This window comes from Lepidochelys kempii, chromosome 5, assembly GCF_965140285.1.
Source record: "Lepidochelys kempii isolate rLepKem1 chromosome 5, rLepKem1.hap1, whole genome shotgun sequence".
NCBI lineage: Eukaryota > Metazoa > Chordata > Testudines > Cheloniidae > Lepidochelys > Lepidochelys kempii.
In genome coordinates, this window is record NC_136384.1 from 112,377,637 (window position 1) to 112,449,243 (window position 71,607).

The 71,607-nt window shown below is 44.2% G+C and overlaps 2 protein-coding genes across 4 annotated transcripts; one reads left to right on the top strand and one right to left on the bottom strand.

The window, feature by feature from the left end:
* Positions 1–1,006: 1,006 nt before the first annotated feature.
* On the bottom strand, positions 1,007–8,907 carry RPS6 (ribosomal protein S6). Its single transcript, XM_073345480.1, has 6 exons — positions 8,800–8,907; positions 7,697–7,828; positions 4,489–4,699; positions 3,532–3,678; positions 2,061–2,218; positions 1,007–1,143 (listed from the first exon to the last, which is right to left on the bottom strand). The coding sequence occupies exons 1-6, from the start codon at positions 8,803–8,805 to the stop codon at positions 1,048–1,050; spliced, it is 750 nt and encodes a 249-aa protein (XP_073201581.1). The 5' UTR covers positions 8,806–8,907; the 3' UTR covers positions 1,007–1,047.
* Positions 8,908–9,043: 136 nt separating this feature from the next.
* Positions 9,044–56,027, top strand: ACER2 (alkaline ceramidase 2). 3 transcript variants are annotated; one of them, XM_073345484.1, is made up of 6 exons: positions 9,044–9,307; positions 29,932–30,046; positions 31,002–31,143; positions 32,164–32,301; positions 47,409–47,546; positions 48,281–56,027. In XM_073345484.1, exons 2-6 carry the CDS (start codon positions 29,971–29,973, stop codon positions 48,465–48,467), a joined length of 681 nt encoding a protein of 226 aa, XP_073201585.1. In that variant the 5' UTR covers positions 9,044–9,307; positions 29,932–29,970; the 3' UTR covers positions 48,468–56,027. The 3 variants fall into 3 exon arrangements, with proteins under 3 accessions (XP_073201585.1, XP_073201583.1, XP_073201584.1); XM_073345482.1 differs by lacking the exon at positions 9,044–9,307 and adding an exon at positions 24,691–25,159; XM_073345483.1 differs by lacking the exons at positions 9,044–9,307; positions 32,164–32,301 and adding an exon at positions 24,691–25,159.
* The last annotated feature ends 15,580 nt before the right edge of the window (positions 56,028–71,607 follow it).

The following is a 71,607-nucleotide window of genomic DNA, read 5'->3' on the forward strand; positions in this document are numbered from 1 at the left end:
TTTTTGGAATTTCAGTGTTGGTGCATTTGACTGAGTGAACATTCTGATAAACTCACATGTGAAATTGTGAACAGGTCAATATGTGAACAAGTCAATACTGTATAAGTTAAAGGCTTTATCCAAACATTTAGAGGGAGGAAAAAATTAAATTTAACTGGCAGTGGTTCCAGATATGTTCCCCTTCAGGAGCTCTACTGCCCCCTCCCTGCATTGAACTATTTGTTGGACATTCAAATAGGAACTGCCCCCAGCCTCCCCATCTAGCGTCCCCCATGCACTAGCTATACCACCCTCCCTGCATCCCCACCCCCCTCCTCCTACCTCAGTGCAGCCTGCTCCAGCCAGGGTCACTGGACCTGCTTGGGGGGTGGGTGGGCACAGCACTAAGCACCCTGGCCTCCTGCCAATGTTTCTAGGCCTGATCCTGAACCACTCCATTTTTGCACCCTCCTGCTGACTACCTAGGGCAGGTGCCCCTCCCTAGTTATGGCCCTGAGAATATCACAGGGTCCATAGCTGTGCTCTGACTGGGCAGCAAGTGGCTCACAGGTTGAAAACCACTCCTCTACTGCCTATGTTAAACAGGTCAAACCATCTGGCCTAAATCTGTCCTTTGAGAAGATGCTTGTGTGCATGTTTATTTTGCCTTTTTGCTAAGTAGGAGAAGAGACCATGGATAGAGAGAAATAAGCCTGTAATGCAAATTGTTATAGAAAGCTTCTACATCAGATTTTGGGAAAAATTATGTAAAAACCCATTCAAGGTAAAGAGGAAATAATGCTAGCAGTATTGACTAGAAAGTGAGTTTATTCAATCTAATACTTACAAAGATTGGTATTACTAATTTAACTACCCTAGATGTGACTGCATGAAGAACCTTCTCTGAAAGAACTACCTTTTTGATGGGAGTTACGTTACTTTCCCTATTTAACAGTGGCAAAATAGAGTAAGTCTAAGAGCAGAGCATCACTACAAACATTTTTACTAAACACACTGAAAAATTCAATTTCACCATAAAAGATTTATTTTCTTAATCATTTACATCTTTTACTTTTGGCTTGACTCAGATTTAGATGTAGAGGCCCTCAATGAAGACAGTCGTCTTCTCTTGGCTATCTGCTCCTGGCGTTTTTCCTTGGCCTCCTTTAAAAAGAAAAGCAGCACCCAGTGAGTAATGCACAATACTGTTATAATTGAATAAGATGTATTTCTGTAAAGATGAAGAAACACACACTCTTGCTCATGACATCTAAAGCACAATCTGTGTCCAACTGGAAAGCAAGAACCCCTTTTAAACCTTCAAACTCTTGTTCAGTACTCCAGTATTTTCCCCTCCCACATCCGAATTCTAGATGCCACTTTCTTGGCAGCTATATGGAAACAGCTCCATTATTTCTACTATTCAGCACAGCAATTTACACCCACACTACCATGGTGATTTACTTGAACAATATATTTTCTAAGATCTGTATTTTCAATGTATATTATCCCAGTTAGTCAACTTTGGAGCTAAGGAATTCAATCAATAATCCTTACCCTTCACAGGTGGGGTACTTGATTTCAACTCTCCAACCCTACCTGTACTGGGCCTTAAGAGTTCGGGAAGTGAGTTTAAAACACTGTTCCAGTTAAGTCAGTTTAACATTGCTAGTTAAGACAAAATTATGTTCAAGGGCCAGTATTTTACATAGGGTCCCCAGCCTACAATGTGATTGCTAAAAAACTGTTGTACCAGAACATCCAATCCAAACTGTCAAACTACATTAGAAAATGGTTTAACTAGAACAGCATTTACATGCAGCTTATGCATGTAATGTGGACAAGAGGTCTCATTACTCCTAAAATGGTTAAAGAAAGCTTGAGCACTGTAACAAGTTGTGCTGAATAGCCAGTCTATCATTAGAGCTAGCCAGGCTGCTATCTGCTTGTGAACTCCTGAAAGGCGCAGCACAGAAGTCTTTACTAGTCAGTGTAGGAGTCAGATTTTGTCCTGTAACAGACTGACTGCTGTGGTGCTAGAGAGCTACCTCCATAGCTGTCTTCAAAAGGAGTAAACATACCTTCATTCTCTTGGCCAAAAGCTTAGCATATTCTGCTGCTTCCTCCTTGTTCTTCTGAGTTCGTTGCTTCTTTAGAGCAATACGTCTGCGCTTATGTTGCAGAACTCGGGGAGTCACCAATCGCTGGATCTTAGGAGCCTTGGTCCTGGGTTTCTTGCCTAGGAAGGAAATGAATTTACTTGTAGAAAAGCTTATATTTAGTGTTTATGGAAATCAAACAGAAGTGTTCAATAGTACAAACAAAGAACCAAGTTCCTCTGCAATGTGTTTTCCTGTCTTATTTTGCAAACTCAGGTCTTTGATTCGTTTTAATATGTCAATAGTAGTTTTGATGCTTTCAATAGTTGTTGCATTTGTTTGCAGCAGATTTTTCAAAACACAAAGCATCTGAACAGTACAGCTATTCTTCCCTCCCATTTAACTAGAGGGGAAGTCTCAAACATTTAAATGATTGAGCACAAATCACCCAAAAGTCAATTAGGATTATGTTCAAAATCCCTTGTTGCTTTTGAAAGCCCTCCCCTAACTAGTGTATATCTTAATCAAGCTACTCTTTTAGCATGACAGTCTGATCTGTTGTATATAGATCTAGAGAGGCCTAAAGTTTAGTCAATTAAAAAGAAATCAAGCTGTTTTAAGTATATCAAACTCAAGACCTGCCAATTTTCATGAATAGCCACATCTTCCATTTAAAAAGTCTTGTGTGCCACTGAAATAGATTACAAAGTGCTGTAAAATACAAAGTAAACCAACAATTCTGGTTATCGTAACTGCAGGTGTTGTGTGAATAGCTAATTTCAGATAAATGATCTTTAGGTTGACTGTCTCTTTGACTTGTTCAATGAAACATTGAACTATTTTCTCAGGTCACCTTCAATATGGTGCAAAAGTAGCAGGATGCAAAAGGCAAAAGCTCTGGGGAGAAGTATTCAAGGTGACAAATACATTCTCATTACAAAGAGCACATCACTTAAGCAGCACTGCTTCTAAGCAAAGCTAGTTTTGTGGCCCAAGATGCTACTGAAGCAATTGGAAAGTCTAAATTTGAGGGGGGTCTGACTTTGCAGCACTTAAATTGCCAAAGAATCTATTTGGGTTTAAAAAATGTTCTGTGGGAGGACTTCCAACCACAGTAAGATTAAAATGTCAGATTCAGCCTCAGCCTCAATTCATTGATTGAAAAATTACATTGTGAACCAGTGGTACCAACAGATGCATCTAGAGAGTCCACCAGGTCTTTAACAGTGACCTCCCCAGTGACTTTGTGGGGACTAAGAAAGGGTGCTCTAGCTAAAACTTATCAATACTAATTACTGATTCTTGTCAGTGCTTTTATGGACAGTGAGCTCAAGATCTAGCTGGTAGAATGTTTTCAGATAGTGTGATTTTTAAAGTAGGGTTTCTAATCACTGCAGAAGTGTGGCTGCCTGTTGTAAGTAACAAACCCACAAAGTTGCAGAATCTGTCTCACCTTCCTTGTTCAGGGGTTTCCTCACCACATACTGACGCACATCATCTTCTTTGGAGAGGTTAAACAGCTTGCGGATTCTGCTAGCCCTCTTGGGACCAAGTCGACGAGGCACAGTGGTATCTGTCAGTCCAGGAATATCCTTCTCACCTTTGGGAAAGTTGTCAGATTAGTTATCCTTCTAGATTTTAATGCTGGGGCTGCTTGGAACTAAGGCTATGTCTACACTGCATCTTACAATGGCGCAGCTGTGCTACTGCACCTACACTGTTGTAAGGTGAGCTGTGTAGCCATTCTTTCTTGCCAGGAGAGAGCTCTCCCAGCACAAAAATAAAACCACCTCCAGCAAGGGGTGGTAGCTTATCCCTGGGGAGCATGGCTCTTGCTGACAAAGCACTGTCCACACCAATGCTTTTCTCATCATTAAAACTTGTCACTCAGGGGTATGTGTTCACACCCCTGAGCAACAAAAGTTAAACGTGCCAGTGCAGACAAAGCCTAAGACTGTGTGTACTTGCCAAAATTCCAACACACATTTGTTTGAGCCTGACAGTTACATATTTAAAAAAGTTCACATTGATATTAAAGATAGGGCAACATTTGAGCCTACTAGCCTTTGTCTCAAGTCGACCCCCAAGCTTTGCTATCAATTATTGTGATAAAGTTTCACAAGATTACTTCATCCTATCATCCTTGGTAGCAATAAAAACATTTCAGTTTAGAAATGGACCATCTGTTAATCACCAAATGCATATTGAACTACTGTGTTGGTTAAATGGACCCCTTCCACCTATATATTAAGCCATGTACAGTACAGCTTACTTTCTTTCACATCAAATACAAAATGACAAGAGTCTAATTTGCTGTGTGATCTTAGGTATAAAAATAATTTTCAGATCTGACGAGTAGAATTCTTAGGAGTCCACCAGTGTTTCAAGCTCTTTCAAGATAGATTCTCACCTTTCTTTACGATGACCAAATTCAGGACGCTTAAGTTGGCATCAACAATGCAACCCCGGACAGATTTGCGTTTTCTTTCTCCAGTTCTTCTAGGGCGATAGCAGGAGTGGCCCTTACTGAGTAGCAGGCGGACACGTCCATGGGTCAGAACACCTTGTTTCATGGGGAAGCCTTGTTTATCATTGCCACCACTGATGCGGACAACATATCCCTGTTAAGATGACGACATCTCAGCACATCATATTCCTTTAATTGTCCTTAAAAGGATTTGTTTCCATCAAACAAGAAAAGTCAGCACACCCGTCTTTTATAAATTCCATGGTTGTGTTCTTTGTACCTATGCCTCCTTGTAAAACAGCCTCCATCCACAAGTGTTCCAGACAATTTACATGCAGCATGCCGCACAGACTTGCTTTCAACAAATCTAATTCAAAGTACTGTACAGTTTCAGTGCCAGTGCTGGACACAAACATGTCCGCAGAAACTATTCAAAGAGTCTTGCTGGTCTCTCACATTGAATTAGTGGCCTTTCAAAGTCTCTTCTAGTGCATCGCCTTTAGGAGCTATGGAATAGGTATTCTGAGTACACTGCAGCTAAGACTGTTGAACGACAGTAACACTAACCATAGGCAAAACAGCAATGGGTCCCATCAATTTAGTAGGATTTGTAGAACAAATGTGTGTGTGTGTGGGGAAGCTTTAAAAATACCCTAGCATCATTTTAGCCCCATATCAATAGAGAGCACAAGTCTAGTTTACATGCAAATTTTAGCCAAAGTCATACTAAGTTGAATTTTGTTTAGTGCAGCTTGAAAGTACATTTAGAATCATAGAATATCAGGGTTGGAAGAGACCTCAGGAGGTCATCTAGTCCAACCCCCACTCAAAGCAGGACCAACCCCAACTAAATCATCCCAGCCAGGGCTTTGTCGAGCCAGGCCTTAGAAACCTCTAAGGCGATTCCACAACCTCTATAGGTAACCCATTCCAGTGCTTCACCACCCTCCTAGTGAAATAGTGTTTCCTATTATCCAACCTAGACCTCCCCCACTACAACTTTAGACCATTGCTCCTTGTTCTGCCATCTGCCACCACTGAGAACAGCCTAGCTCCACCCTCTTTGGACCCCCCCACTTCAGGTAGTTGAAAGCGGCTATCAAATTCCACCCCCCACTCCTCTCTTCTGCAGACTAAATAAGCCCTGTTCCCTCAGCCTCTCCTTATAAGTCACATGCCCCAGGCCCCTATCACTATAGCTATTAATTCAGAGATCAAAAGGGAATATTAACATTTAGATTAATCTTGGGTGAAATAATGTCATTGTCTATGTGTCTCTTTAAAGTTTGTGATAAGGTAATTTATCCATTAAGTAGTTTATGTTGATACATATAATTACCAGTGAGGTTTAGGAAACAGAAGGTTACATCAAAAGTCTATTGTTCACCCAGGACTGTATGGTCAAGTGGCTGCTAGAAAACTGTATAAAAGACCCTTGGGCCCTGATCCTGTCATCTCAGATCTGCTTGAGGTTTTATGCAGGGGAAGCCTAAGCCATAAGGACTGAGATCCCAGTTCTGACTGGACCACGCTGATTATAAACATTGGAGTATAATCTATGAACTATTTCTGAAAAAACTCTTTGCATCTGCAAAGCTCACCATCTCTGCTATGAATCTGAATCTCAAGACTGACTCATGTCTGTAGGTATTGTGACAAAGCTCTGTCCTTATCTCTGTGGACCCCTCATTTCCTGGCGGATTTCACAGTTTGACACTTGTTAATCAGAGGTCTAAACAATATGGTCTGAAATCCCAAACACTTTTGTTCAATTTTCATGGTACAGTTTAACACAATGCTCGGTTTACAGAATGACACTTTAGTATGTCTATGCCAGGAAAATATAGATTTGACACAGCTGGCTCAAGCAATTAAGTCAGTATTCTGAAACTTTATACCACCTAAGACTGCTATAACTTAAAGTAGTGGTTTTCAACTTTTCAGTTGCAGACCCTTAAATTCCAAATGAAGGGGTGGACCCCCCTCTGGAAATCTCAGTCTTCAGACTCCCTGGGGTCCATGGACTAACCACACATTGAAAACCACTGTTCTATGGTAATGATAGCCTTTCATGGACCACTTAGACAGTCAGACCCCAGGTTGATTACCATTACTTAAAGCAATTACAGAAAATGTGGTTCATTTTTCTAGTTACTTTGTGGGCTTGACATTTACTTTCTCCATAATCTTTTCCCTGTTAGCCATTTGTGTTACAGCAGCATCTTGGAGGCCAAGGGTGATTAATACCTCATTGTGCTAGGCTTCATATACATAGTGGGAGACCCTCAGTCCTAGAGAGCTTACACTCTAATGGGACAAGATAAGCCAAAGGCAGAAAAATTATCAGTTTTACAGATGGGGAACTGAGGTAAAGAGATTAAATGACTTACACAAGGTTGGTCAGCCTGTGGCAGAGCTAGGCACAGAGCCCTGATGTTTCACATCTGTCCCTGTCTTTAAACCAGGAAAAACTGTTCTAAAAACACCATCTTTAGCAAGCAGATGAAAGCTTTGATATTAAACCTAAAACCTTAGTTTTAGAAATGTGTGTCCTTTAAGTTGCGTAGACAGTGTTAACAGTGAATTGCTGCCCACACTTTTTTTTGGGGGAGGGGGGCAACTGAGTATGTGCAATCAAATTTAATGATACCATTCTTAAATTAGAAGAGTGCCCTTTCCTACAGCTCAATTTAGGGTATAAATTCTATCCTCCAAATACTGATTTAGTGGTTTACTTTTAATGGAAAGCATTTTTCTTAATGTTTTACAGTTTCATTGCACAGCAAGACACTTCAGGTCTGCAAAGAGCATTAATTATGTTCCTTAGCAATGCCTGTTTTCCTCATTCCTCCATTCTAACAGCCAAGCTATAAGAGAGCAAGACCAAGAACAGCAAATAGGCCACTGAAGAGAGCGGTGAAACAGATACTCTAAACACAACTTCACTACAAAAAACAAAAATTGTCACTCAAACTAAATATAACTTTAAGACACTTGTTTTCAAGGCATCATTACACGAGGTTCTACCTACCCCATGCTCTCTATGCAAGTAGTGTGAGACACTGAATATTTACTCAGTTTTATTTCTTATGCCTCACTTTGCCTCTAATATGCCAAAAATAAGTTTTCAGTAGATTAGCCCAATTCTTACCTTCCATTCTTCACCAAGAGAATCAGCAGCAACTTCTGTGGCCATCCGCTTCTCATAGAAGGTACGCAATTTGCGCTCATCATCCACCTCAATGAGCTTCTGGCAGCCAGTGGCTGGGAAAGAGATGTTGAGCTAGGAACAAAATAAACCCACATATTTTCTAGAGCTAAACTCTCATCCCATGAGGCTCATATTACTTCCCGCCCCCCGAAAACCAACTTACTATTTCCATTGATACTGCAACATTCCTTGTGGCTTGTTTCAATATTCTTAGTTTAAAACATAGTTAAAATCACACCCACTCCTCAATCTTCAGAGACTTACTGACTTCTGTTCCTCAGTCAGTCCACTCCTTTAACTGGTTAGCAAACTGCTTCAGAGTTAAACCTTAATGTCCTGAAAGCTATGTGCTCAAATGCTGCAAGCTCCTCGGGGCAGAACCAAGGCAGCAGGCTCTGGGGTCAGGGATAGCTCAGTGGTTTGAGCATTGGCCTGCTAAACCCACAGTTGTGAGTTCAATCCTTGAGGGGACCATTTAGGAATCTGGGGCAAAAATTGGGGATTGGCCCTGCTTTGAGCAGGGCGTCGGACTCGATGACCTCCTGAGGTCCCTTCCAACCCTGACAGTCTATGATTCTATGACACCCCCCTCCCCGGCACTCAAGGCACGCTCGACAAGGCCTCGTGCACTGCCAAACGCCCGAAGCGACCCCGAGCTGAGGCTACAGAGGCCCCGCAGAGCGGCCCCCCGGTCACCTCGCCCTTGTGGGGGAGGCCGCTGAGGCGCAGTACGGACGGGACCAGCCCGACGACCCGCACCGGGGGGCTGCCCCAGGGAGCGCCCTTCAAACGGCCCCAGGGGATGTGCTTCGCCCCGCCGGTTCGGGGGGAGCTCGGCGCGCATAGGGATACTGGCGGGGGGGCGGGGCGGGAGCGCCGCCATGTTCCCTGCCCGCCCCCACGCTGCGGGCAATCCGTCCCCATCCGCCCCGCGGCCGCACTCCCCAGCCCCGGCGGCATCGCCTCCCGCAGGCAGTCCCGCTCCCAAGCGCCGGGGCCATCGCCAGCCGAGATGGAGGCGCCTGCCCGGCCGCTCGCCTCACCTTCATCCTCGCCGAGCCGCTCCCCTCGGCTCCGCCACGGCAAAAGAGGCCCTACTTCCGCTCACCCCGACACACATAGGCGCGCTGAGATCTCGCGAGAGAGCCGAGCGACACACGGCGGAGTCTCGCGAGATAGGGAGCGCGATCCTGAAGAGATGCCGGACACAAGTGCCACGTGACCGAGATTAGCCAATCGCAAAAGTGATTTCCGCGGCGGGCGTGTTTCCCGCACCGGAAGGGAAGGGGAGGGGAGGGATGCTCGTGGCCGCTCTGTCCCCTGTGGTGGTGTACGCTGCGTGCTCTATGGTTAGCAGGTACCGTCATTGCCCCCGGAGGGAGCTGGTTGTTGCCATGGCAACAGATAAATGGCGTCACCCCCTCCCAAAGCAGCGTTAACTCGGAGCCGGTGCAGGGGGTGCTTCGCTTACGGTGAGAGGCTACAGCCCCCTCGCCAGCTCCCCACGGCAGGCAGGCCTGGTTCCCGCCAGGCGGCCCCACAGGTGTCTCGGTGAGTGGTAACGCCAGCCCAGGTGTGTGTCTCACCGGTGCCAAACGCTTCAACAATGGGTCGTGCTTTCCTCTCGGCCAGGGTCAGGAAACTCCGTGAGATGCGGTTTGTGGAATTTCCCGCTTCTTTGTTCTACTGGGACATGTCCTGCTCCTTGCCCCTCCCTCTGCCCGGGTCGCCCCGTTATCCAGTGTCTCTCCCGAGATCCACAGAGCCTCTGTGTGTAATAAACGTTGGGCCCGAGACGGGTCCTTATTTCAGAGCCCCAGTCACCAAACGTAGGTCGGAATTCAAAAGTCACGGCAAAGGGCCCGGGCTCTCCCCCTGGCCGCCGGTGACCAGTGCCCCTGGGAGTCCACGCGTGTTCATGCTCAACTATCCACCGGGTCTGAAGGGGATGTGTTGTAGAGAACAGATTATTTCTGACGCCACCTTCTTCTGATTTGCTCTCAATAACCTGCAGGCAGCGGAGGAGTTTCCTCAGTGTGCCAGGGAAAGGTGCTGGGAACCCACTGTTCCCCAACTGTACAACACAGGCTGGTTTCCAACAGGTTGGATATCTTCCTTTTGTGGAGGCAGAGGGGAGAGTATTGCCCATTATTAGGAATAAATGAAAACATGGAAGGGGTTAAAATGTTCACCTAACTTCAAACTGAATGGTTATCATACTGTTGGCTTGAACGAGTGGCTGTCCCTGTTCAATTTTCTGTCTGTTAACTTTATGAACCGTCACATCTGGATGCTAGGGAATGTGGTTCTGTTGGGGTCTGAAAGACTAGATGTAGGAGTCCAAGAGATCAGCCATAACGGGGCTAGGAAATGCAGTCTGTTGCAGCTGCCAAAAACCAGATGGTGGATCCAGAAATAGTAGAGCAGCAGCCTGTGAGCCTGGAATGGGTGGAGAGGATGCCTGACAGCTGGGACTGGAGAGATTGAGAGCTGTGTGGTGCAGTCTGATGAGTGAGAGTTTCAGAAAGATTTAAGAAAGACAGGCCGTGGCTAAGTGTTGGTGTCAGCAGGGAAACAGATACAAAATGAAGGTAAAAACAGGATTATGTTGATTTAAGACCAGTATATGTGTTCCCTCTAATTTTTTACATCCATGTGCGGAATGAATTTTATGTGCACCAATGTGGAGGTGATGTGTGGCAAGAGTGGGGCTGAGGGGTTTGGTGTGTGGGAGGGGGCTCAGTGCTGGGGCAGAGGGTTGGGATGCAGGGGGGTGAGGGCTCTGGCTGGGAATGTGGGCTCTGGAGTGGGGCTGGGGATGAGGGGTTTGGTGTGCGGGAGGGGGTTCAGGGCTGGGGCAGAGGGTTGGGGTGTGGGGGTTGAGTGCTCCAGCTGGGGGTGAGGGGTTCAGGGTGCAGGAGGGGGCTAAGGGCTGGAGCAGAAGGTTGGAGTGCAGTGGGGGGAGGGGGAGGGCTCTGGGGTGAGGCTGGGGAGGAGGGGTTTGAGGTGTAGGCTGCCCTGGGGCTGCGGCAGGGAGCGAGGACTCCCTCCAGCCCTCTCTCTCCATAGAAGCCAGGGGAGAGGCTTCTCTCTCCCAGCTGCGGCAGCTCCGAGGCTGGGGCCGAGGAAGAGGCACCTCTCCCTGCCTGGGCAGCCCTTGATAGCCTGCTGCGCAGCTTAAAGAGAACTTACCATATGATGTACTTACAGTGGGCACTTCGCTTATGGTACACTACTTGTAACAATATTTACTGTTAACATTTTCATTGCTCATTTGTTTGTTTACACATTGATTTTTCCTGTGTCCTGAAAGATTCCTCTTAAGGATACTTCATATGAGTTAGTTTCAGTGCTAATGGAACAATAGGAATACAGCAGTTCAATCTGTAAATGAAATGTCCTAGTGCTAGATATCCAACAGTCACAGTGACCTAAAAGCACACAACTACCCCTATTCAGGAGGGACAGTTCCAGTTATTTAGCAATATTTGTTTTGTTCTCTACCTTCAAATATCTGAGTGTTTGATATTTCAATACAGGTGTGCCCCAACTGATTTTCCCTCCAATATTCATATTTATAGCTTTCACATGTTAGCAGATATGCAAAAGATAGGCTTTCTTCTCTGAGATCACCCAACATATTGGAAAAGGGCAGAAGTAATGATCCAGTTATTTTCTTTCGAAGTGTTTTGTGAACAAATATTTTGAATACAAAATAGTGGCATGAGCCAAATAAAGGTAGGAAGGAAGGAAGATGTAAATTGTCTCCTTTTCTGGAATCAGCTATGGAAACAGAAAAAGAAATGCTTAAAGTTTCCATTGCCCTCTTTGGTTCCTCGTCCTCCAGTCTTGCAATAAGCATGGTTCACCCAGAGCAAAGAATCTGGCCCCTAGTGTAGAACATTGCTAATTCACACTAATGATGGAGACACCTATGATAAACTCATAAATTTTGCAAAATATCCAGTAAATACAGTAAAAAAAGGCATCCAAGGTGCCTCATGACAATGTGTTTTGTTCATTTATTTTGACAAGTGTTCTAATTTACATTATTTCTTAACGTGCTAGCAAATATATTGTAGAATATTTCATAAAAATAATGGGACATGGAATCTTTCACTCTAGAGCACTGATTTCAGTCTAGCCCAGGACACTAGTAACCAAAACTTATAAGCATCTGATGAATTTTCAATGGTCCATGGGGAAAGATTTTTATGGGTTCTGTTCAGCTCCTAGCATACAAGTGTACACATCACAAAACCACTACCATAATCAGCACTAATTGCTTGCACGCTCAACAGAGACACCAAAGACTGAATGAGCCATGGAGCATGGACTGCCCTCTGGCCCTTTGGGTATGTCTACACTGCAAGGTAAGCCCAGGGGTCTGTGGGACTTGAGCCCTCAGGCTCAGTGTTTGTAAACTGAGGCTTGAGCGTCCACGCTGAATATTAACCCTGGATTTAGAATTTCTGGACTTAAGTTTTACACCCATATTCACGTGTCAGCACGACACTATGCAGACCCAAGTCAAACAAGCCTATCCCATGCTTCCTAGCACCCTCCCCATCTGTAGCTGCCCTAGCCCTTTGTTTGTGGTACACTTTAGTAAAGTTGACTGTCCATCCCCTGGCTCTTTACAAGATGTCATTGCAGCCTACCAACACATCCTGCTGAGCCATCTTTTGAGTCTGCACACTCCTGGTAACTGGAGCCAGCAACATGAAGGAGTCACTATTTGAAGACCTTGTCTTGCTTGGGCTTACACTCCTGTTTCAGGAAACTGGCAGAGTATCCATGAGATGCTGGTGGACATTTTAGCAGTATTTTCTGACCTACCTCAGGCACCTGTCAGAGGAGGAGGATGATACAGATATAGAAGACTTGAACTGGCTGATGCTGTTCACAACTCTCAGTATAACCGCTGATGCCCCTTCCATAGACCGGCACTTTTGGAGCAGGACCACAAGCACAGACTGGTGGATCACTTCATCACTCTGGGATGACCAGCAGTGGCTCCAGAATTTTCACATGAAGAAAGCTACATTTGTGGAGTTTTGTGAGCAGCTTGCCCCAACCCTCCAGCATAACGACACAGACGGGGGGCAGCCATGTCAGTCTAGAAGTAGTTTGCTATAACCATCTGGAAGCTGGCTACCCGAGACTGCTACATGTCTGTTGCTAACTAGTTTGGTGTTGAAAAGTCAAGCATGGGTACAAGTCATGGTGGAAGTTTCTGACGCAGTCAGGCGTGTGACTTACCCCAAGTTGGTGGATATAAACAATATCGCTGAAGTAAATGCTGCTTTTGAGAGAATGAGGTATCCAGATTGTGCCAGGGCCATCAATGGGACTCATGCCCATAGTTTGCCTTCCTCAAGGAGCACATAAATCGCAGAGGGTACTACATCGTAATGCAGGCCCTTGTGAACTACAGAGTCTGATATATGGATGCCAACATGGCCTGCACTGAAAAAGTGCATGATGCCAGGGTTTTCCGCTGATTGGGAGTCTAACTTCATGGACACTGTTCTGACCACATGATATTGTCAAATGGAGTAACTGTCCCCACTGTTGTTCTAGAGGAAACCACCTTGCTTCGGCTTATGAAACTGTATCCTCCTCACAGAGGCCCTGTAAAAGAAGGTTTAATTACACCCTTAGTAGGTGTAGAATGAGTGAGCATTTGGTGGATTGAAATTCCACTGGTGCTGTTTACAGAACTGTTTGTACACCAGTGTAATCAGTGCAGTCTGCATTATTGTAGCTTCCTGTGTGCTTCACAATCTTTGTGAATCCAAAGGATGAGCCATTGGGCACTGAATGGATGTATGACAGTAATGGATTGCTGAACCGGTACACTCAGCCAGAAGGTACACTTATCACAGCTGGAGCAGGATACACATGGGCAACAGAAATCATGGATACTTTGAGCACTTGTGTTATGGACTTGCCTGGACCAGTAGAGGATGGTACGTTTTATGGGTGTATTTGTACAGTAATTTTTATAATAAATGAAGTAATGCTACAAATGGAGTGTGTGTGATTGTCACAAATGGTTAATTGTGGATGAGATAACTGCTTATCCAGTGGGGTGGAGACAGTGGTTTGTGTGACTTGAAATGTGGATTTTCATTATGGACTGATCTGAATTGATGTATGAAGAACTTGTATTTGGATAAAACTTCCTAGTTGTGCCTTATCATGTCTTCATTCTTTGAAATACATATTATATGATGTGATGGAATGATGGCAATAAATTTTATAATAAAATAAAAGCCTTTATTTGTGAACATGTCTATTACAAAAAAACCTACCAAACAATATTAAAGCATTGTCAGCCAGGCCAGCTGCCATTAGAACACCAAAACACCAGTAATAAACCAACACCAAAATCCATAATAAAATAAAGTGCATAACACAAACTTTCAACAGTGAAGCCAGTGCAAACAAATAAATTCCCTACTTTTGCATGTCCCTGGGCCTCCCTTTCTAGCACATTTAGTGTAAACTTGGTGACTATGCCTGGGGGTGGAGGACTGCTGGGGGTGTATTTGACCTGTCCAGCTACTAGTGTTCAGTCTTGGTTGCATGGGCCACCCAACTTTTGTATTGTCCAATGTGTTCCTAGTCTGCATGACATGGTACCATGGAGAGGGCTCAGGATGTGGTACAGGTGGAGCAGAAGCCTGAACTCTTGTGGCCATTAGCCCTTAGAGCCTCTCAAACAGGTCTTTCCGCCATGCTCTGTCTTCCTCCCTCAAGCAATGTTCCTGCTCCCGAAACTGTGCTGCAACTCTCAACTGACCTGCTTCAATTCTCTCCTTGCACTCTGTAGCCTGTCTGTGCCTTTCAACTTGCCATGAATTCTTTTCCCTTTGGTACTGTACCCGCTTGTTGGCCCTGTCCAGGATGTCCACCTTAAGTTCATCGCAGAAATGCTTTCTCTTTGACTGTTAGAAATCTCAGGCTTCGGTTGGAGCGTGGTTAAGCTGCAGAGGTGGAAGGGCCTGCACAGGTGGAAGGGAGTGAAAGCCACCATCAAACAGCACATTATTGGAGCAGTACTTCAAAAAAGGTTCACTGTATCCTCAGAGAAAAGTGCCTGTGGAATCTCAAGGCCAAAAATTGATGCTTTGTAAAACCCAGCTTCATTATATTCTTAGAGAAGCGATTTGATTCCCAGAAACTCCATGGACATAACTGAGTTAAGCAGAGTGCAAAGAATGTACACACAACGGTAAGGTGAAATTTTAAAAGTGTAGCATTTGTAAAGTGCAGACCATGATACCCTGGGGGCGGGGGTGTGTGTGTCACGGTTTACTAGCTAAGGTTTCTCAGTCCTTTCAGGCATTCCATATTCTGGAGGACATAAGAATCCTGGAGTTCCCTGAATGGCAAAGGGCCATTCTATTCCATGCTACCAGTGGCAAGCCAGCCATGTATTCCACAGAGGTTTTCAAGCTTACGGTGAGCGAGCAACACGTTAACAAGTGGAGTGGGCTGGTGCCCTATAGAGGAGGGTCTAGAAAATATGCCTTTCCCCAAAATGTGACTACCTATCTGGAGTTCCTCCTACAGGTAAAGTTTGTAGCTATCAGCACCCAAGATTCATGGGGGAATGAACAGGATGCTGTGTTAGCATCCACATGGATTACTGCATCCCTACGGCTTCTGATACAGTTGTCAAGGTTCCTCCCCCACTCTGAACTCTAGGGTACAGATGTGGGGACCTGCATGAAAAACCTCCTAAGCTTATCTTTACCAGCTTAGGTCAAAACTTCCCCAAGGTACAAAATATTACACCCGTTATCCTTGGACTGGCCGCTACCACCACCAAACTAATACTGGTTACTGGGGAAGAGCTGTTTGGACGCGTCCTTCCCCCCAAAATACTTCCCAAAACCTTGCACCCCACTTCCTGGACAAGGTTTGGTAAAAAGCCTCACCAATTTGCTTAGGTGACTACAGATCCAGACCCTTGGATCTTAAGAACAATGAACAATCCTCCCAACACTTGCACCCCCCCTTTCCTGGGAAATGTTAGATAAAAAGCCTCACCAATTTGCATAGGTGACCACAGACCCAAACCCTTGGATCTGAGAACAATGAAAAAGCATTCAGTGTTTTACAAGAAGACTTTTAATAAAAAATAGAAGTAAATAGAAATAAAGAAATCCCCCCTGTAAAATCAGGATGGTAGATATCTTACAGGGTAATTAGATTCAAAAACATAGAGAACTCCTCTAGGCAAAACCTTAAGTTACAAAAAAGATACACAGACAGAAATAGTTATTCTATTCAACACAATTCTTTTCTCAGCCATTTAAAGAAATCATAATCTAACACATACCTAGCTAGATTACTTACTAAAAGTTCTAAGGCTCCATTCCTGGTCTATCCCTGGCAGAAACCAGCATACAGACAGACACAGACCCTTTGTTTCTCTCCCTCCTCCCAGCTTTTGAAAGTATCTTGTCTCCTCATTGGTCATTTTGGTCAGGTGCCAGCGAGGTTACCCTTAGCTTCTTAACCCTTTACAGGTGAGAGGAGCTTTCCCCTGGCCAGGAGGGATTTCGAAGGGGTTTACCCTTCCCTTTATATTTATGACACGCCCCCCAAATCTCAGCTAGGGTGAAACACTGGCTGGGATTTCTTCCTGGAGCTCTAGGAAAAACAGTTAATAAGACACATGCATCTCTAAATATACTACCAAGTACATAAAGACTAACAATATTTTCCACATCTCAAGGACGATTTTAACCAGTTGATTCTGGGAAACTTTCACGGGAGAGTGCATCAGCCACTTTGTTAGAAGCTCCTGAGATGTGTTGGATGTCGAAATCAAAATCTTGGAGAGCTAAACTCCACCGAAGAAGTTTTCTGTTAGTTTCCTTGACGGTGTGAAGCCACTTCAATGCAGCATGGTCGGTTTGCAGGTGGAAACGCCGTCCCCAAACATATGGGCGTAGCTTTTCCAGAGCGTAGACAATGGCATAACATTCTTTTTCAGTGACTGACCAGTTGCTTTCCCTCTCAGACAGTTTTTTGCTGAGAAACACTACAGGGTGGAATTCTTGATCAGGTCCTTTCTGCATTAAAACTGCTCCCACACCACGCTCGGACGCATCTGTGGTTACTAGGAACGGTTTGTCAAAGTCTGGGGCCCTTAGTACAGGGTCAGACATGAGTGTCGCTTTAAGCTTGTTAAAGGCCTTCTGACACTTTCCGGTCCACTGAACAGCATTTGGCTGTTTCTTTTTGGTTAGGTCTGTCAGTGGGGCAGCGATTTGGCTGTAGTGCGGTACAAATCGTCTGTAATAACCAGCCAAGCCTAAGAAGGATTGAACCTGTTTCTTTGACTTTGGGACAGGCCACTTTTGGATAGCATCCACTTTGGCCTGTAGGGGGCTGATAGTTCCTTGACCCACCTGGTGTCCAAGGTAAGTCACTCTGTTTAGGCCTATTTGACACTTCTTAGCCTTAACAGTTAGTCCTGCCTCCCTTATGCGCTCAAGGACTTTGTGTAGATGTTCCAGGTGGTCTGCCCAGGAATCCGAAAATATGGCCACATCATCAAGGTAGGCGACTGCATATTCTCCTAATCCCGCTAGGAGACCATCTACAAGTCTTTGGAAAGTGGCGGGTGCATTTCGCAGCCCGAAAGGGAGTACATTAAATTCATACAGCCCGAGATGCGTGATGAAGGCTGACCTTTCCTTGGCAGATTCAGCTAGCGGTACCTGCCAGTACCCCTTGGTTAAGTCCAAGGTAGAGATGAACTGGGCCCGTCCCAGTTTCTCTAATAGTTCATCTGTGCGTGGCATTGGATAGTTGTCTGGGCGAGTTACAGCATTTAGCTTATGGTAGTCCACGCAAAAACATATTTCCCCATCTGGTTTGGGAACTAGAACCACTGGAGATGCCCATGCACTTTCAGAGGGGCGGATTACACCCATCTGTAACATATCCTGGATCTCCCGTTCTATAGCAGTTTTAGCTTGAGGAGACACCCGGTAAGGTTGGACCCTAATTGGGTGAGCATTACCTGTGTCAATGGAGTGGTATGCCCATTCAGTCAGTCCTGGGGTGGCTGAGAATGTTGGCGCGTAGCTAGTGCACAGCTCCTGGATCTGCTGTCGCTGCATACGCCCAAGGGTCATGGAGAGGTTCACCTCTTCCACACCACCAGCACATTTACCTTCGTAGTAGACACCTTCGGGCCACTCAGCATTGTCTCCTCCCTGGGCTGTAAACTGACAAACCTTTAATTCTCTGGAATAAAAGGGCTTTAGAGAATTAATATGGTACACCTTAGGCTTTCGGTTGGAGGTGGGGAATGCTATGAGATAATTAACAGCTCCCAGGCGCTCCTGGACCATGAATGGCCCTTCCCACGATGCTTCCATTTTATGGGCCTGGAGCGCCTTTAAGACCATGACCTGGTCCCCTACTTTGAAGGAACGCTCTCTGGCATGTTTATCATACCAGGCTTTTTGCTCTTTTTGAGCATCCTGTAAGTTTTCTTTAGCAAGGGCTAAAGAGGTTCGGAGGGTGTTTTGTAGGTTGGTTACAAAGTCCAGAATATTAGTTCCTGGAGAAGGTGTAAATCCCTCCCATTGCTGCTTCACCAACTGCAATGGCCCCTTAACCTCACGGCCATATACAAGTTCAAATGGGGAAAACCCTAAACTGGGATGTGGTACAGCTCTGTAGGCAAAGAGCAACTGCTGCAACACTAGGTCCCAATCATTGGAGTGCTCATTTACAAATTTACGTATCATGGCCCCCAAAGTTCCATTAAACTTCTCCACCATGCCATTTGTTTGATGGTGGTAAGGAGTGGCAACCAAGTGATTTACCCCATGAGCTTCCCAAAGGTTTTTCATAGTTCCTGCCAGGAAATTAGTCCCTGCATCTGTGAGGATGTCAGAGGGCCAACCTACCCTGGCAAAAATGTCTGCTAGTGCCTGGCACACACTTTTAGCCCTGGTGTTGCTTAGAGCTACTGCTTCCAGCCATCGGGTGGCAAAATCCATGAAAGTCAGTATGTACTGCTTTCCTCTGGATGTCTTTTTCGGAAAAGGACCCAGAATATCCACAGCTACTCGCTGAAATGGAACTTCAATGATGGGGAGTGGCTGGAGAGGGGCTTTGACCTGGTCTTGGGGTTTTCCCACTCTTTGGCACACCTCACAAGACTGGACATAGGTAGAAACATCCTTGCCCATTCCCTCCCAGTGGAATGACCCCCCCAAACGGTCTTTGGTCCTGTTCACCCCAGCATGGCCACTAGGGTGATCATGGGCTAAGCTCAAGAGCTTGGCCCGGTATTTAGTTGGAACTACCAACTGTCTCTGAGGATGCCAGTCTTCCTGGTGTCCACCCGAAAGAGTTTCCTTGTATAAAAGTCCTCTTTCTACAACAAACCTGGATCGCTTAGAAGAGCTGAGAGGCGGTGGGTTGCTCCGTACCGCCGTCCAAGCTCTCTGGAGGCTTTCATCTGCTTCCTGTTCGGTCTGGAACTGTTCCCTTGATGCTGGAGACATCAGTCCCTCATTGGATTGGGGACATAGGCTTGGTCCCTCTGGAAGCGATATAGGGGATGGAGCTGTTTCTGTTGACTGTGAACCGCTCTCCGCTGGTGCACTATGTTGGGATTCAGGCTCCGGCTGAGCCTCTTGGGTAGGGTTATCGGCTGCTGCCAGTTCAGGTTCAGTGGGGCCCTCTGGTGTTGAGGTTGCAAGTACTGGATTCAGTGCTGGCACGGGGTCTGGTGTTGGTTGTTCGGCTGGTTCCGGTTCTGGGACTGGTTCCGTCTGGGTCTCTGGGACTGGATCCACTACTGCTGTTGCAGACATTGGCCTGGGGTCCGGGTCCATCACCTCTGACTGGGTCCTGATAGAAGTTTCCGGAACAGAGCTAGGCCTCACGGCTTGTTTAGCCTGGCTGCGGGTGACCATTCCCACCCTCTTGGCCTGCTTCACATGATTGGCCAAGTCTTCCCCCAACAGCATGGGGATGGGATAATCATCATAGACTGCAAAAGTCCACATTCCTGACCAGCCCTTGTACTGGACAGGCAACTTGGCTGTAGGCAAATTGAAAGAGTTGGACTTGAAGGGTTGAATCGTCACTTGGATCTCTGGGTTGATTAAATTGGGGTCCACTAAGGAAGCATGGATAGCTGACACTTGTGCTCCGGTGTCCCTCCACGCGGTGACCTTCTTCCCACCCACACTCACAGTTTCCCTCCACTCCAAGGGTATCTGGGAGGTATCTGGGCCTGTGGACCTCTGGTGTGATTCCGGTGCAATGAACTGTAATCTGTTGGGGTTCTTGGGGCAGTTGGCCTTTACATGCCCCAGCTCGTTACATTTAAAACATCGTCCAGCTGACGGGTCACTGGGGCGAGGAGGGTTGCTGGAGAACGGGGTGGCGGGACGATAAGGGGTCTGGAGGGTTCTTTGGGAGGTAGGTGGGGCTTTGGGTGGCCCCCGGTAATAGGGTGTGGTCTGGGGTGGTCCCTTCTGGTCTCCGCTCCAACTGCGACCAGTTTTCTTCTTCTCGGCCACCTCCACCCATCTGGCTCCAATCTCTCCTGCCTCGATTACAGTTTTGGGTTTCCCATCTAGGATGTATCTTTCTATTTCCTCAGGAACACCCTCTAAGAATTGTTCCATTTGCATTAGGAAGGGCAAATTTACTGGAGATTCAACACTTGCTCCTGATATCCAGGCATCCCAATGTTTCACGATGTGGTAGGCATGTCGGGTAAATGACATGTCTGGTTTCCACCTTAGGGCTCTGAACCTCCGACGAGACTGCTCGGGTGTTATCCCCATTCTGACTCTCGCCTTGGATTTAAACAGTTCATACTTGTTCATGTGTTCTTTAGGCATTTCAGCTGCCACCTCAGCTAAGGGTCCACTGAGCTGCGGCCTCAGCTCTACCATGTATTGGTCAGTAGAGATGTTGTACCCAAGGCAGGCCCTTTCGAAGTTTTCTAAGAAGGCCTCAGTATCATCACCTGCCTTGTAGGTGGGGAACTTTCTGCGATGGGAAGTGGTACCTGGAGAAGGATTGCTAGGGTTTGTTGGTATATTCTGCTGGGCCTTTATCCTCTCCACCTCCTCCACATGCTTCCTCTCTTTTTCCTTCTCCTCCTCCACATGCTTCCTTGCCTCCATTTCCCTCTTGTGGGCAGCCTCCTGTACCTCCTTCTCCAGCCGCATGAGTTCTATCTGTCTTTCATGTTCCCTTTGTTTTTCCTCAGCCTGAAATTTGGCTAATTCCAGCTGTAGTCGAGCTGAGGATTTGGTCATTCTAACCTCTCTGTTTTTAACTAACTTTACACCCGAGGTTTAGAAATAAACAAACAAAACTTGGCTGTAAAATTTTGCTGTGCTGGAATAGAATACCTATTCTCTGATAGTGATTGTCAGCCTACAGAAAAAGACAATTCCCTTGTCTCTGCTCTGGGCCCAAATTAAAGCAAAAAACCTCCAACTACTTGGAAACCTGCTTAACCGCCCAAAGAAAAAGCAAATGGGTAGAACACACACCCCCTATTTACTTTTAGGAAGAAAAGAAAAAAAAAAACCTCTGGGTTGGAAGACTGTGAATTTCCCTGCAGGAGTTAAGTACCCTGCCTCCAGGCAAAGAAAACCTGCAATTCACAAGATAATCCCCTTTTGTCTCTGCTTGGCCACAAAGCAGAGAGAAACCAAGCTGCTTTCAGTTTCAAAGCTGCTTTCTGGACTTCCTAAAAATTCCTTTTTAAAATCTGTATTTCTAGTTCAAAAAATCTCAACTGGATCTCAAAATCATTTCAGGTTAATCCCACCACTATGCCACCATGTCAAGGTTCCTCCCCCACTCTGAACTCTAGGGTACAGATGTGGGGACCTGCATGAAAAACCTCCTAAGCTTATCTTTACCAGCTTAGGTCAAAACTTCCCCAAGGTACAAAATATTACACCCGTTATCCTTGGACTGGCCGCTACCACCACCAAACTAATACTGGTTACTGGGGAAGAGCTGTTTGGACGCGTCCTTCCCCCCAAAATACTTCCCAAAACCTTGCACCCCACTTCCTGGACAAGGTTTGGTAAAAAGCCTCACCAATTTGCTTAGGTGACTACAGATCCAGACCCTTGGATCTTAAGAACAATGAACAATCCTCCCAACACTTGCACCCCCCCTTTCCTGGGAAATGTTGGATAAAAAGCCTCACCAATTTGCATAGGTGACCACAGACCCAAACCCTTGGATCTGAGAACAATGAAAAAGCATTCAGTGTTTTACAAGAAGACTTTTAATAAAAAATAGAAGTAAATAGAAATAAAGAAATCCCCCCTGTAAAATCAGGATGGTAGATATCTTACAGGGTAATTAGATTCAAAAACATAGAGAAGCCCTCTAGGCAAAACCTTAAGTTACAAAAAAGATACACAGACAGAAATAGTTATTCTATTCAGCACAATTCTTTTCTCAGCCATTTAAAGAAATCATAATCTAACACATACCTAGCTAGATTACTTACTAAAGTTCTAAGACTCCATTCCTGGTCTATCTCCGGCCAAGAGGACTACAGACAGACACAGACCCTCCTCCCAGCTTTTGAAAGTATCTTGTCTCCTCATTGGTCATTTTGGTCAGGTGCCAGCGAGGTTACCCTTAGCTTCTTAACCCTTTACAGGTGAGAGGAGCTTTCCCCTGGCCAGGAGAGATTTCAAAGGGGTTTACCCTTCCCTTTATATTTATGACAACAGTCTATTGTGACTACATCTGCTCATGGACTACATGTCAACACACACAATAATATGGACTCTCAAAGAACTGCACAGCCACCTCCTCTCCCTCAAAACTTTTCTGGACTACATCCAACCTTCCAGCCGTATTAGACATGGATTTAATCACCCATGAACTACACTTCTGCCTCCTTCCCATACAGATTACAGGTAGCCTGTTATGTTGTGGCGTGGCCAATTTGTACTGCACAGCATACAAAAAGGAAAGGCAATATAAGGTTCTTACTTTTAACACTCCAGCATATCTTTGTAAGAACATACAAGTATCTAGTAAAAATTTAATGTTAACTGCTTAACTGTTGTTTGCACTTTTCAGTCTCCATTTTAATGCCATGTGAATAGAGGGAGCAGATGCCAAAATGCTAAGGCGTGCATTCCGCCATTAGTGGATACACACTCCTACCCATGGTTTGTAATAAAAATTGTGTTAGCTCATAAATCACAAATCTCTCCCATTTGTGTATTAACAACAAACATGGAGCCAAAATATTTACCAGGCACTGGAGTTATTTTTGCCTCTTCCGCTTCTACTTCCACAGCGGGCTGCTCCTCCAGGGGGTCATTGAACAGCTCCTCTGAGTGTGGACATGCTGCAGCTGCTCTGGCAGCAAAGTCTCCTTGGGGACTGGTGTGAGCACCAGAGTCACTTCACTAGACTGATCTGGCAGCTGCTGGCTCCCTTCTAGTGGTGTACAAGATTCAGAGGTCAGAAGGTTGCCATTGCTGACCAGGTTATTGTGAACCGTTGTGGAGCTCATTGCTCAATGCATCTGATCAAACTTCTCCTAAAAGAGACAGGATGATAGGGAGTTCCCAGAGGTGCAGTCCTCATCCCTGGCTTTCTTGGTAGTTGCTCTTGAACCACTTAATCCACTCCCTGCACTGATCTGTCTGGTATTTCTTAGTACGCATGGTCATTTCTGGTATTCTTATTGAAACCGAATGTCTTCTTCTCCTCACACCACAGATTTACCAGAATTTGACCATGGTCCTGTGACCAGGTAGCAGTGTGCTTGGCAACAGACTTCTTGCTGGTGGCCATAGCTAACTTAGGAGACAGTTCCCGCTGTTAGCAACTCAGCAGTCAGAATAAAATGGAAACGTTAAATGCCAAGCAGCTGTACATACACCAGGGGGATGCTTCTGTTTCCTGGGAGTCAATTGGCTAATCTTGGGATAGAAAGGATAAGAAAGCTGGCCCGTGGCATTGTGGGATAGTGTTTGCAGCCTCTCAGGATGTGAGACTGGGGGATCTGGTCCCAAGCTCTGTTCATGGTGCAAAATGATGCATTGTGGACCCAAGCCCCAGTGTGACTAGGGTGACCAGACAGCAAATGTGAAAAATCAGGATGGGGTGGGGGGTAATAGGAGCCCATATAAGAAAAAGACCCAAAAATCGGGACTGTCCCTATAAAATTTGGACATCTGGTCACCCTAAGTGTGACTCAGGCTCAGAAGCACCCACCTTGCAGGGTCCTAGGGTCTGGGTTCAGAAGGCTTACTGGTCTGAATCAGATAGATTTGTGTATAGACTGCAGGGGGGAGAGGTTGGGCTTGAGCCTGAATCTGAGCCCAGGTTTACATTGGAATGTAGACATACCCTTAGAGGTTATCCCTTTGAAACAGGACACGGGTTGGGCAGTGTGGGAAAGCTGTCTCTGCTCCTTTCTCTTTTTCTGTGTGTAAACAGAGAGCGTTAGTCTGCAAAACTGCCAGACTATGGATTTTCACGAGAACGGGGGGGAAGGAGGGGGAGCTCAATCCAGAAGCTGTTCTAGGAAAGATTACTGCAGTTCATTAATTTAAGTGTTTCAAAATCAGTCTGTTTTACTTGTGCTGGTGCCCAGATGCAGCGGATGTTGCGTTAAAAAAAGGTCTGCATTATCCTTTATTTCCCTGTTTGTTCACTTTGTGTCTTAAATGTTTCCGCCCCCATCTGTGTGGGTTTCGGAGTGGGGACAGCCTGGAATCCCAGGGACAGAAATTAAGATTTATTAAGTCCCACCTGGTGGCTCCGCTGGGGACCGGTGCAGAATTATTCCGTACACCCTCGTCTCTTCTGTGCTCCTCCAGCCCGGTCCTGAACGACAGAAGTCAATCAACAGGAGCTTGCGCGGACTTCAATTGGAGGAGGATCCGACTCTCTGTGTCGTGCGTGGTAAATACAGGGCAGCAGCTTGGCTGAGGCCGAAGGCGCAGGCGCTCTGGGGCTGAGGGCGGGCAGGCTGATCAGCAGGGAAGCGTGCATTAAGCTAAAAAACCCACTGGGAGGAGGGAGGATGAGTCCAACAGGCTGAGAGGTGCTGCTTGTGGAGCTCCATATCCGGTTGGAGCAAAGGAAAACAGGAGGAAGCTGCTGCGGGTGCTACCTCAATGTTGTCTGGGTCTTGCTGATTAGTCCAGGGGAGCAACAGCACAGAGAGCCCCAACACAGCCGCAGCGGAAAAAGCAGAAGCGGCTCTAAGGCAGATCCACCCCAGTCATGAGCACCCTCTACTTGTGGGATCAGCTGCGAGCCGGCAGCTCCGAGGTAGACTGGTGCGAAGATAACTACACTATCGTGCCCACGATAGCCGAGTTCTACAACACGGTGTGTATCGAGTACATAGCTTTGTGTTTGCACATCTGTATGCATGTCCCTGTGTCTTTCAGTGCCTGCAGTACACTCGGTATTTATTTTTTATCTTATGTTTAATGCATACGTATGTATATAGTGTGTGTGTGTGTCTGACTAAGGAATTATTTAAATATTATTGGTACATCCTGTCACTTTCATTGACTTTTTTAAATAAAAAAATAAGATGCAAATAACATTTACATTTGTTACTTTTTGTTTGCTAACTTTAATAGGAAGTTATCCAAATATAGCAAAAATACCATCATCTTCTTTTGTATTTCATAGTTTTTTAGCCTTGATTTCAAAGCATTTCCATGGGGAGTTAAAAGGAAATGAGATCTCTTGTTTTTCTAGCTTGGGGAAAATAGCAGCAGTCCCTCAGCTTTCCCTTGCCTTTTTGCACACAGGGCTAGAATAAGGTCTTCTTGCATGTGACAGTGTTGGTATTTTATTGCATTAGGGCTGTGGTCTTACTGTCCAATTGCATGGCAAGTTATCAGTTTTCCTGTAGCTTTATTTGGATGGTGTGGGGGTGAGGGTGGGAAGCATCTTTTGTGATCTGGTTTCACGTGCCTGTTTTCTGTTGATTTTGTTTCACCATCGTATAAGGCTAACATTTTTATTTTACTGGAACTTTAAAACTTTTTCATTTTAAAATGAAATGGAAAATGTTAAGGTTGATCACAAAAATACCAGGTTTCAGAGTAGCAGCCTTGTTAGTCTGTATTCGCAAAAAGAAAAGGAGTACTAGTGGCACCTTAGAGACTAACCAATTTATTTGAGCATAAGCTTTCGTGAGCTACAGCTCCCTTCATCGGATGCAATTATGCTCAAATAAATTGGTTAGTCTCTAAGGTGCCACTAGTACTCCTTTTCTTTTCACAAAAATACCATCTACTATACTGATTGGAAATTTTTCTGATCCTAATTCTGTGTATATCTCTCTTAAATCAACAATATATGGAAAGGGTCAGATATCAGTCTCATTTATGCTGGATTTACCAGTGTAACTTTGACTTCATTGGAGTTACTCCACATTTCTACCAGCATAGCTGAGATCAGAACCGGACTCAAAGACTAAACAAAATACAAAAGAGAGTTTTATCTCCACCCACTCCCACGTTCTAATATCTGGGACCATCTAACTTGTGTGACGCTCTTTTCTTTCTTTTGGGAGCAACATGCCTGGGGCCTAGGCTAGTAGTGTTTGCACTGGAGTAGAGGTGAACACAGAATGCTGTATGTGGAAGAACTAAAAATTGCTGCTCTTGAAATTCGTCCACCCTCCCCCCCCTCCCCCCCCCAAGCTGAGCAAATTCCTTTCAGTTCTGCAATAGCAGCTTCTTATATATCAAATTTAGGGCTGGTCTATAGGTTTATCTATATTAGAAAATTTTAATTTGATAAATTGCTGGATTTATATTGACCAGTTCAAGTGCATCTCTGTTGGCGTGGTCTGCACCCAGGCTTTTGGATTGATTCAATTATTTCAGTTAGGGCTATGATTTTTTTTTTTTAACTGAAATAATTATCCTGTTACAATCCCTAGTCCTGAATGCAGTTAAGCCAGTATAAAGGTGCATTCCACTGGTGTAGCTTATTCCCCTATCCCCTTCCTGTAAGGGAATAGCTTTATACCACTATAACTGCATCCACATTAGTGGGGCATTGTACAGCTTCACAGATTTGTATGGAAAGTGTGGTGTACACTGGGATCCTGCAAATTCTGTGCAGGGCTTCCTTCAATTTTGATGGGTAATCATGTATGGAGGGCTGGCAGGATGGTACCCTGAGTTTCTCTGACTTTTTTCTTCCCACCTCACTATCTTTTGGGGGTTTCTCGAACCCATTTTCCTAAACACTTGCCTAGCTCCTTCCTCTTTGTCTCCTGTTCTTTCTGGCTTTTTTTTTTTTTTTCCTTTCCAGGTTAGCAACCGGTTGTAGCACTGCATGCAGTTACAGAACTACATTTACACACCAAACCCTCTGCTGAGCGAATCAGTGAGGACTACATGATCTCAGTCCGTGTCTTTTTTTCTTGCTAGCTCCACACATTTAAATAAAAGCAAATCCCACATTTGAGCCCAGCATTGCTGATGCTATGATTTCCCTAGAACCACTATCAAGAGTGATCTGGTATATGGGTGCCCTATATCATCTGAGCACTTTGGGGAAAGTAGTCTGCTATATTTGCCCGTGTTGTCCCTGCAGAAGTACCTAAAACATAGGGAGGAAGTTTTTAGGATAAACAAAAGAGAACACTTCTTAATGAAAGCAAATGTGACTTGGAGCAGGCTGGAAGTGAGATGGGAGAGGGTGGTGAACACCCTCTACGGTGAAATACTGAGAAAATTAGCTAAAACATGAATGGTAATACTATAGAATGTAGTCCTGGAAAGTGCAGGGGGTGCACCAGGATGAATGATCAGATTAGGTCAAGAAAAGACAGCTGTTAACAGATCTATGGTGGAAATCCTGGCCCAACTCAAGTCAATGGGAGTTTTGCCACTGACCTCATTGGAGCCAAGATTTCACTCCATACCTCTAAAATGACTTGGGATAACATGGCTATGGGCCTGACCCAAAGCCCATTGAAGTCACTGGAAAGACTGCCCTTGTCTTGAATGGGCTTTGAATCAGGCCCTTAAAGTACTATAGCAGAACCTTGCTAATACACATCCCAAAAGGCCAGATATTATTCACTTCTCAGCAAAGATTTAACGGCACAGTCCTGTAGTCACAGGACAAAGGCCTTGTCTAAACACAAATTTTGAAACAGTTACCTAAAGATATTTTAAAATTGTATTTAGTTAGACTGGCGCAAACTGTGTGGACACTCCTAAATTGAGTTTAAATCAGGTATGTATACATGTCGTGGGTTTTTTGGGGACAGGAAGGTTGATTTGTTTTTAATTTGGCTTTTGTAAAGCTATACTCTATCTGCGGCATTGCAGACCTTTGTGGAAGTCCTGGGTGACAAGAACTGGACAATCTTTCTTCATTGTGCCTTTGTTTACACTCTTGGGTCTTTTGTTGACCAAAATGAGGGAACCAAATGTTTTCAGTGATGGAATTTGGTCCAGTTTGTGATGGAGCTCAAAGCAAAGAACAGTTACATTAAGCCTTTTAATACAGTATATCAGGATCCCCTTTTCTATATAGTTTATTTTGATAAAATCAGAAATTCAATACAGTGACTTCTAATGATGTATTTCAAACCTCTTCCTGCCAACCATATATTGTTCTGTAACAGTCCTAGATGCCAGTCCTAAAAAAGCCACAGAATCCTTTCTCCCTCTTCGCAATAGCCTGCTGATCTAGCTTTTTTATTTTTAGGTGACAGGAGAGGTGGGTTGGTCAATTTTTTTAATGTAAGTTTTTGTTGCATTTCAGCCTTTTCAACATTTTCATTGTAATCTTTTCTTAAAGAAAAAATTGATTTTAAAAGTACAAGTGAGCTCATCTCTATCATATTATCTTCTGAGTCTCAGGCTGAATGCTGTTTCCAAGGGTTCTGCTGGCACAAATTCACCGTGTAAAGAGTGTGCTATTTTAAACTGAGTGGGAGATTGCTTTTTCTAAATATTTTACTTTAATTAAACCCAAAGGTCAAGGCTTCTGAAGAAAATGTGACCCTCTGTGGGGGCATCTTTAGTTTGATTTAATGCTTCTTGCATACAGTGCTTCCAAATGAATATGCTTAGGAGCCCCTTCTTCAGTTCCTGTCATTTTGAATGCTGGTTTTAGGAACACGTTTTGACCCTTCCTGGGAATGTAAGTGAGGTGATTGAATTTTAATCTCTCTGAATTAGGTTCTTGTGTAAAGGGAAGACTATATTTGAGGACATGAGTAGGGAAAAATATAGTTGAAGGAGCAAACACACCCATTAAGGGTTCAATCCTACATGCTTTGTCCACCCCAGACTCTCATTAACTTCAGTGGAAGGTTGAGGGGCACTGGGAATATATGATCAGGCCCTAAAAGGCCAAACTGGCCAGTTTAAATTACAGGTTTCAAAGGCAGCTGTAATTCCCGCCCCCCCTTTGTTTTTTTTTTCAGGGGGACTTTCTTATGACCAAGCTCTCTCTCCTGCCTGAGTAATTGGGCTAGGCACTGAGAATGTAATAGAGGCAATGATGAGGAATTCTGTCTCCCTCCCCTGCCTCTCACCTGAGGATGAAGTTGTAGGGTAGATGCTCCACAGCTGCCTGTTACAGCCTAAGAGCTGCAGCAGGGTTCCCCAGCCCAAGTGCCTCCGCCTTCCTCTAAGGGAGGACCACATGATCTGTATCCAGGCAGTTCCACAAGTTTTCATGCAAGGCTCCCTCAGTCATTAAGAAGAGTGCCACCAGCTAAGATTCTTGTTATTCACCTCTTGTTGTCATTATATACTTTTTGAATTGCAATGACATGAATATTTGATAATGTATTTGTGTAATCACAGCAGTGTTGCTCATGGGATAGATTTACAAGGTATTTTAAGGAAGGGATCATCCACATTATACATTGTTCCCAGTCTGGATGGATTTATGCTTAACATTCTCAAAGTATAGACCTCCACTGCAGAACCTGGGTCAGCTTTGAGAAAACAGAAGGACACATGAGTTTTGGTGAGCTGGGGTTGTCATCAGACCAAGCAACAAATGTGCTTTTCTAGGTGGTTTTTGACAGCTTACAAACTTTAAAAGTTTGTTTAATTTTCCCCCTTTATTTGATACATTTTATTTTATTTTTTCTTTTCTAGATAAGCAACATCTTGTTTTTTGTTTTGCCACCAATATGTATGTGCTTATTTCGTCAATATGCAACCTGCTTCAACAGTGGAATATACCTAATATGGACTCTGCTAGTTGTTGTTGGTAAGTTGGTGTGTGTGTGTGTGTGTGTGTGTGTGTGTCTGGTCATGCATGAACTGTAAGAGAGAGGAAATTAGGTTCTTTTCCTGCCCGCATATCATGTTTTTGAAAAATAAAGCAACCCTGACTTCTAGTGAACAGTTTATTTGAACTTGATACTGAAGCATGTGCGCTTTTACAAAGGAAAATGTATTGTGACAATAGAGGTTGGCTGGAACTCTGGCCTGCTTAGCTCTGTTCTGCCCTTCCCTTCCGTAATTGCTCTTGCTACATTTGGGCTTGATGCTGAGCAGTGCTGAACACCCACATCCCATTACTTTAGTAGGAGTTGAGGATAGTTAGCATCATTTGGGAGGAGTTCAGGAGCCTTTTGTTTGTAACATGCTGATAATTTCTCTCCATAGAAGTGAATGTTTACCCATTTTATGTACAGAGGATCATTAATGTTTCCATTGTCAGCGACAATGGAAGATTTTGAAATACTACATAGATGGGGCAAAGAATTATTGTGCAGGTTGCATGGCTCTATAAAAAAGCATGGGATTTCCACCTGTAAATCATGCTAAGGTTTAGCCACCACCTGCTGCTACCCTTGTTTGACTTTCTCACTGACTGGGAGGGGGTATCTCTGTTTTTAGTTGTTTAGTTTGGAGTTGTGGGTTTTTTAAAAAAATAATACTTTGCCCATTTCAATTAATAGTGATACCGTGATGTGCTTTTTCTTTTACGTAAGCTCCATTTTGCTATTTAGAACTGACATTTGCACCTTTCATAAATTGGTTGTTTTGCAATAAGTTTTAGCTGCCACAGATTGTAGTGTTATTTAAGTCTTTCTACCATTTCCAGGCAGAATGATCTCCATGTCAAAGCATGTACTATTAGGTCCATTGTTAAGCGGCATAGTTTAGTGCTATACACTACTATAACTTCATATTGGCTTTTTAATTGATTCATCCAGGAATTGGATCGGTCTATTTCCATGCTACACTCAGTTTCCTGGGTCAGATGCTAGATGAGCTGGCTATTCTTTGGGTCCTGATGTGCGCTCTGGCCATGTGGTTCCCCAGAAGATACCTCCCAAAGGTTTTTCGAAATGACAGGTAATATATATGTATGCAGTGTCATTGTAGCTCTGTCAAGTCACAGGATGTTAGAGAGACAAGGTGGGTGCATTAGTGAAATAGTGTAATGAACTTCAAGACACAATCAGGGAACCATCCTGAGCTCTTTAAGATATATTTTTACCTGAGTTAATCTCTTTTATTGGACCATCATCTGTTGGTGAGAGAGACAAGCTTTCCGTCTTACACAGAGCTCTTTTTGAGGTCTGGAAAAAGGTACTCAGAGTGTCACAGTGAAATACAAAGTGGAACAGATCGTTTAACATAAATAGTTAATTATACTGGGAGTATTGCCAAATCTGAACCTTAAACAAACAAAAAAACCCACAAGGCAGGCCCCCCAAAATCATTGGTTTCAGAATCATGACATATATAAAAAAATCTCTGTATTAGCTTTGTGAGGTTTTGAATCTTTAGATTTCAGGTTTGCAAGCTTTTCTCTGCAGTCAAGAGAGCTAGAAAATACTTTATTTAATAAATTAAAAAAAAAAAAAAAGCTGAGATTCTCACGTAACATGATTCCAGTAGATAGGGCTTTAAGGAAAATAATAAATATCATTATACTCGTAAAATAATGAGAATTGGCAACACTGCACTGGTTTTAGACCTTGTAACTCAATTGAATACAGTGGAATAACTCATGAATTATACTGGAATAAGAGAGATCAGAATAGGGCCTCAGTTTCAAATATTTATGATCAGTGTGCATATAAAATATGCAACTCTCAAGGTTGCAGTCTTGCGAAGACATATGCACGAGACACACATGTATGCAAAGTTAAAGTCTTTGCCAGATCGGAGCCAAAGTAGGCATTCTGTACACACCATGTTGTTGTTGTTGTTGTTATAGTGTGTGTTGTATCTTATGCCTATTCAAAGAAATAAAATTTTGTTTACAACAATTTTAAACATTTTTAGGATCTTGTTGCCTTTTCTTGTTTATCTTTAATGTAAGGCTTTAATTAAACCAAAATGTACACCTTTTCTTTAATTATTCAGGGCAAGGTTTAAAGCTGCAGTCGGTGTCCTTTCTGGAGTCACTACATGCCTTGCATTCATTAAGCCTGCTATCAACAACATCTCGTTAATGACACTAGGTGTCCCCTGCACAGCTCTGCTAATTGCCGAGTTGAAGAGGTAGGCTTCTTTCTTCTGTATGTGAAGCAGCCTTTTTTGATGTTTATTTTCTGAGGGTTGCATTCTAGATACAAATATACTTTTGGGCAGATCACCTTCCAGATGCATGACCCACGTAAGGGCTAGGCAGAATCTCAGTCTGTGTACTCAAGGGACTCAAACCCCCGCCCTCCACCCCCACACTGGCAGGCAGAGAACTGGGAAGCACTGGGCATGCTGTTCTCAGTTCTTGCAATTTTATAGCAAGTCTCACAACATTTAATGTTTAAAGCCCTAGCTCCTGGACACACTTGGCTGTGGGAATCTCAACTTAATTTTTTTTAAATGAAAGTTTTCCTGGTTTTCTAGCCTTCATGGTTGCAGAGAAAATCTCAAAAACCTGAACCCTAAAGGCTCCAAAGTCAGAAGGCAAATAAAAAGACCCAACATTTATTGTTGTTTTACAATCTCATGATTTTTGGGCTCCTGATTTATGATTTGTGAATCTTTGGGGTTGTCAACTGCTTCTCTGGCCTGGTCTACACCATGAAACTTTGTCATGTTTGTTCAAGGTTGACAGTTTTTATGCTGACATGACCACAGTTTGTCCTGGTCTGCACTGACTACTGAACATGTTTAGCATCTCATATCAGAACACTAGTTCACAGTGGTGAGGAGGCATGGTAACATTGCTTAGTGCAGACCAGGCCCCTGAGACAGGGTGCTGCTCTTACAGCCATGCCGCTGCGCAATGCCCCCAACGCAGGGCTGGGCCTATAAGGCACAATCTAGCTGTTGGTCTTTCTGTTATACCGGCAATGGTATAACAGAACTCAGGGCTTGTCTACACTACTGCGTGGGGTCGATCTAAGATACGCAAATTCAGCTACATGACTAGCATAGCTGAAGTCGACGTACTTGGATCTACTTACCGCAGTGTCTTCACTGCGGTATACCGACAGCTGGCGCTCTCCTGTCAACTGCGCTTGTGCTTCTTGTTCTGGTGGAGTACCGGAGTTGACGGGAGAGCGCTCAGCAGTTGATTTATCACGTCTATAGTAGATGCAATAAATTGACCCCCGATGGATCGATCGCTGCCCGCCTATCCGGCGGGTAGTGTAGACAAGCCCTTGCTCTGCTCCACCCCAACTGTTTGGATTCTCTCACACTGCATGAATTTCCAATGATTAATGAAGTCATTATATGTATACCTAAATACATAAGACCCAATACTCAGTTGGTGTAAACGGGATTACCTGCATTGAAGTCAGTCGAGCTGCACTGATTTACACCAATGGAGAATTTGGCCCAGTATATGCAACAAGTGCAAATTCATGTTACAAAGTAACTTTTGAATCTGATTCTCCTCTCCTACCCTTATAAATCAGGAATAACTCTTTTGAAGTCTGTGTAAAAGAAAGAAGAATCAAGCTTAACTTTAGTATTTCTTCAAAAAGAACAGGAGTACTTGTGGCACCTTAGAGACTAACAAATTTATTAGAACATAAGCTTTCGTGGGCTACAGCCCACTTCATCGGATGCATAGAATGGAACATATAGTAAGAACACACACACACGTTGGAAGTTTCCATACAAACTGTAAGAGGCTAATTAGCTAAGATGAGCTATTATCAGAAACCTACTGACCGCTATACTTACCTACATGCCTCCAGCTTCCATCGAGGACACACCATACAATCCGTTGTCTACAGCCAAGCTTTAAGATACAACCGCATTTGCTCCAATCCCTCAGACAGAGACAGGATCTCTATCAAGCAGTCTTAAAAATACCCACCTGCTGAAGTGAAAAAACAGATTGACAGAGCCAGAAGAGTACCCAGAAGTCACCTACTACAGGACAGGCCCAACAAAGAAAATAACAGAACGCCACTAGCTGTCACCTTCAGCCCCCAACTAAAATCTCTCCAGTGCATCATCAAAGATTTACAACCTATCCTGAAAAATGATCCCTCACTCTCACAGATCTTGGGAGACAGACCAGTCCTCGCTTACAGATAGCCCCCCAACCTGAAGCAAATACTCTCCAGCAACCACACACCACACAACAAAAACACTAACCCAGGAACCTATCCTTGCAACAAAGCCCGATGCCAATTCTGTCCACATATTTATTCAAGTGACACCATCATAGGACCTAATCACATTAGTCACGCCATCAGGGGCTCGTTCACCTGCACATCTACCAATGTGATATATGCCATCATGTGCCAGCAGTGCCCCTCTGCTGTGTACATTGGCCAAACTGGACAGTCTCTACGCAAAAGAATATATGGACACAAATCTGACATCAGGAATCATAACATTCAAAAACCGGTAGGAGAACACTTCAACCTCTCTGGCCACTCAGTAAAAGATTTAAGGGTGGCAATTTTGCAACAGAAAAGCTTCAAAAAAAAAGACTCCAATGAGAAACTGCTGAGCTTGAATTAATATGCAAACTAGATACCATTAACTTGGGTTTGACTAGAGACTGGGAGTGGCTGGGTCATTACACATATTGAATCTATTTCCCTATGTTAAGTCCCCTCACACCTTCTTGTCAACTGTCTAAATGGGCCATCCTGATTATCTCTACAAAAGTTTTTTTTTCTCCTGCTGATAATAGTTCATCTTAACTAATTAGCCTCTCACAGTTTGTATGGAAACTTCCAACTTCTCTTGTATGTGTATCTATATCTTCTTCTATCTGTTCGATTCTATGCATCCGATGAAGTGGGCTGTAGCCCACGAAAGCTTATGCTCAAATAAACGTGTTAGTCGCTAAGGTGTCACAAGTACTCCTTTTCTTTCTGCGGACACAGTCTAACACGGCTGCTACTCTGAAACCTTTAGTATTTCTTGACTCTTTTGTATTTAAAAATGCAATATTCATGATGTATGAATAGAGTGGGTTTTTTCCATTCGATTTTATCAGACTACATAACAACCTCTCCTAACTGTAATATTTTGGAAAGGTATCATTAAATCCTTCTTGATGAAAAGCACCACTGAAACACAGCCATCTCTGTGGTATGAGGAGTGTGGGAACTGAGCAGTGCACTGCATAATAAATGAGGGGGTGGAGAAATTGACCAAGGAGCCTGGTGGAATTGGCTAGAACGCTAATGAAAGTGCCACGGGATTTTTAATATTCATAGAGAGCCATTTGGAGGGACATCCTGTGTGACTTTGGGCAAATCACTTAAACTATCTGTGCCTCAGTTTTCCTTTTGGAAACTGCATATAATAATTTTGCCTTTATTTCCCAGGGAAGTTGCAAAGAGAAATCACAAACTTGTTAGGGGCTCAGACACTTTAGTGTCAAGTGCCATAGATATGCCTATAAGTAAATTAATACCTTTGTTTTAAGAGTTTCACATGGAAGATCGTATGGAACTCTGTTATTTACCTTTAGAAGAATGAAAGGCTTGAACACTCCTGCTTTTGAATCAGCTCCCTTGAGTCCCTTATAAGAAAATATCAATTTAATTGTGCAATGTGGGATCTAATACCTGCAACATTTTTTGATAAATTGCTAAATGTAAAAGCAAAGAATTAAAGGCATTATTTTAAGCCGTACTGATCCCTGGGAGATTTAAATACAGACGCATTCTCCTAAACCCAGAAGAGGTCATCTAATCCCTTTTTACAATATAAAAAATATGAACGTTATTGAAAACCGGTGGGATTTTTTCCGTGCAAGTGCAGTCAGTAATCCAGCTGTACGTTGAAATCTGAGTGCTCTGGTGTGGAACCTTCACTATGAAACTATTTTGGGTAGAGAGGGGAAAAAACTAATAGGCCAATAGTTTCCTCTGTTCCATGTAGAAGATATTTGGGCCTTATTTATCATTGCATTACTCCAATTTTATGCCAATATAAATTGCAAACTGGATAGTGGTGAATCAAACCTTTTGTGTTTCCTAATGAAGATTTTTCTTACTCTAATTCAGTGGTTCCCAAACTTGTTCCGCCACTTGTGCAGGAAAAGCCTCTGGTGAGCCGGGCCGGTTTGTTTACCTGCCGCGTCCAAAGGTTCGGCTGATCCTCCCAGTGGCCGCGGTTCGCTGCTCCAGGCCAATGGGAGCTGCTGGAAGCGGCGCAGGCCGAGGGATGTACTGGCCACCACTTCCAGCAGCTCCCATTGGCCTGGAGCAGCAAACCGTGGGTACTGGGAGCCATGATCGGCCAAACCTGTGGACGCGGCAGGTAAACAACCGGCCCGGCCTGCCAGGGGCTTTCCCTGCACAAGCGGCAGAACAAGTTTGGGAATGCTCTAATGCTCTTTCACTTCTCTAATTTTTCCTTGGGAACAAATTGCTGCCATAAAAAGAGCATTATGATCTCAAATGGGAGAAGAGATGGCTAGTAAAGTAGGAAACACTAAAATGGGTGATTTTCAAAGGCACAAAGGGCAGGAGGAAGATGATAAATTCCATGTGTAATCTAGTGCAGCCCCTGTGGTGTTAGCATGATGGTAGTGTGTGTTGGCCCTGTAAGAATAACAACTATGGATGGCTAGTATCAGAGGAGACTCAAACACATTGTGGTAATTTTTATTAACAGACATTTAAATTATGCTGCCTATGATTATATACAAGCACTGCATTTATGCAAATGTATTGCACAATCAGGAAAAGCAAATGGTAAGGTTTCAACAGCAAAATTATCTTGGCCAGATTTACGCTAGAATATATTAAGCTACTGTTTAACAGGAAAAAGAGGGACAAAAATATTACAGATCTGCAATATGGCAGAATGAACAATGCTCCTGGAACCTTAGCATGTGCAAGGCCTGTTCAATTTTAATGTTGCCTTAACAGGTTTTTAAAACTTCATTTTCATATTTGCTTTAAAAAGACTGGACAGCTTCATAGCACTTACCTGGTTCCAGTTAGGGTTTGAAGTTCGCACCCATATTGCTGGTGAATGCAGTGGAGGAGAAGTGTGTAGCTTTGCTGCTCCCCATCAGTATTTCTAAAGCACCCGTCACTGTATCTAGGCACTGTACAGGGAATTACAGAAAATCCTTGAACGTTGCCCAGAAAAGACCATCTCTACCATCCTACTTTTGGGGGGTTTGCCCTTGCTTACCTTTGAACACCATCTTGAAATATCCCCTGAAGCACTTACTTATTTTATAGACTTATAAAAACAATTGAAAAGAATCCCATCACCATTATGTCATCTTGTAACTACTGTCTCCACCACTTCCCTTAGGAGTGTCTTAAATCTCACTGTCAGCAATTTTTTTTGCTGATATTCAGCATAAATTTTCAGTCTCATCCCACTACTTAAAACTCTTTAAAGCATGCACAATTACTCTCCTTCTTTGTTGTTCACGCCCTACAAATATTTGTAGGCATGGCCATTGCTTAAGGCAGCTACATGTTGAGGCCAGGTTTTCTGTGTTAAATGTGCACAATTATGCACAGGCATTTGCTTTCCACACTTAAGAACACAAACACCTGATTTTTTTTGAGTGTGTGCACGGACATGACCGTTTAGCTAACAGAAAGTCAAAGCTTGGCATCCATTTCCATGTGTCTGTTTGTTGTGTGTTCAAACAGTGAATCCCTACACATCCATCCGTGCCTAGGTATTTGTACATGAATAGTGGCAATAGGGGTTTTTGGTCTTGTATGACCTGATCCATCTCCCATGGGAGTGAGTGAGAATCTTTCCATTGACATTAATGAGTCGTGAATTGGGCTTCTCATGTGTATCAATAAAGCAGTCTCTTTATACCTGTTTGGTAATGCGGTGCCCAGCACTGAATATAGCATTCCAGGTGTGGTCTCACTAGGGAAGTATAAAGAAAAACTCTTGTGTCCCTGCTCTTTGACTGGATGCCTCTGCATATGCAGACCAAAAATCTCTTTGCCCTTTTCTGATGCCTTATTACAACTATTTAACCTTGAAGTGGAAAAAATCACTGCAAGCACTACAGAAGAAATCTGTTATTATTTCATATAATAGCTAGCATATAAAATGCGTAAAGCTACCTTTATGTCCTGCCCCCTCTCCTCAGGATTTGTTCTGATCGTCAGCCAGATCAATTTCAGCCTTTTTAAAAATCTATCCTGGTTTGGATATATTCTATATGTAGTAATAAGTTCAGTGGTAGCCATATAGGTGTTCGCAAAAAGAAAAGGAGTACTTGTGGCACCTTAGAGACTAACCAATTTATTTGAGCATGAGCTTTCGTGAGCTACAGCTCAAATCACTTTATATTGATATACTTCTTGTGAAACAAACCGAATACAACAGCAACACAGAAAGCTGGCAGTGGAAGCATGAAGTCCTTTGTGTACGAACAGAGAAGTTGTAATAATTTTGAATGTCAGATTATTTATAGATGGCTTTAAAAAGGAAATATCAAACCCTAAAATTAACGTGCAAAAGAATGCAACAGGAAATCCTTAGGAACAAGATTGTGCAGCATGGTATCTTTTCTGTTGCTAATCTATAGGCTATAAAGAAATCCACTGCCAAACCTTATGCCTGTTAATAAAGGAGTCCACCGCCTAATCTCAAATTCACATTAAAAATTCAAATGAAGCAGAATAATTTTAATAGTAAGAAGAATCTTTTCTATCTTTTGATGGAAAAATATCTTACTAAATCTTTAATTTGCAAACTCAGATGTTGTATGACTGTAGCTCCAACATCTTTAGAAAACTGTCACCTAGTAAAGTGTTTTTTATATTTTTTTTCTTTTGAATTTTTTCTGATGCAAAAGAATTTATACATTAAAAAAGTCAGAAAATTCTTCTCTTTTTTTTTTTTTTTTTTTTAAAAAGATTCCAGTGCCAGTCACAAGTCTGCCCAACCTCCATATATGGGCTGGAGACTCTGTTCTCCTGCCTCTTCAGCCACTCCTTCTATTCCCTCTCTCAATACAGAGTGAGCTGAGATTATATTATGTAAGAAAAAGTTGCAATGAACTTTCGCCAGGGTACAGAGTTAAGGTTGTCATAGCAGCAATAGAGGGAGAGGGCCTCTGACCTATATATGATGTCTTCTGCTTTCAAATCCACACAGGTAATGACTGATGTTGGAAATCACTCAGAATTCCCTCATTTGTCGTGTTGGAATTTCAAAATTGAGGGTGACAAATTTGTGTGCGAGACCAGGAATTTTTACTTGTATGTACTGCAATCAGTCGTAAAACGACAGGGTTACTTAGACTGTTAGCTCCTTGGGGTAAAGGCTGTCTTTTTCCTGGGTTTGTAGGATCATGGTCCCTAGGTGTTTCCTTATTACAAACAATAATAATAGTATTCATTGCAACACAAGCAGAATATTTATTTTTTGTTGCTACTAAATGTTTGAGATTTATGCTGAAATCTCTGTGTCCTTGGTCCTGAAATACCACAGGTTTTATTGAGTCTGAGGAGTGAGATCTGCAAGGAATAGACAGGCTCTTGCAGGCAGCTCCAGGTCATGGCCAGGGGCCAGGTTTATAAGGGAACTTATGCTGAACTGTTTTCTTGCTATGAAATAAAATGCAACCTTGAAAAAAAGGGACAGAAATCCTTTTGAGGGTGGTTTTTGACCAATGGCCCTACTCTCAGTAGTAAGAACTATGCTTGGCAGTGTTTACAGAATTGCGTCCCAGGAAAATCCACCCGATTTTAAAAACAAAAACCAGAAGCATAATTTTCTTTTTGTAGAAAGACCAACAAAGCCAAACTACACTTCATCCTAGACAGCATATAAGAAAAAGGTCATGTCCCAAGAGATCTCATATTGTATAACTCCTGTATTGAACTCTCTCATTGGCTAAGTAAGATTTAATGCCACAAGGAATGTAGGCTCCTGAGCAAAACTATGGAGACCACAGAATTCAGTAACAAATTTCATTACATTTAAAAAAAAAAAAAAAGAGTATTCCTACTTTACAGGCAAGACAGCCTAAGCTAATTCCTTGTACATACATTGGTACCTGCTTTTGAAGGCAGAGCTGATCAGCTACAGGCCAACTTGCTTATGGCCACAACAGATGGCTCTTTTCCCTCAATAGTAGGAATTATTGTGTATGGACAGGTTTGTTTCCTCCATCCACGGTCAAACTCCATCTTCTTCTTCAAGTGATTGCTCATGTGTATTCCACAATAGGTGTGAGTGCTCACCACATGCACTGGTGTTTTCCCCTAGCAGTACCCGCAGGGGGGAGCACCCCAGCGACCCCTGGCATGGCGCCTCCATGGCTCGGTATAAGGGGAGCTGCGTGCTTCCCCCCACCCTCCGTTCCTTCTTGCCGCCAGTGAAGTTGCATCGGAACTACTCTGCTCCAGCTTTGCTGTAGCTCGTCCCCAGAACTGCTTGTTCATTCAGCGTTAGTATCTGTAGTTAGTTAGCTGCTCAGTTAGTTAGAACGCGTGGGCCCCGGGGCATGCCCCACAGCCCGAGCTGTAAGCCATGCGACACTTGTAGGCGATCTGTGCCAAGGAGTGACCCGCACACAGACTGTTTACGCTGTTTGGGAGAAACCCATATCCGCGATGGCTGCAAGATTTGCAAGTCGTTCAAACCTCGGACCAAAAGGGAAAGAGACATTAGGCTCCGGACCATTCTGATGGAACTGGCGCTGACTCTGGTGTGCCGCTCCAAGCTGGCACTGGGCACTGCGACCTTCCGGAGCCTTTGACCAGTCAGCACCGCTTCCCGTCCATGGGGCACAAGAAGGCAAAAGAGATGCCTTCTTCGCAGCAGCACCAAGGAAAACCCGGGGCAGAGGCTAGACCCATGTCGGGCAGTCCTTGATCCCCTCCGGCCTCTAGGCCTATGAATCATGTAGAGCGGAGTAGTCCAGCCGCTTAGGACCAGGCCTCCCCAGGTGTCCGGATGTCCTCCATGCTGGAGGCCCTGCAGGCGGCCCGGGATGTCATGTCCATGCCGGTACCACGAGCGCTGCCGATGTCGGTCTCATGCTCCAGGGGCAAGCCATCGCTGGGATCTTTGCAGTCGCCCCTGGCTTGGTACCGGTCTCGGTCCAGGGAACGTTCCTGACAGTGTTCGCCGCCTAGCAACCTTTCAGGGCAAAGTCCACGTGGATCACCCTCAACTCCCACCAGACTGTCTGGTTGGGTGCCATCCGACCGAGACTCTCGGCACCGTTCCACTTCAAGGAGTGAGTACCGACGGGACCGAGGCAGACATCGCCAGAGGTTCTCATCTCGGAGGGGTTACCGCAGCCAGTCACGGCATAGACGTTGATGCCATTCCCACTCAGAATCCCTCTCCAAGACCCTGCCAAGGCATCGTCTCCGCAGCTCCGGGCGTCGATCACTGCCGTCACGGGTCCACCTGTCGGAGCCAATCACAGCGCAGCTGCTACCGACAGTACTGGTCCTCCATGTCGAGATTGTGGTCCCGTGGTCATCGTTGCTCCCGGCACCGCCGCTCTTCCTGGTCCCAGGACAGCGGCAGGTCGTTTGTCAGCCCGGCCTCCGCTTGTAGTCGTCCCTCCGTGGGCCAGGTCAGCCGGGCCGAGCAACCGGGCCCACCGGTGCCGCAGCAAGTACAGTGGCTCCAGGCCCCATGGTTGGCCCAGTGGTACCAGTGGGCACCGTAGCCCTTGATGCAGCCCCGGTGGGGGCTCGCTCGGTAGCCAGAGCCTCAGAGGCATCATCGGCCTCACTCTCCAGACCTCCAAGGAAGGAATCGGTGGGATGTACATCCGCAGCACCGGGCCCAGAGACCGACCAAGTGGTGGACCCTCTGGTGCAGGCAGACACCCAAAATACCGCACCAGCCTCCTCGCCCTCCCCGGATGAGGTGATTACGGCCCCGCTCCCCTCAGTCCCGCAGGAGGACTTTCAGGCCCACCAGGAACTCCTAAAAAGGGTGGCATCAAGCCTCCACCTCCAGGCAGAGGAGATGGAGGAGCCCTCAGACTCCCTGTTTAATGTGCTGTCCTCGTCAGAACTGGGTGGGGTAGCATTGCCTCTCCATGAAGGGATGGCAAAAATTTCAAATGCCCTTTGGCAAACACCGGCCTCATTGGCCCCCACCTCCAAGAGGGCGGAACGTAAGTACTTTGTACCCGCCAAGGGACACGAGTACTTATACACCCACCCGGCGCCCAACTCCCTGGTGGTCGAGTCGGTCAACCACAGGGAACGGCAGAGCCAGCCAGCCCCTACCCAGGAAAATAAAGATTCACGGAGGCTGGACTCTCTTGGAAGCAAAGTTTATTCGTCCTCAAGCTCCCCGTTACAAGTGCCAAACCACCAGGCTCTCCTGGGCTGGTATGAGTTCAATCTGTGGGGCTCCCTGCCCAAGTTTGAGGACTCCCTCCAGGAGCGTGATAGGAAGGAGTTCAAGGCACTGGTGGAGGAGGGTACAGCGGCTGCAAGCGACTTTGGATGCGGCGGACATGGCTGCTCAATCCATGGCCTCCACTGTGTCCATGAGAAGGGTATTGTGGCTCCTGCTGTCCAGGCTGTCCAGTGAGGCACAGGCCACCATGCAGGATCTCCCATTTGACGGGAAAGCTCTGTTTGCGGAACAAACAGATACAAAGCTGCATGGTGGAAAGAACTCTTGCACGACCCTCCAGACTCTGGGTCTCTATGTCCCGGCTCTGGCTAAATCTAAGTTTAAGCTGCAGCAGACTCCCGCTCAGGCCTCCACCTGAAATATGAGGCTGCCTATAAGAAGGCACGGGACTATAAAAGGCGCCCTCAGAGGCAGTCGAGGCAGGCCCCGCAACCTGGGTCCTCTAAGGGCAAACAGGCGAGGAAAAGACGCTAATGCTCGGGGGCGCCCTGCCAGTCCCCCTCAGGGATCCACCCTCAATAAAGCTCCAGTTCAAAGGCAAGGGGTTCTCCTCCCACTATTTCCTTATCCTGAAGGCCAAAGTGGGACTCAGGCCCATCCTGGATCTGCGAGATCTGAGCCAGTTCATGGTGAAGCTCAATTTCCGCATGGTCTCCCGGGCCTCCATCATCCCCTCCCTGGATCCCAGGGACTGGTACGCTGCCTTCGATCTGCAGGACGCGTACTTCCACATTCACATATTCGAGGGACACAGACGCCTCCTCCATTTCGTGGTGGGGCAGAATCACTACCAATTTATGGTCCTCTCGTTTGGCCTGTCCACTGCCCCCAGGGTATTTCCAAAATGTATGTCAGGGGTAGTAGCCTACCTCAGGCGCTGGGGGGTGTCCAGATTTTTCCCTATCTGGACAATTGGCTGGTCAAGGGCAGCTCCAGTCGCAGGTGAGGGATCATGCGTTAGTCCCAGTTCAACACATGGAGTTTATCAGGACACTCCTGGACACCTCATCGGCCACAGCTTCCCTCCCACCAGACAGGTTCGAGACCCTGAAGGGGCTCATCGGCATGATCACAAGGTTCCTGGTGACAACAGCCAGAGTGTGCCTCCAGCTCTTGGGTCACATGTCAGCATGCACGTACGTGGTCCACCATGCCAGACTCCGAATGAGGCCTCTCCAGCTCCGGCTTGCCTTGGAGTTCTCCCAGGCCAGGGACAGGATGGACAAGGTCCTCACCGTGCCCAGCTTGGCGATCGCCTCCCTACGGTGGTGGTCTGCCCCAAGCAACATGCTCCAAGGGGTCCCATTCTGGGACAGGGCCCTGTCACTGGAGCTGGTGTCCAATGCATCGGACCTGGGTTGGGTGGCTCATGTGGGGAATGTTCGGACCCACGGTCTGTGGTTGTCTCAGGATCTGACCCCACACATAACGTCAAGGAGCTCAGGGCGGTACACCTGGCGTGCGTGGCTTTCCACTTGTACCTGGAGGGCAAGGTGGTCAGGGTCCTCACGGACAACATGTCCTCGATGTTCTATATCAACAGGCAAGATGGGGCCGGGTCATCTGCCCTCTGCCGTGAAGCCCTCAAGCTGTGGGATTTCTGTATAGCCCATGGCATCTGCCTAAAGGCCTTCCATCTACCAGGCGCCTGGAACGTGCAGGCAGATCGCTTGAGCAGGGACTTCTCTTCTCAGCACGAGTGGTCTCTCCACCCAGAAGTGGCTCACCAACTCTTCCAAGTGTGGGGAACTCCCCAGGTGGACCTGTTCATGACACGGCATAACTGGCGCTGTCCCCAGTTCTGCTCCACAGGGTGACTGGGACGGGGCGCTATCTCTGATGCCTTCCTCCTGTCCTGGTCAGGCCAGTTTTCTCTATACCTTCCCCCTATTCCCACTGATCAGCAAGATCCTGGAAAAGGTAAAGATGGACAAGGCCTGGGTCCTCCTGATTGCCCCAGCATGGCCCAGGCAACATTGGTACAGGACCCTCGCGGGCCTGGCGGTTGCTCCGCTGTGGCCATTACTGTTCCGCCCGGATCTGCTCCCCAGGACCGGGGCTACCTCCTCCATCCCAACCTAGCAGCTCTCCACCTCACGGCGTGGCTGCTCAATGGTTAGGTAGGGAGGAGAAAGCAGGCTGCCCTCCACACGCTGCTCCTACTTGGCAAAGTAGTCCCAGTTCTTCAGATGGGCAGCTGAATGGGGTGTCTCCCCGGTGGCCACCCCGATCCAGTTTATCCTGGAATACCTTCTCCACCTATAGCCCAGCGCTTGGCGCCCTCATCAGTCAAGGTGCACCTGGCGGCCATGTCGGCCTTCTGTCCGCCGGTGCGGGGGTACTTAGTATTCTCCCATGCTGTGACTGGCCAGTTCCTCAGGGTGTTGGACCGTCTGTTCCCATACGTCAGGCCCCCACACCCGCAATGGGACCTGAACCTGGTGTTGACCCATGTCATGGAGCCCCATTTGAGCCACTAGCCACGTGTGCCTGGTCCCACCTCTTGTGGAAGGTGACCTTCCTGGTCACAATCATGTCGGCCAGGCAGGTCTTGGATCTCCGAGCCCCCATACACGGTTTCATAAGGACAAGGTCCAGCTCCGCCCACACCCTGCGTTCCTCCCGAAGGTGGTCTCCGCCTATTACTGGAGTCGGGACATTTTTCTGCTGGTCCTCTGCCCCAAGCCCCATGCATTCAGTGAGGAGCACCATCTCCACACACTCAATGTGTGACGGGCTCTGGCTTTCTACCTCGAGTGGACCAAGCCTTTCAGAAAGTCCTCGCAACTGTTCATTGCCTTGGCTGAGCACATGGGGGGTCAGTCGATCTCCATTCAGCGGCTTTCCAACTGGATCACTTAGTGCATGTGCACCTGTTATGAGCTGGCGGGTATCCCCCCGCCACCGATTATGAAGGTGCACTCGATTCAGGTGTAGGCCTCGTCGGCTGCCTTCTTGGCCCACGTTCCCATCCAGGACCGTGGTCTTTTGGAGGGCCTTGGTCTTCGGTTCACACGTTCACCTCACACTATGCCATCATCCCCAAACCAGGGATGACGCTGGGTTCAGCAGAGCTGTCCTCCGTCCTGGGAACTTGTGAACTCCTTCCCACCTCCAACAGAAATAGCTTGGAATCACCTATTGTGGAATACACATGAGCAATCACTCAAAGAAGAAAAGATAGTTACCTTTTCTGTAACTGGTGTTCTTCGAGTTGCGTTGCTTATGTCTATTCTACATCCCACGCTCCTTCCCCTCTGTCGGAGTTGTCTGGCAAGAAGGAACTGAGGGTGGGGGGAGCACGCAGCTCCCCTTATACCGCGCCATGGAGGCGCCACTCCAGGGGTCAATGGAGTGCTCCCCCCTATGGGTACTGCTAGGGCAAAAACTTCTGGCACCGGTGCACGTGGCGAGCACGCACGCCTATTGTGGAATACACATGAGCAACACATCTCGAAGAACACTAGTTACGGAAAAGGTAACTGTCTTTGAACCCAGATTGAGAATTTCGTTTCTGAGGTTCAGAAGAATGCAACATCAGCTAAATTGTTCTTGTCAAAAACTTTGGGGATGTTTAAACTTTTGGGTTAGCATCATTTCAAACTGTAGATTACTTGAATTAATGTGTAGAAAAAACAGCTAGTCCCCCCCCCCCACACCCAAAAGCATAGAATTCTTCATATTTATATAACTTTTAAAAAAATGTTTGCTACATCAAAGGGGCAAATGAAAATTTGGCTCAAAATTTACAAACTTTTACTCAAATTCTAAACCCAAAGAAATGTTTTGATAACGACAGAATTTTAAAAATTCAGCTACGTTTCCCTTGTGTTCTAACTGTGGCTGGGACGAAGTTGTTTTTAACCAGTTCTTAAAAACCATACTCCAGTCTGAGTATTTGTGGCAAGGCTAGTAATGGACCCCAGTGCCAAAGACTTGTAACCAGTTTCCATCAGTTTTACCACTGCGTCTAACAATCAGAAAAACTCCTCTGTGTTGAAATGGTAAAAGTTGTGCTTAAATATTTGTTCTTTCCTTAAGACAGAATGCGTTTAGTGTGTTTCATGTTTTGACACCAAACCTTTCACTTATAGGGGTGCCAATTAATTAAAATCTTAAAGAAAAAAACTAAAAAATAAAGAATTCAAGTGTAGTTCTTGTCTGGAAAGTGACTCTTGCTAATAATGACATGGGGGGGTTCCATGTTTATTGTTTCTCCGTGACGCCAAATACATTTTGCTCAGTTTACAAGTAAAAAGAGTAATTTTTTTTTTCCTTCTAACTGCTTACCATGCAAACTCACCCTGAGATCTGAAAGTTAAGCTGGGCATTTCTCATCCATCCTCACCAGTTTAAAAAAAAAGATGCTGCAATTGGCATTTAGGTCCCTATCTTGCAAAGAGAACTGGGCAGGCAGATTCCTGCTGCCTCATGGTTCTTGTTGCAGGATTAGGGCAGTTGCTGACATATGAGGGAAAATGGATTCCAGCTCTGGCTTCCAGAACTTTTACTTGGGCTGTAGTCCTAACAGGAGTGAAAACAATTTTTTTGTCCAAAAGTTGCACATCTGTAATTAAGAGTATCCCGGAGCAGAGCTACTGAGTAAAGGTGCCATTTTGTTTGCATAGTCTCTTTACTCACCTCAGATTGATGGTAAGTAGATGGTAAGTAAAGCTCCTCAACATATCACTTTTTCAGAATGCTGCACTGGATGCAAAGCAGCTGCAGGCTTCTTAAAGATGTGCAACCTGGCGTTCCGGATTCCACGCCAAAGCTCAATATAGCCAAACCACATAGTGACTGATAACAGCTTTTCTTCCTTTCCTTATGTCATTTTTTAGGTGTGAAAACTTGCGTGTGTACAAGCTGGGCCTCTTTTCAGGTCTTTGGTGGATGTTAGCACTTTTCTGCTGGATCAGTGACAAAGCATTTTGTGAGATCTGGTCTTCATTTAACTTTCCGTATTTGCACTGTGTATGGTAAGTACTGTGTGTAAACTCTGTTGTTTCATTTAAAGAAGAGAAACCCTTAATAACCCTTAATGCACGTAGGCTGTCTTGTGCATTGACTGTTGTTCCTTTCACAATGATGAACAGCTTTACTAGTAAAAGACTCCCAACCAATAGTGTTCAGACATCCCATCCACTTGATAGATTTATGTGCCTCCTGGCCTCTTCAGTTTCTGCAGACTCTAACTTCACTTTTAATGAAAACTAAGTTTCTAGCCCTTATGAATGCTGAAATAACCTTCCAAGTGTAAACCAATGCAGTGTTATCAGTCTGAAACAATGGGTCTGAGAAAAGAGAAATCTCTCCATCCTTAAAAAATCCATGACAGCAGACAGGTAGGCAAAGAAGATTAGAGCTCAGTGCCACTCCTTCACACCTATCCACCTGTGAGCAAAAGTCCCTTTTACTCAAGACCATATCTCATCATTTTCCCCCAAACTCTGTGTAAGTATCTCTTTTGCAGCATATTCAAAGGTCATCAAGTTTGGACCAAGAATGTTACAATTCACTGCATATTTGTAGTATAGTTATCTATATGCTACATCTTGTTAATCCAAAGAGGACAGGGATTGACGCTAGCCATGCTCAGGAGGGACAGGAGAAAGGGGTAGGGGCTGATTGGTCTGAAAACTTGGTGATATATTTGACACCTTTACAGAAGCCACATTAATGGTTTTTTTTCTTTGTTTTCCATTCTCCTCAGGCACGTCCTCATTTGCCTTGCTGCTTACCTAGGCTGTGTCTGTTTTGCCTACTTTGATGCTGCCTCTGAGATCCCTGAACAGGGCCCTGTCATAAAGTTCTGGCCCAGTGAAAAATGGGCTTTCATTGGTGTCCCCTATGTCACCCTCCTCTGCGCACACAAGAAATCACCTGTGAAGATTACATGAAATCAAGCACTTAGTGGAGGGGACAATCTATTTATTTTTTCATCACAGACTGTACTTAGGTAAAGGTAGTGGCTCGGGTTGTTTTTTCTGACTAATATGCATATGGCATTCACAAGTGTTTTGTTAACACATGGTAAAATATGACCTTTCCTCACTTTTCTGGAGAGGAGGCTAGAAGGTTTATTGTGGTGCTCCTGAATATTTATCTTAGAACTCTGTATTGACACTGGTTGGATTTGTTTTGCACTCTGATGATATAATTCTTTCCAAATATCAAAGTTAAGGATATTTTTCAAGGTCGGCCAGAACAGCTGACTGTAAGAGACTGATTCTCTTTTCATGTTGGTTCTGCCAGAGCTCTATTTAGTGAAGGAACAGTGAGGGGGACAAAGGTGCCTCTAAGCCATCTTTGTTCCTCCTCTATTCTGTGCCCCGCTCCCAGTATACATTAGAGCCATCCTGAGTGTGCTTTACTTTGCACCTGGATGCATTTAGCCAACTACATTTTTTTTTCCACAGTCATGTCTCCACATGTGGACTGCAGAGGGGGTAGTGTAGAGCCATTGTGGCAGCTCTGCACTGCATGGGAAATTCCCCAGTAGCTAAATACTTTAGCAGAGCTGCAGAAGAGGGTGGTAACAAAGGAAAATCAGACCTGGAATTGTTACACTGGTGTAAAACAAGGGTAAGTCAGAAGAGGAACAGGCCTTAAATTCAAATAAGACATTCAGGAACCCTAAATTCCTGATGTTTTCCTCAAACAGTTCAGAATGAAATGACGGTGTCTTTTGGCTAAATTATTTACAGGATGCTAATGATTATCAGCTCGTGTGGGGTGTAGTGGAACCTGGTAGCCACTACAGACTTATTTAAAAATACATATATTCCCAATAAGCATATGGAGATGGTTATAAAAATCCCCTTCTATCTCTGGGCTTTAATCTTTTTTCTCCAGATGTGGTAAAGTTTAAGGGTGAGACTTTCATAAGCATTTGATATTTGCCTAACTGCTCCCACAAAATTATATGGGAGTTGTACCAATAACTTCAATGGGAGCAGTGTTCAGCCATTTTTGAAAATCCCACCCTAAACGATTAACACTAAAATTTGGATTAAACTATTAATAAATAAAACAAAACCCTATACTCCAAGTGCAGTTAGTGAGAGTTAGTTTCTGACTAATGCCTTTCAAGTAGAAATAAATACAGTTGTATCCTAATGCCCTGGTAGTTGTATTTAGTAAAGGTAAATGACCACTTAAAATTGTATTTAGGGCCTGCATGTCCTTCCAGTAAGCAATGAAGTTTAAAACTTCAGTGATTACATTCTTTGAAGGAATGTGTGGTATAATTTTTGCCATTTGTACCAACCTGTCTTGTAAAACAATAGGGACACCCCAAAGGGGTAGCATCTGAATCCAGTTTAGTTTTAAAGCTGCTGGTTGGTTTTTGACTCCTAGTTAGGGCTATGGTTGAAAGTCACTTGCACTGAAATCTTGCAGGCTGTTTTCACAAGTTTTTAGGACAAAATGATGCAAGGAAAGAGTCACTGATTTTCTGAGACTTCTGTCATCTTTAACTATTGAGATCAGCTGTTCTTCTGAGAGTCTGGCTGCAACTGAACCAGGAGAGTCTGGCTGCAACTGAACCAGGAGATAGGCGCCTTACTGTTTGAGATCCAAATCAATACCAAAACCATAGGGGCTGGGCTTCAAGGAATTGGATTTGAGGTTCTGGTTGTGGCTTCTGACTTACTGGTTAAGCGAGAGGAGAACCGGGTCCTGGAACTTTAAGCATCCTCTTACACTTGGCTGCTATGGTCACAGAAATGAACTTTATAACAGTTTTTACTTGGGAATATGCTACTGAGAGATGAAAACCCAGATCCTCTGCTATGGAATGGTGCCGCTTGTGGAGCAGGGGCAAGGGAGGATGTGCAAAGATCTGCTCCCGCAATGCTGATCTGGCTGTATGCTGGTCTGGTCCCCTGGTGTAGCTTAAGTCAGCCTCGAAGGATCAGCTGGGTGTAGAGAAGCCTCAACCAAACCCTGTATCCCAACAGCAGGGAAGGGAAGGAGGGTGAAGGAGCTAATACCTTGGCTCTACACCAGCAGAGGGTTCCCATATATGAGGCTGTACCTCCCTTGGTCAGCTATGCTAGACTTCGGGCCAAAATCTGCCTGTGGTGTATCATGAAGTGAATATTGCACACTGGAAGGTTTGATACAAATAGTCCTGTAGAAAAACATAGACCATTTCAGCCCAAATGCTGCTGAATTCTTTACTACAGAAGTACCAAAGGAGGAAGCATCCCCAAAGTCTGAAGAAAGTGATATGTCACACTAGATTGATCAGCCCTTCCCATTTCAAGAGCCGCTATCTATGTGCCAGAATAAACACATTCCTTTATTTATTAGAACATGGTTCTAGAGGAAAGACAAATATAAAATGGTATGAACCAAAACGTACTCTGCTCCAATGAACACATTAGTTTAATTGGAAAAATCATGAGTGACTAAGGGGATGAAAAGACACGGCCTGATTCTCAACTGCCCTGCACCTTGTGTCGTTATTTCCGCCAGTGCAAAGTGCTACCGAAACACTAGCATCAATGCAAAGTGCTATCATAACACTACTATCAATGACCACATGAGATACAGGGCAGTTGAGAATCAGACCCCCACACACACTCTAAAGCCATAAACTCTTTCCAAATCAATGACTCTTTCAATCTTCTTAAGTTACAGTGGGGTTTTTTCTCTCTCTCTCCTTGCAGTATATATCATTTAGGCTTGGGGGGGGGGACCCTTTTAAGTGGGATCTGCAGCCAACTTTTTTTCACTTTAATGGTCCAATCCTATTCCATTAAAATCCATGGCAGAACACTAATTGGTTTGCAGGAGCAGGACCTTATTTCCCTATATTTCAGAAGTATAACAAAAACTAAGTAGAGGTGGGGTACACACAGGTCCATATTTTCAACAGATCCTTTGATATTTTTTCTGGGGGGTGCCCAATTTGAGGCACTTAGGGCTTGATTTTCAGAGGTGTTGGGTGCCCAGAGCACTAGATGTAATCAGTGAGAGCTGCAGAACCTCTGACAATTCACATGTTAGGGGTGAGGTTTTGTGTGGCCCCTCTAAGAAGTGCAGCAGATAACTGAATCTAGGGGGAGAGTGATTAAGGCAGCCTTAACCATCTTTGCACTGTCTTGATCCTTGGCTGTTCCAGGGACTGAAACAGCCCCCAGAATAACTTAGACCCCTCCCCCAGGGCTATGTAAGTTATGTCAGACTCCTGGCACTGCCATATGGGTAGGGCCCTACGAAATTCAGGGTTCATTTTGGTCAATTTCATGGTCATAGGATTTTAAAAAACGTAAATTTCATTATTTTAGCTATTTAAATCTGAAATTTCATGGTGTTGTAATTGTAGGGGTCCTGAAGGCAGCAGGGCAGAAGTAAGGATGACATGGTATGGTATTGCCACCCTTCTGCGCTGCTCCTGGCAGGGCGCTGCCTCCAGAGATGGTCACCCGAACAACAGCTGCTGCTCCACAGCCGCCCAGCTCTGAAGGCAGCACAGGAGTAAGGGTGGCAATACCGTGATCCCCCTAAAATAACCTTGTGACCTCCCTGCAACTCCCTTTTCGGTCAGGACCCCCAATTTGAGAAACGCTGGTCTCCCCCGTGAAATCTATATGTTATAGGGTAAAAGCACACAAAAGACCAGATTTCACGGGGAGAGACCAGATTTCACAATCCGTGACACATTTTTCAGTGCCATGAATTTGGTAGGGCCCTACCTAAGGGTCATAGCATTGCCTGGAATCTCCACAGTACTGCATGTCATGTCCCTGTCCTCCAATTCACCCCTCCCACTCCTGGACCCACCCTCAGTAAAACCCCTGTGTCAGGATTTGTGAGCGGATCCTCACAGGGCAGCCTTATGGATGTCTTGTGTAGTGCCTGAGCCGGGGGAAACTTCGCTTAGGAGGAACCGGGGCTTTCAAGCTTCTTTATGCCTGTCCAGTCCATTTTACTCAGTGTAAAGGGGCCAAAGTGGGGGTGAGGATTTCCCCATAGGTGTGTCAATATGGGCACTCCAGACCTAGGGTTCACATTTTTCCAATAATGTGTAATAAAAACAAATACAAATCTGCTGTGGAACAAGAAGTAAAATGAGTGGTTTAGCAATATAAAGCGAAGATGCTGTCTCATACCAGCAGGCTTCATGCTAGCCTTTAGTTGATAACATAAACCACATTTGTTAACATTGATTGGCGTTCAGATACAGAGTATTTAGTAGTACTCAAAATAACCATGAAAATGCAAATAATTGTGAACAGGTCAGAATTATATGTAAAATGTATAGTACATTCCCATAAACTTGAAAAATAGGTGTTAAGCATTTGGCTTTTCTGAAATGTATTAAAGCCTGAATAGATAGAAATGACCATAGACACCACCCTCAATCCTTAATTAAATTCTGAATTCAGTGGTTAGTGTTTTCCACCAATATGATTTTTCCTCAGTATTCTAGGCCAGATCCTCAGCACTTTGAGCAGCTTCAGCATGTAAAAAAGGGCCGTGAAGCCAACTTAACTAGTTACTTGGGGAATCCCTGGGTGATATAGAGCCAGTGACAGCTGCATGCTTCTCATCTTTGCACCCCATCCCTAGGGAAAAGAGCATGGGGCCAGACAGTCACTGCACTCTGACTCTATCCAGGTGCTGGCATAGCCCCTTAAGGCTGTGAACAGCTGGGTACAACTTAGAGCAGCACTGAACATCTGGGCTGTTCTAAGTTGTGCTGTAGGTGGGTGTCTGAATAACACCAGGGAGGCACTAGGATCAGGAAGACTCAAAAGACTTGTGAATTCACATTTGCCCCTCTCACATCCCACTAGTCCTACACTAAGGCCAGCTCTACCAGACAGGAGGATCAGGCCCTTTGTGTTAAAGTAGCCGGCAGCACATTTCTGCAACTGACCAAAGAATGGCACTGGACTTTAGCTTGATTCTCCTGCTAACTAGGGCCTCATTCCTCTTCAGATTATGTGCAATAACCTCTTTTTTTGTAAAGACATGTTATATTTCCTTTCTGTGTGCTAGAATAAGATCCCCCCCAACTTTGCTAAGAAGTCTTACTGCTGGACAGAATTTGCTAGGGACAAAAACAGGTGCACCAGCAGGTACTAGCTTTAGGAAACAATGTTTTCAGTATTACAGCTATTGGGTGGAATAGCAGATTTAAAGTATTTTTACTTCATCTTCTGTGTATAACTTTTCTATCTAAATTCATTCTCAGAGATAAGGGGCCAAATTCTGCAGCCCTTAATTGAGTCAGACTCCCACTGAAGTTAATTGGGAGTTCTGTACCCACGCTTAAAGGAAACCTATAGATTCCGGGCATATGCTATCTTTTTTGGGAGTTTAAAGCCGGTAAGCAACTTGCTACCTTTCTGAAAATTTTGGATCTTCTAGAATCTAAGAGTCAGATCCTACCTGTGATCACCCCCATTCTCTTCAGTGGAGCTATGTTGATTTATACCAGCCAAGGATCTGGCCCTTCTCTCTTCTGGTCACTGTGGGAAACAAACAGTTTTTAAATTAAAATCTTTTGTACACAAACTGTTTGTTAGAGTTTATATAATAATGTTTGTTACTCTCTACTATACAATTGCTGTATCCCTTCCCTCCCTCAGTAAAGATAGTGAACACTCAGTTTGTAATACTTCTCAGATATTAAAACAGTTTTACTACCGGCTCTTCATCAGAATGGTGTTCACTTGCTGGACCCTATCATTTTTATATTGCCTGATAAATCCCCAGTTCAGATAAGGTCTATTTAATACTGTGTACTCAACGGTTTTGTATATTGTAAGTCATTTTCAGCATTGTTTGTGAGACTCGTGATTGCTGAGGTTCACACTACTAGAAGCGATGAGAATAAATTCTACTCATGCTTTTTATTAAATAAAAAAAACAACTTCCAATGTTTTAAGGGCAGGCTGTGAAATCCTGATCACTAATCTCACTGTCACTGGGAAGTAGTTTTTATAAATGAGTAGCAATTGAGCACCTAGTTATCTCAGAAGTGAATGAATGCATGTACATGTACTCTGTATGTTTTGTTAAACTAACCTCTGGCTTCTGTACTTGTAATATATGTTTATGCAAACAAAAAACATTCCATTGATGTACAGAAGTCTATTGCAGAACTTACTGTGTAAGGAGGAATTCCACTCTAAATAAGTGCTCTCAGTCCACCTTTTTTAAATACTGACTTTTCAAAATGTAATTGTTGCACTTTAAACTCCTTACAAAATATTAAATTAATTTAATCTCTTCTGTCAAGGCCACATGGTTCTTTGCTTTGTTTTAATTGTGCATTGTGGCCTTATGAGCCATAATGAAAACAGAGCTCTGTGAACTTCAAAGTAAAACTTTTACCTTTTTTCTGAACTAAGGCCCTGATTCAGGACAGCCCTATCCAGAAAAGCACTAAAGATTTAAATATGTGCTTAGGTGCTTTCTTGAGCTGAGCCTAAGGTCCTTATCCTGCAGATGCTTAAGCACATGTGTGAATAATCTCTGGTGTGTAAAGTGACTTGAGTGCATGGGATTGGGGCCAAAGGGCCCAATCCATTTCCCATCGGAGGTAAACTGGGCCTTGTGTTTTTAGATTCAGCTAGTGTACTATAAGATTATTATAGTTAACTATTGTTTTTAAGATTGTTGTTCAGAATTTTGATCACTTTTGTAGGGGTGTGTTCTTTATAAACAAAAATATTATTTTAAGGTATAACTATTTTAATATAAAGACTGTGTGTGTGTGTGTATGTATATAAATAAATAGAACTTCCTTCATATAAAATTGTTAAGCCTTATGGACTTCAGTGGGTCTGATTTTCAACCCCATGCTAGAGTCATTAACCACTGGAATAATTAACCAAGTGTCATGGTTGATTCTCCATCACTGACTATTTTTAAATCAAGATTCGATATTTGCAAAAAGATCTGCTTTAGGAATTATTTTGGGGAAGTTCTATGGCCTGTGTTATACAGGAGGTCAGAGTAGATTATCATCATGGTCCCTTCTGGCCTTGGAATTTATGTGCATTTACACAGAGGCAAATGTGTGTCTGCTTTTCACAGGCATGTCCTGGCGGTACACAGGCATGTCCTGGAGGTGAACAGCCTTTACACATACATGTTCTTTTAAATATCTGAACATGTGCACAAATGTACACCTACTGGGGACTGAAAATCAGACCTAGTGTCTCTAAAAGGGGCAGTAAACATAATACCTGTATTTTGTGTTTTACTTGAAGACTATGTATTGAAAGTTTACAGAAAGTGTGTAATTATTTTGCAATATTAAATTACCTTTAGAACAAATATTATTTGTATCTTTAAATTTAAAATGCTTATAATAATGTGAAGGATTGCATATTACAGTCAGCTATATTAATACAGGATGGTACAAGCTGTAGGGATAAGGTAAAGGGCAATGAAGAAGACTTTTACAAGTGTTTTGGGGAGAGAGAAACACTAGATTGGAGGTAAGACCATTAATAAATGAGGCTGGAGATTCCATTACTGATTGATTAGCCTACTGGACTGATTTTGGTTTTTTATTCTTCTTTAAGAAAGTAAAGAAACATTATGTATAATTAGTGCTTTTGAGTAAAATAAAAAAAAAAAGGTAGGCAAACAAATACTTAGAAAAATGAGTAGTGCACAGATCAGCAGTTCCAGCTGACTTGAACTCTTTGAGGCCAAAGAAAATCGGGAAAGTAGAATTTGGGGATTGAGCGGGGAAGCTTATGGTACTGATCTTCATAATAGAAAATAAGCAATTGTCACACAGTGTGTCTTACATAGTGAAATAATGGTCATTCATTGGCTTTCTGTATCAACCTCCTTTCTGACCTTTTGTCTTAGAGACCGCCTCTCCTGTGGCTGCTCACAGGGTGACTGGACTTGGATGTTGGGACAGGGAGGCGCCCAGGTTGCTAGCACAAAGATGAACATTGATGTGTGTGTGTTGGGGTGGGGGAGAGAGGGTTTACTCTTCCTTTGCTAGTTGTTAGTGTCCGATAGCTTCACAGGAGCTCCATGCTGTACGGCTGTTTGTTCAGGTTCAACCTGTGTGAGGAAGGGCTTAAGAAGATCCAACAGGAACGTTTTGTCATAAGTGTTGGCAAGGCACCAAAATCTCAAGAGTCTCTTAAATAATCTGACCACTTCCTCTTCACTGTTCTATTTTTTTTTTTTAATGTGCTGATGCTGTATGCAAAGAACATGGGGAAGTCCCTCTTCCCTTGTCTATGGCCTGTAGCATTCCATCCCAATGGGGTCCACCCACCTTACAGCTGTCTTGCTGCCTATGGAGCCTAGATTCCACACACCACTTTTGACTGGAGCTGGTTAAATAATACAAGACATGACTTATAGATAAAAGCAGACGATCCCATATAATTCACTCTTGTTTATTGTGTTTGCACTCACTTGCTGGCTATTTGCAAAAATGTGAGTAACTCAAAGAACTTTATGAATTTTTGCATGAAAGGTTATTCATCCAAGAATTTGTAAGATTTACATTATTATTTTAAGAGTTTCAAACATCCAATCAGGATGCAAAAACATCTGATTTTTGGTGAACAATTGCATTACATGGACAAGAAACAGTCAATATTGTTCTGTGAATAGGTAGGAATAAATCTGTTTGTCAGAAATCGAATCCGTTCACAAACAGGAAAAAAGGGCTCTTTGCTGGATACCTTATTCACATTGTATAATTTCTACACTTCTGTGTAGATCTATGTATTTCCTTCTGTCTTGAAAAAAGTCTTTAGTGCAATAAGAGTTCACAGAGCATCCTCTTCATAACAACTCTAGGTCTCTGCAAGCAAACATATGGTAAAACCTATGTGAAAACCACAGGCCTAGATGTTCCTATGTCACTCAGAGAGGCTGTTGCTGCAGTTGTGGTTAGCCAGGTGTCACAGACCGAGTTCCTGGGTTGATTATAAACTACTCTGTCATACAGAGTTTCTGTCATATCTACAGATGTTTTTTCCACATCCCTTTGGCCAGGCAGCAGAATCTTCATCCAACATTAATGGAGTATCTCAGAAGTGGACAATGGGAGAACTTGAGCATCAGGTAATAAAAGACGTTATCTCTAACAAGAGAAAAATAGTGACACTTTATCCCCCAGATTATAAACACACTTTACCTTTGGTTTTATGAACAACTAACTACTCTGAGGGAAATGATGTTGAATTATTTCACTCCCATTTTGAGGCTCAGACACATAGTACAAGTATGCACAGTGTGCCACATTGTACAGGTGTATACAACGGTGCACCTCTGAGTCATTGTTTATATTTATATTTTCCTGCTTGGCCAAACAGCATCCACAGGGATCAGGCCTCTGGACTTGAGAAATTATTAAAATAATCAAAGGTGGTGTTGATATCTTATTCACTATTTATCTTACTTACAGGAGCAGCTAGAATCCCAGTCATGGACCAGCACCCCATTGTGCAAGGTGCAGCACAAACAGAGAACAAAAAGGCCATCCCTGGGCTTACAAAAGTAAATCTAGGTAAGGGAATTTGTTTAAAATGTGATTTTTAAATATGATAGTTTGTGTCTCTCAAAAATCTAATCAGATATTTGCACCACAAGATGGCAATGTTGCACTAAATACAAGCTGTGCATGAATACAGTTATTCACAACCCATAAGGGATTTCAAACTGATGTTGAAACATGCAGAGGAGAGCTGAGAAACTTAACATCTTTAATGAAATTAGCTAAGGAACCTGTTTACCTAAAAAAACCAAACAAACAAAAAAAAAGACGATGCTGGTTCATTTTCTACTTCAGTACTGACTATAAATTTACGGTATGTATAGAATGATTTCCAGTAGGGGATGACATGGTTTACAGAAACTATCCAGCATTGCAACATAGTGCTAAATGGGAAAATGCTGGATTGTTGTATTTGTTCTTTTTCCCTATGCTTGACGTTGGGAATGTTACCTGCTTTTTAACTACTATAGAGCCAGCAGATGGCGCTCAAGAGTAACAGCATTCCTGCATACTTCTGTATAGAACTGACTTAAATAGCAAACAGATAACCGCACTTTCCACAGCCCTGCCCTACTGCATCATCTTGACTTCCTTCTACCAGCACCTATAATTCAGTGAGGCACATAAAATTTCCTCCTAGGATGGTGTATTTTGCCATATAGAATCCAGTTCTTGTGCTGTACTTGCTGTCATGGTCTTTACTGATCTCTCTCCTTTTCTCATCCTGTGGGTCTCCAGCTTTGTATGTTGACTCTGGTTTAACAAAAGATATGTATTTTTACATCTGTCTCAACAGCCCCTCCACCCATTCCCTGTTTTCTCTCCTCTTTTTACTGGTAGGGGATGGCTTACTCTAAATATCAGATTTAAAACATCTAGACTTTCAAAACTACAGACAGGTATCCTGCCAAGGTCAAGTCAGACTCTTCCGGACAGATTATCTGCTGGCAGACATCTGCAAAGCTCCACTGACTTCAGTGGAATGATGGCAATTTATATCAGCTGACGATTTGGCTGTTAGTATTTATCCTTGGGAAGCAGATACATTCAGTCCCATGCATTTTCAGAGGTGACCTTAAAGCAGTTCTGTGATTTATTGTGATCCTTGTTCTGTTGTTAAAGAATTGCAAATTCTGCTTCCTGCTGTGACTGATATCAGACAGGGAAAGGGGACTCAGGGGGAAGTGGCTGGGTCTGTGGACATCAATGCATTCATAATACTTTGGCAGGAGAGAGGCAGCAGGCGATGCTTGTGCGAACCTGTACACTTTCATTTATTACTGCCCCAGAGCTTTAATAATACAAGCACCAGGATAAGTATACCAGCTAATTTGCTTGCTCAGCAAGCTGTAATAAAGGTGTGACTCACAGGATCCAGGTGGGGCCTGTTTTTCAGCAGCATAGGAGTGCTGGAGTGGATCTGATCCATGGTGTTAAGGAGGCTGAGAAGCATAGATATAATGCATTCCACTCCAGAGCCAACAAATTAGTTGAAATGTTAATGAAACCACTGATGCAGTAACACATGATTTAACTTGACCATGTGTCCCTGTTTCCAGGTCAGTTTTACAAAATATGGTGCCTGTGCACAGCCCTAACCCTTCGTTTGCACCACAACATGCATCCTAGTTTTTTCTACTTTTGAAACTCTTATCCCCTTTAACACAACAGAGCTCAGGCTTATCTGTGGCTCCATGGTCTCATTTCAAGTGCTGTCTGTAACAGGGTGGCCTGTCCTTCTAAGGGCCAGTCAGCCCTGTTCAGTTAGCCCTGCCACACCTGTGCTGTGTGCTGGATTTAGGAAGAGTAAAACCCATCAGTTGAGGGCTGACCAGGGAGAAAAACTGGCAGCCAGAGGCCTTGCTGTGACCAGCTAGAGCCCTTTGTAAGAGCATGGGCCTGGACTGGATGTATTGCTAAGCGCATTAGAACTCAGGTGAGAGTCAGACAGGCTGTTGCAGCTGGGAGCTGTACGTTGAGCCTAGCAGGGCTGAAGTTTCCTCTGTGCCTGGCTTTTGGCGGGGTTTATCGAGAGGACTCCATTACTCTGGAAGGAGGGGGGAGCACTCTCGGAAGTGGTGTGGCTGAAGGGCCAAGCCACTCCTACGGCTGGAGTAGGCCAAAGGCTGCTGGGGGCAAACTAAGGCAGAGCACAGCAGTGCTAGGTCTTGCAGTAAGGGGGTGCTCTGAGGCAATGGTTCTTGTAACACCACCAAAACTCAAGGTTTTGTTGAAATGGCTTCAGTCTCCATTTTGAAACAAATTATGCCCCAACTGTGCAGGCCAGCCTGGGTTGGCAAACTGTCGCTCGAAGTGGTTTTTAAGGTTGGTTCTTGAGGAGCATTTCACTACACTGCGGATTCAATAGCACAGGCAAGGCATTAGATAGGTGCTCTCATAGAGTTCAGGCCCCAAATTTAGGACTTCTTTAACAATGGTTTACAGAACCAAACTTAGAAACAAGTGCTGTTTTTTAGAAACAGGCCGTTTTCATGTAACGAGTCCACTGTCTTCACAGCCCAAGCAGAGCAGCAATGTGCGACTGCATGAACACTCCAGACGGTGAAAGTGACTCCTCAGCTTTTAGGTCTGAGCTGTGTAAAACACCGAGAGGGGACAAAAATACCCGAGGCCCAATCCTCAAGACACTCATTCATGCCTGACTTTACTGACCTGACTAAGCCCATTGACTTCCTTGGGAATTACTCACATGAGTAACTTTACTCTCAAGCTTGTTTGCAGCAATGGGATCCTTAATGGGTTATTCGTGAGTAAGGCCCCAGTTCTGCCAAGGCTTATGAATATGTTTAACTTTATGCAGTGTGTCAATGGGATTACTCGCAGTGAGTACCCCTCTGCATGGGTGAAAGTTCTGGCAGGATTAGGGTCTTAAGTAAAAAATAGGCCTAAATTTCAATCATGGCAACCTAAATCTATATTTAGGTAGTTGAAGTACCTGATTGTCAAAAGTACAATGTATCCACCGGCCCCATTGAAGTCTAAGGGAGCTGAGGGTTCTCGGTAGCTACCCCTGCTCTGTCTAACGTGAAATATTTAGAATCCACAATATCCTTTTTTTTTTTTTCTTTACTAAGAAAAATGTCTAATCAGCTGGGTTTGGGTTGTGCACTAATGCAGCTGTGTGGGGAGTCAGATGGGGCAAGGTTCCCTCCTCTACTTACAGGGACACTTTATAGCTACAGGTATGGGAGTGAAGGGGCTGCACAGCAAATATAATCCCCAACCCCAGCAGCAAGTGGGCAGGGAGGAGGTTCCATTCCACAGCCAAAAGAGCTGTGGGGAAACTCTGTCAACCCACCAATGCAGAGAACCCCCTCATGATGTGACCCACCGTTTCGGCAGTTCTACCTAACTCCCTTCCTCAGAGCTCAGTGGTCTGGTATGGTGAGGACTTGAGCCTCCAAGTCAGGCAATGCTGTATTTCCACCCCTTCTGGGGTAGGGACATTTGAAACAAGTAATGTCCAACGGAATAATGGTGACTAACATTTTCCACCCCACCTGGGCTCCTCTTCACACTCACTCCTCTTCCAGAAAAGCTGCTCCCACCAGGGCTGCTTCCCTGGAGTCCTTGCTCCTTTTTCAAGGCCCAGCACATGAGTCAACACCACTCTTGTAGCTTTCCCACAATTTTCCTTCTGCCTGGCTCCACAAAGAAGGAACTGCAACCCACCTCTCTCCCGGGTCTCCTTCCTTTTAATTCCTCCCTGGGCCTGATCAGTGTCTCAAGGGAAAGCTAACAGAGCTCTCCAGCTCTAGTTAACTCCTTCTCAGTCAGTGGGGGTGGAAGTATGCCACACTGAAAACTATAACTGAAGCACAGTGCCTCTTGGGACTCCCTCTGGGTGGCATAGCATAGTAAGGTCCTGATTCACTGCACACGGGCACAGTGCCCCGCTGAATTCAGTGAGGCTCTATGTGGGCATATGACATTGCAGGATTGGGTCCTAAACTCCTCCTCAGCATGAGTAAGGGAAGACAGAATCAGGCTCATGCTAATTATATCAATTAATGCCAGGGGTGAAAGAAACTTAAGGGACTTACCGGTATGCAGGGCCGGGGTCCTGAGTGGCAGGGGGGCCTCAACCAGAGCGGGGGGACCTCAGGTGGAAGGGGAAGGGCCTTTAAATCCCCAGGCCCTTTACATCGCCGCTGCTGCCCCGGGGCTCCAGAGCAATTTAAAGGGCCCGGAGCTCCAGCTGTGGTAGCAACAGCTGGGGCCCTTTAAATCACTGCTGGAACCCTGGGGCTCCCAGCTACTGCCGCTACCCCAGGGCTCCGGCAGTGGGGCTCTGGCAGCAATTTAAAGGGCCAGGGTCTCTGGCCGCTGCCAAGAGCCCAGGGCCCTTTTAAATTACCAGCCTGGGGAAGCTGCCCCCTGCTGGTACCGTCGGCTGTGTACCAGCTCTTGCCAGTACGCCATACCAGCTTACTTTCACCTCTGGTTCATGCAAGATTTTTTTTTTAATATTTTGAAAGTGTCACAAATACATAGTTTGAAATGTAACTGAAGAAAAACTGGAATTCCTTGAGGAGTGAGTGAGTGTGTGTTAACATGTCATTTCATTCTGTTCCCAGGTCCTAAATATTTCCAATCCTTTTAAAATGACATTCTCTATTTGACCCATAGTCCATCAGTCCATGTTTCCTGCTTGGATACAGAGACTGTAACAGATATACAAAACTAAACCAGCCGATAGAAGAGTTCGAACAACCTTTTCTTGATCTGCGTGGGAATCTGAGCCAGCTGATGTCACTAAGTTCCTCTCTGCTTCTTGTCTCCCTGTTTCTAAATTGCAGCATGGCATTAATTCCCAGAAAGTGCACGCTTCTCTTTGCACTGGGTGAAGATGCCCTTGCCCAAAGAAGGTGCACTTATAAGAGAGATTTAAGGATAAAGAAAGAAACTCATGCCAGGTTTCTGCCACAGGGCGTCTTTCTTCATTTCAGTTCAAGAGCAGCAGACTGAGGAAGTGGTATGCGTGTGTGTTTGTGTGTGTGTGTGTGTGAGAGAGAGAGAGAGAGACAGACAGACACTCCTAGTCATTTAATGAAACAGAGCAATGCCTCATAAAGCACAATATGATGCCCCCAGGAAAGGGGCATCTGTAATCTGTGTAACAAGTGCTCATTTAGTACACTACACTATACTGTGTTCATTTTGTGTCATTTCCCAAATTGTGATGGACAAGGGTATATATTTCCTCTGAGGGAAAGGAATAATTCAACTTACAGGAGTTTAGTGTAAAGCACTCCAGAAACCAGAATAGAACAGCTGTCTATTCTACCTGTACCAATTTGATTTAATCACATTTATTTAAAAAAGGGGGGGGCACTACAGAGAAAAATGTATAGAAAAGAGGAAGGGCCATAAACACATGCATGTAGCTCTGTAGCTTTGTAAGACTATAGGTGCTTTATAGCAGGGATGCAGCAAGTGTGTGTGTAATGGTTGGGCTGAGGGATAGTTTAGTTGGCTCTGATTAGACAGTCTTGCTCTTTGGCCTTCCTACTTTGCCCTCTCCTTTCAATTTGTCCAAAATACAGAGTCTCATATGCTGTCTGCCACTCCCTCTTTGAATCTATCCACTAGTTTTCTCTTGTTTTCTGCCTCAAATTAAAGCTTGTTGTTCCAGTTTTCAAGGCTGTACCTATTCTAGCCGCTTTTCAATCTGTAATTCGCTATCTGTGCAGCTCTGCTGGTGTTAGCAACAGTGGAAGCTGAATGTAGGCAGGACAGAGGAAACTAATATAAACTAGATGGAATGGTCATAAAAGCACACGATTCCTGTCTACGCTACGGCTCCCACCCTTGCTAACATCGGTGGTGAATTACAGTTATGAAGTTTGCTCGTGTGGAAAAGTTCCTACACCATAAACTGCACAAACTGGAACAGATACACTAAGAACCAGTTGGAACCTTTGCCCATTTCGAGAATCAAATTTTGGCTGGAATCAATCATGTAAGATGGTTGGTGCTCAGTGATGGAGGATATTTTCATATTGTTTTGAAACAACAATTGGAAGTAGATGTGTTGGAAGCCTTGTGAATTTTACTCATGAAATATCCAGCCTAATTGTGCAGACTCTAAAGCCTTAGATAATTCGGATATCTTTGCAGAAGTATCTCAAATCTTTTGAGGGGTACCCGTAAATAAATTTAAAATATATAAATCAGGGTGAAATCCTGACCCCACACAGTTCAATGGCAAAACTCCCATTGATTTCAATGGGGCCAGAATGTCACCTTTAAATGAGGCTGTATCTGACATTACAATAAATTTAATCCTTGGTTAGGCATTGAGAAAGAATGTGCAATGCCAGCAAACAAAGGAAGTGCCATAGTGGATCAGAACAGTGGTCCATCCAATCTTGTATCTTGTTTCCAGCAGTGGCCAGTGCCGGGCACTTTAGGTGCAGGAAACCCTGCAATACACAGCTACGGAATAACCTGTCCATAAGGAAAGTGTGACAGGATCCCCAGGGTGCAGCCTGGGACTCTGGGACCACTGTGCCCCCTTAATTCTCCAGCCTGGGCTGTCTCTCACAATGCCTTGCTAGTGACAAGCAGCAAAACTCTCCAGGCGCTGTTACCACTCAGCACAACCACATGTGGAGCCCTACACCCAGCTAGATTGCATGAATGCTCCCAGAGCCACTCATGAATCACAGAGAAAGGCACCAGCCAAATCCTCCCAGCCTTGTACCTCAGGAATATACCGTCTTGCACTGCTCAAGATGAGTAGTGCAAGCTTCACCACTTCATCAATGGAAAGTGGACATACACTACCTTTTGTAAACCTGAGCAGATTTACCAAATATGTCAGGGAAACTCACTGGTAAAAATAAACAGTAAAACAAGTTTATTGACTATAAAAGATAGATTTTTAGTGATTATAAGTGCTAGGCAAAAAGTCAGAGTTTGCTACCAAAGAAAACAAAATAAGCGTACAATCTAAATCTTAAACCTTTAAGACACTAGGCAGTATTTAGATAAAGCAGTTTTCTCACCCGACTGGATGTTACAGTTCATAATACACAGGTTTCACCCTTGAAACCTGAGCCAGTCTCTGTTGGAGTCTTCTGAGCATCCTTGTTGCTTGCAGCTTGGGGGATGGAGGGAGGAGGAAAGGTGAAGCTGCATGCGGGCCACTCTGTTCTGTTTTATACCCTTAGTCTATGTGCTTGGAGAACACAAGTCTAAGCATGTCTGGTGGGCATTGCTGAGTCACAAGGTGAAGCAATACCCCAGGTGCATCTCCTGTGAGTGAGTCATTGAATTGTAACTCCTTGGCTGGACAATGGCTGGTGATGTCTGTTCAGCACCCACCTGAGTGTTGGTTACCTCCCTTGTCGTTGTCTCTGGAGAGCTAGTATCTGAGCACTTCCCAAACCCATAGTATATTTTAGTGAAAACCCTACAACACAATTCTTATAATTTCATATGCATTGATGATATGCATATTTAGATAGAACAATGGCTTTCAGCTGATCATAATCTTGCCCCTGGTCTACCTCACATGGCCTGGTTTAATGCAATATCACAATTATATGTACATGATGAATATGTGGGTTACAGGGTGTACCCCCAAGGTAGAGTGCCACAGAAAGTTTTCTTATTAACCCTCATTAGTTAGACGTTGGCTTATACCCTGAAGCATGAAGGGTTTGTATTTCTTCTAAAATGGAGTGTTTTTTGTTGAAGTTCCTTGCTATTTTAACACTGTATGTTGTCATCTATATAAATGCCCAGTTCTTTTTTTGAATCCTGCTAAGCTCTTGGCCTCAAAGGTATCTTGTGGCAATGAGTTCAATAGGATAATTGTGTGGTGTGTGGAAAAATATTTATTTTGTCAGTTTTATATTTCCTGCTTTTCATTTTCATTATTCTTGTATCATAATAAGTTTGACTAGACATGCCCAAGTCTACTCTGTATCCTCAGACTGTAAAATGGCATTTCCTAGCTCATTGTTAATTATTCTTTTTTATTATATTTAAGACACTAAAATGCTTTTGCTCTGCTCTGTAATTAGATGCAGAGATTAGACAATCTTTTATACTGTACCACAGTTTTCTTTTAACAGTGTTAAGCCTTTGCATTTAAATAAGGAAATAATTCTCATGACTTTAACCACTTTTCTTTTTCTGTGTTTCTTCTTATTTAGTGCTAGAATTATTTATTATTATTTTTCCTTTTGGAAGCATGGATATTGTGTGAAGAATCATTGTATCTCGTATACGTGAATGATTATAATAAGAATCTAGAAACAATAGATATTACTGTAATGTAGTTAACTGCAAGGTTATGCAATTGAACATAAAATCAAGAGTTACAGCAGAGCTCAGATCTGGCTCCTGAGGGTAGGGACTGTCCTCTTGGTCGATGTTTGTACAGCGTCTAGCACAAAGGGGTCCTGGTCTGTGATTAGGGTTCCTTGATTGGCAACCTGTATTGGCTTTGTGGAGGATTTGATGGAAACATTCCATGAAGAGCTTGTCTTTTTCTCTGTTCTTTATGTATTTGCCTTTCCTCAGTGAGTCTTCGAGTGAGTGGATGTATTTGTTCCTAGAAAATAAAATGAACCTCCTAATGGGACACTGTTTTTGGATTTTGTGGTCATGTGGCTTTGGCATCATGCATGAGTGCAGAACAGTGCACCTCAGATGCTTAGAAGACCCTGGACCTTGCAGTGTCCTAGAGAGTGATTGTACATAGTGTCTTCTAATGTTGGGGATCTAGGTAATTTATTTATCTAGGGGCCTATATGGATACCATAATATCTAGGTAGCAAAGTACACAAGTGTCTGTAATAATATGACCCTCTAGTAGCTGGCCAATGTGGAGGATAAAAGCCCTTGATATTGGTGGCATCTAATGGAGCATCTCCTTTGCTATGGTGATGGTGGGCTATGTTTCTGGAACACAAGGTTTTGAGCTCCCATGCAAACATGAAGTTGTTATAACCCTTAACCTTTTCCCAGCATAAATCACTCAGCTCAGAGTGTGCACTACTGGAACAAGCAATCCAGTGATACTGATGCTGTTGCTGTATGTGTGATGGGCGTTCTGGGCACACTGTTTATCTAGACATGTCTCACCTTGTGGATCTAAAATACACAAAAGGCATCTCTTGCTTTCTCTCCATGACCACAGCCAGAGCTGCCATGAAGAGATCCAGAATATGAGTATGAATATAGGGTCCTCGTCCAAGGACTAGAGATAATCCAGCACTCAATGTTTATTCCATGTCTGATGGACAGCATACCACACAGTGGCAGTAACTAGGTGGAATTGGATAGGGTTCTTTTAAGCTTTTCATAGGCTTACTTCAAAAAGAGAGGTTACGTATGGGGAGGTAGTTTGTGAGATTATCTGCATCTAGCAATGGTTTCTTAAGCACCATTCTGACTATTGTATGTTTTAGGATGTGTGATAAACTTCCCCTCTTAAAAAGTGTTAATGATGTCTGTTATTGGCATCCCAGATGCTCTCAACTCTCCTCCATCAGACAGAAGGGACATGGATCATAGTCACAGGCGGTGGCTGGAATTCTTGCAATGCTATGAATGCGACAAATTCTGAAATAAGAGGTATTGGGTTATTGGGCCTGTGTTTGGTATGTAGTCCCTGGTGTCCAGTCAGGCCCTCTTTGATGCAGGCCGTCATCTCTGTGAAGTAGGCTGATCATTCTTTGCAGCAAGAGGTGCTGGGTTTTGGAGTCAAGTAGAGGTGTTCCGTGGAGCATGAATTAGCAGATGATATGGCAGAAGAAAAGTAGACTTTCTTGGCCTCTTCCACTGTGTTGGTGTGCATGCCCAAGAGACAAGGATTAGGTCTGAGGTTCTGATGGAGGTCATTGGTTCTAATCCAGTTGTTTTTAGATTGATGAATTGCAAAAGTAGGCGGAAAAGGTCTGTGGTGCTGGAAGGTTATAACACATTTGCACTGAAGTTAATTCCTGTATAGAGCATCTGTGTCTCCTCAGTTTGTCAGTCTGGGAGTTATTAAAAATCAACAGCAATAGAGTTTTCTAATTAGATTATTGATCAAAAAAATCCTGAGCTATCCTTGTTTGTGAGATACTTTATTTCTAGTTACTTTATTTCACATGCCTTCAGTAAACAAACGATTAGATTTCCCTCTTTAAAACACTTACATCAGCCTTTTAAAGTGGAGTCAAGGAAAGTTTCCTGAAAGTAGGAAGCTGCTCAGTCCACTGTAGCCAAATTAAAATGGGATAACGAATAGGTATATAATAATTTACCCAGATCTTGTACCTTTTTAAAAAAATCTGTTCTTCTTTAAAACAAAATCAATTCTCCCCCCCCAAATGTATTCAGCTGCCACAGTGATGCACGTTGTATAAATATGTACACAGAGGTGGAGATAGTTACACATACTGGACATTAAGGACTATTTTTCCACTGTTTGCAGAGGTTTCTTAGTTTCTCTCTCTTGGTAGGCTGATATACCTGGGTGCTTGAATTTGATACCTACTTTTCCCGTTTCTCCAAATTCACATTACTCCTGGGAAAAATCTGCGCACAATATTTTAAAATTCAGTATATTTTATTTGTCAAAATAACATAATATATCACACCAGTTTCAATTATTTTTGGTCATTTATTTCAAAATACCTGTCAGCAAGTATGTCTGTAACAATACAGACAACAAAAAAGATTCAGGAAATGTTTTTTGACAAATAGATTCCTTACCAGGCATATTAATACAGAACTCTGAGTAATAATTCATTTAAACTACAATACAGAACCGTATTTCCCACATGCCTCAGAAGCACTGGAAAGGCTTGGTGGAGTCACGGATAATGGAGAAGGTGAGGGAGAGGGAAGTAAATTGCTGGGAAGGAACCTGGGTGTGAATGTGGAGAGTTGTTGGGTATGGGTGGGAAAAGTATGGAACAGGGCCAGGGAGGGATTGTTAGGGAGCTTCCCCCATGCAGACCCTGGCTGACCCCTTACCTCTCCCATTCAGTCAGGCACATCTGCCACTGTCCCCATGTGTTCCTGCACCCCCATGTGTCCTTGCATCCCCTGTCCACATGTGTCCTTCCACCTCCACTCAGACACCCACTCCCCTGTATCCCTATGTGGCCCTTCACCCCTCCCCCTGTCCCTAGGTATCTCTGTGCCTATGTAGCTCTACATCCTCTCGCCCATCACCATGTGTGCCTGGACCTTCCTCCCCCATGACCCTGTGCCTCCACTCCCATTCAGCCCCTGCCCCAGTCTGTCCTCCCCCACTAGTCCTTATGAGCCCCTTTCTGACCCCCCAGCAGCTCCACGCTGTCTGTCTCCCCATAGCCCCTGTCTCCTGATGTGGCCTGCTGCAAAGAAGGCAGGCTTTTTCTCTTCCCTCGATGGCCAGGAGCTGCTGCTGTGGTCTATTGCCACAGCACCCTCTGGTGTGGAAAAAGGCAGAACTGCAGCAACATTTTGGCAGAAGCTTTTTTCTAGGCAAAAAATTAAAGATATGCATGGCTCATTAATTATGTGCATGCGCAGTAGTACAGAATTCCCCCAGGATCATCACATCCTACATTTTTTTTCTAGTTTTTGAGGAATGGGGTTGCCTATATGCCCAACCGCTATCCCACATACGTTGCTGCATGGCCTAAAACTACACAGTTGGGCTCTATTCATTTTTTAAAAATTGGATCTGATTTTTTAAAGGGACCAGAGGTAATTGTGGGAGATTTGCATTAATTATTTATTAATAATCCAATTTTTTTGTCTTTAAATGCACTGGATTGAGCAGCTTCATACTTTCGGGAAATGTCTTGATTCCTTTTAAAAGGGCTTATGTAATTGTTTTAATATAAACAGTTATTACACGGCTGACTGCTCCTTTTTGCTCACCTTGATAGATTGAATTTGAACAAGATATGCCTTTTGTTATATGGAGAACTATACATAGAGTTAAAATGCATAATTTTCAGGGATTGTGTATGCATGCATGTGTGTTCTCTTTTCCCCCCTCTGTATTAGTGGATTTGTCTTGCTTTCATTTCTTTAGATGCACTGTGGAAGTGGCCATACAATTGCAGGTGTCTCCCCTAAGATAAGAAACTGAGAAAGAGAGAGGGTGGAAGATCAAAGCAGCACAAAACTTGCAAGCACAGAGAGAAACTTTTCCTCTTTCTCTTCCACAATCCAAAGATTCCTAATACAATAATTCCTATAGGAGGATCTGTGTGACATACACATATCTGTCTATATGAGGATTTTGTCTTCCATATGAGGATGTTAACAGATTAAGCATCACAACACACCCTATGAGATTAGGAAGTATTATCATTGCAGATTGGAAGCTGAAGCACAGAGATATCAAGAATCAGGTTTTGAAATGAGGCCTGAGGTCTGGACACTCAAATATGTGTGCGCAATTACATGTGTAAATGGGGGTTTAGATACCTATATAACTATTTGCATATGCTGTTGAGGTAACTGCACAGGCCAGGACCTCTACCCACTAAAACTTTGGCCCTGTATAACATATCCAAGGTCACACAGTGAAATGGTGGCAGAGCTTGAACTAGACCTCACATCTCCTAAGTCCCTGACCTATGCCTTAAACCAACAAGGCCTGACAATCCAAGCCAGACTTTTCAGATTCCTTAGCTAGCTGAGCTTAGGAAATGGCATTTTGGCTCTACAGACAGACCACTGGAAAGAAGGATGCGAGCCAAAGCTAGCTTATGCTCTCTCTTTAATGAAGAGTGCACTGCTCAGTGATGCAGCCCCCTCCCATCCCATACTCACTGGGGGTGTGTCGTGATCTTAGTATTTGTATTGGTAGTTTTCTCTGTCGCAGGATTTCTTTTCATGATCCACACTTTACCTTCCTCCAGAAACAACAAGGAGAGAATCTGCTGCAGTGGCTTCTTTATGTACATAAATAACTGACTCTTATCGGCACAAACTATAGTGATGATGCCAGTTCACATCTGACTTCTTTTGTGATACCACTTTATATCATGACATCTCACATAGTAACTCCTTTCAGCTTACTATTGGTGGGCCCAATCCTGCTCCTGTCAAAGCAGTGCGACAGGACCTTCAGAATCAGGACCTTCATAGCATGCCATGTTATCCTGTGCTATATATGGTGTTAGCTTGGAAGACGACTCATGTTGCATTGTAAAATTAAACCAACTGTCCCCACACAAAATCCAAGAGTGGTCAGTACAGAAGCCATGGTAGGGCGGGGAAAAAAGAGTACTAAAAGGGGGTAAGATGAAAGACCATTTCATACAGAAATAAAAATGCTCCCCCCTGAAATTGTGCAGCATTGTAACCATGGGATGAACACCACTACAGAGGTATTTCTGTGTTCTCTGTAACTTCGATCTGAGGGGTTTAAAGAATCCCATCATCAGGCTCTGGTACCTCAACTTTCTCTCATTGTCCTTTTGACAAAACCATTGAAGGGAAACTGAATAAACATTTATTTAGTGCTGCTTAAGGGACTTTTCCCTGTGAGTCTCAGTACTTCT

Bases quoted from the DNA above. Each gene is read 5' to 3' on its own strand.
- RPS6 (XM_073345480.1), bottom strand. The intron at 4,700-7,696 runs GTAAGAATTGGG...TCATCTTAACAG, and splicing joins CTCTTGGTGAAGAATGGAAG to GGATATGTTGTCCGCATCAG. The intron at 3,679-4,488 runs GTGAGAATCTAT...ACTTTCCCAAAG, and splicing joins TTTGGTCATCGTAAAGAAAG to GTGAGAAGGATATTCCTGGA.
- ACER2 (XM_073345482.1), top strand. From the start codon at position 25,052: ATGAGCACCCTCTACTTGTGGGATCAGCTGCGAGCCGGCAGCTCCGAG. The intron at 25,160-29,931 runs GTGTGTATCGAG...TTTCTTTTCTAG, and splicing joins TAGCCGAGTTCTACAACACG to ATAAGCAACATCTTGTTTTT. The intron at 30,047-31,001 runs GTAAGTTGGTGT...TGATTCATCCAG, and splicing joins GACTCTGCTAGTTGTTGTTG to GAATTGGATCGGTCTATTTC.